The 52,723-nt window shown below is 36.4% G+C and overlaps 1 protein-coding gene, 1 long non-coding RNA gene and 1 other non-coding gene across 7 annotated transcripts; 2 read left to right on the top strand and 1 right to left on the bottom strand.

The window, feature by feature from the left end:
• Positions 1-520: 520 nt before the first annotated feature.
• On the top strand, positions 521-5,447 carry LOC138696722 (uncharacterized). Its single transcript, XR_011331446.1, has 3 exons — positions 521-591; positions 1,387-1,476; positions 4,090-5,447. It is a non-coding gene; the product is annotated as an uncharacterized lncRNA (long non-coding RNA).
• Positions 5,448-6,829: 1,382 nt separating this feature from the next.
• LOC138696721 (immunoglobulin superfamily containing leucine-rich repeat protein 2-like) lies at positions 6,830-46,603 on the bottom strand. 5 transcript variants are annotated; one of them, XM_069822053.1, is made up of 5 exons: positions 39,737-39,761; positions 35,091-35,237; positions 16,918-17,143; positions 15,048-15,603; positions 6,830-13,293 (listed from the first exon to the last, which is right to left on the bottom strand). In XM_069822053.1, the coding sequence occupies exons 3-5, from the start codon at positions 17,077-17,079 to the stop codon at positions 13,061-13,063; spliced, it is 951 nt and encodes a 316-aa protein (XP_069678154.1). In that variant the 5' UTR covers positions 17,080-17,143; positions 35,091-35,237; positions 39,737-39,761; the 3' UTR covers positions 6,830-13,060. The 5 variants fall into 5 exon arrangements, with proteins under 5 accessions (XP_069678154.1, XP_069678152.1, XP_069678151.1 ...); XM_069822051.1 differs by lacking the exons at positions 35,091-35,237; positions 39,737-39,761 and adding an exon at positions 46,309-46,603; XM_069822050.1 differs by lacking the exon at positions 35,091-35,237 and having other exon boundaries at positions 39,737-39,804.
• On the top strand, positions 20,669-20,742 carry TRNAS-GCU (transfer RNA serine (anticodon GCU)). Its single transcript has one exon. It is a non-coding gene; the product is annotated as a tRNA-Ser (tRNA).
• Positions 46,604-52,723: the final 6,120 nt, after the last annotated feature.

Consider the following 52,723-nt stretch of genomic DNA (forward strand, 5'->3'; position numbering starts at 1 on the left):
AATTAGACCATACAATTTCTTAAGAACCTCTTGCGATTTGCCCAAATTTCAATACAACGCACGGTTACACAAACGCAACTCATGTACAAAGAGATAGGCAACACTGTGATTGTGGGCGTATTGTACCGGGAGGGGTCCATGGTAAATCTGCTAATAGAGAATGTAAGGGATTGGCTACAAGCTTGCAGTCAATGCACAAATCAAGAACTCTTACTTTTTATAATGATTGTGGTAGTATCGTAAAATATTTCTATTGGCTGTGCCTTCTACACATACCCGCTCAGAAACTTAATGGCATTGGTGTCTCAAGGACGTGGGGAGCGGAGAAGAGAGGAGAAACCAGAAATGCTACATTTTAGGGGGTTGTATTTCAAGTTGTCAGGCTAGTGATGTCGCGAGATTATTGGTTGACACGGGGTAGCCACGGCAACTGCTTATACACACGTCTTGAGTGACAGCTGTCAGAAGTGACTCATTCTTAGAATAATATAGCCGGCATTGCCGAATTTCTTTTCTTGACAGGCGGGTCGCACCTCCATAATGGTACACAATCTGCTGAATCGAACGAAGGAGCCAATACTAAGGAATGAGGTGAGATTTAAATTTTAATCAGTAATCAATGACTTGATCTCTGGATTTGTGATCCTTAGGCCTAAATTAGAATGTTCTGAACTTTAAGGGTACCCTACTGAACGTACTTGTGTATATGTGAACAAAATCGGGTGCCTTCGTGGTCTGGTGCTCAGCATGCTGAATTCCACATCTGGACGTCCCGAGTTCAATTCCTGGGTTTGTGATGACGAATATGCAAAGTTAATCGTGCATATTTCACGAATTCCAGCATAGCTATAATAGACTATACTATATGCATATATTGTAACGGTAGTATTTTTCTCTGGATTTTCTTGCATAATCTCTCAAATCTGTATATTTTGTAAAGAAAACAAAATTCTGAATTGCATGATTGTCAGCACATAATATTTTTTGGTTACTGTACTCTATGTCTGGAAATTGCTTGCATGTTTTCTCCTGAGTCCTGAGACATTTTTTGTTTTATTTTTCAAGTTCAATATAATTCTACACTTCAAAAAAGTTACTGACATGAGGAAAAATGCTACAAAATTTCTGTAGGTTACAGTTAGGGCACAAATGCAGGTATAGTTAATTGCTGTACTGCAAAATGCTTCTTGTCATTGTTTCTTGACATATTTTCTTTCCGTATAAAGTATCTGATAGCCAGGACTGATCATATTTTCACCTTCACCAGCGATTCAGTTTTCCTACAGCATACTAGGCATCAAAATTATATTTCTCAATGAGCTGTATGTCTTCAAAATAAAGTGACTATCAATAATTACTGATTTTCACTTATCCTTTTTTTTTCAGTTGGAGATATTCTCTCTACAATTGTTACATAGTAAAATTCGGTTCACAGCATGTGGTCTCTTTCCTCTAGACTTCAGCCTAATATATTCGGTGAGTATTTTGCACAGACACTTAATTCGACACACAACACAACTCTAACTTATGGAAAGGGATGTCTTAATAACTAAAAATTTACAAGGTATTTACAATAGACGTTTCGCTAATTCATCCGCAATTGAGGACCGTTTTTGCAAAACTTGCTAACTGCAAAATTTTCAAAATTGAAATGTTGGTGGATTAGTTAACATAAGACAGACCTCTACATGATGCTAAAGGCTTCTTAGGAAAATCTTATTATTTCCTTCACACTAGTGTGTCAAAGTGTGATCGTTTTTTCAAAATTTGCTTTCTGCTATGTGAGAGCTATAGCAAAACTTGCAGTTATTTCAGTTTTTTGTGTTTCCTATAAGTTTTGTAAAAACGGTCCTCAATTATAATGACAGCTCGATGTAATTTAATTTGTTATTTCTCGATCGTAAGCATGCCGTCTAGTAACTGACAGCCCTACACATTTTATTCATCATCGATCTTCACGGATCTTGGCTTTGATCAGCAGTTTCTTCATTCCTGTTAGGGTAATGAACCACGGGCTACTACACAGTCTAAATAACCAAACTGTTTGGTCCCTGTCAGCATAGCACATAGAGAGCTGCAGAATAGCGCTTACAACCGGTTTAGATTCGACCGGTCAGAGAACATCTGTCATGGTTTAGCATCCGACCGAATGTTCGAATTTTAACCAGTTACCCATAATGTTATGCAAGCTAGACAGAACACCGGGCGCACTTCATCATACATGAAACTGACTTTTTCTGAGTACACAAATGGAGTTAGAATTGAAGAAAATTCATTTTGTCTTATTAAAAAATGTATTTACTTGATTAGGCCTACAATTGATTGGTCACTTCAATACACTGATCTTCATAACTAACACATAAATGAACAAATGGACACCAATGACAACAAAGGAAAAAATTGGACAGCATTAATTGCTATTCTATTATTCCCTCTTCAGGGGAGGGCACGGACTGGAAATGTCTACGCACGTAGGCCGCTAGAAACCGGATGGAATGGTATGCATGCTTCAAGACCTCCCACGCTACAGATCCTTCTGCCTCTGAACACCTCTATAGTATTAATAGCTATAAATTCAGTTTCTGGTATCTGTAGAGTACAGGAGACGAAACAAATCCTTTGCGCAAGTGGTGAGTGGAGGGGGTCTGTCCAATGACCGCTCTGGGGGGAAAGCATTGCTGGAAGACGAGCGTCTAAAATGCCACCCCTACCTATCACTTTTTGTCACGCGGCTGCGACCCGATGCAGTCCGCAACACACTCCCGCACTGATAGGCTCCTCCCATTCGCTTCTCATCCACTCAAATGCGTCGACTTACACTATAGATTTCAGAAACGGAGTTCAGATGTCCTGTCAGCCGTTCTCAGGAGGCCTTCCGGTCAAGGAATGATGTGTTGGACTGCAAGAAAATAATCTCATTATAATAATGAGATCATTTTAGCTACAGCATAGGACTCAAAATATTATTAAATTGTATCTTGTAAAATGACATAGGCCTACTGCAAAATTTATCGAGCACTAAGTGTATCGAAAATCATGAACCCAAATAAAAGCGCTGGCAAAGAACAAACGAAACCACGAATGAATGAATGAAATAACGAATGAATAGATTTTATTGTTGCTAATGTGTTGGTTGTCATAGAGAGAGTGATTTAAAAAAATTAATTCACAGCTGTGAGTTAATAGTAATATGCGTTACAAGAGCGGTATGTTGAAGTTTTCATGTTCGAGGAAAAGTTTGAAAAAGCGAAACGTAGTTGAGTTTTTTTAATTTCCGAGAATTGAAAGAAAACATACCGCTCGTGTATCGTACATTATTTTGTGCGAAGATCGTTTATTACATACCTGAAAGAGAAATTTCTAATTAGTTGCAATGAAATCTCCATCTTGGTTTCTGTTCAATGACGGGAAATTTGCAAAACAAAAATATCTATCTTCAACATTGTTGCTTTAAAATGTTTTCTGTGTTTACTATCCAGCAGGCCATGATATACGTCTGTCTTTTTTTTCCCCCAGTCTATGATGAATCTGGAATCTTGTTGATTTTTTCACGGCTTCCTTAATGTTACTTGCATCACGAATGCAGTAACTTTAATGGAGTTGTGGAGTTTACTTAATTTTTGCAAATATTTAAAAACAATAATTAAGAGTGCAATTTAGGTGAAATTGCAGTGGTAAGTTTCCAGTTTATAATTATTACTATATTGAACGTCTCTAAAAATAATATGTTAAAAGCCTAAAGCAGTAAAATCAATATGTCATTTAAGCGGTAAGAAGAGGGAAATTGTTATGTGTGTTAGGTTGGGAATACTGAATGTGGAATTTTAGACTTTCCGCGGATTGGTTTTGTGCGGAAACCAAGCAAATACGCACGATCTCGCACAAAAATTTTTAATTCACTGCTGTGAGTACAACCATTTTTATGTTGCTAAGGACGGTGAAATAAAGACTACTTTATATAACAGTCATGGATAGATAATATATAAATATTATACTCATTTTGTAAGCCTAATTGGAAGCATACGTCAGACCAATTTCAGTGCATATGTTGTCACACAAGCAACATGTGATACAATATTGCTGTTTCAGATGACTGGAGCAGTAACTACATATCTAGTAATACTGGTTCAGTTTCAACTGTCATTCAACGAGGATCTTACGACTGACACAACTACAAATTTGAACAAAACTTTATAAGAAAAATACAGAGTAAATACGAGATAATTCTACACATCTGTAGTCTTAAATCATGCCAACATTATGAAGGCATTTTCAAGCTTTGTGAACACTAGTGAACCAAATCAGAAATCACAATGGATGAAATCGACGATAGTGAATATATCTGAAAGACATAATTATAGGACGATTTACATAAGATGAGTATAACTTATAAAATTAATCAATAGTGAAAGTGAAAAAGATACATCTGTGGAAACAGTTATTTCTCATAACTAGACCTCGAGATTTTAGGCACCTAAAATAGCCCTGAATTTGTCAAAATAGGCGCTAAACATAGTTTTAGGGATCTAGAAATACTCTTTTATGCAATTAAAATGTCATTTCTTTCCACACTACAGTAAATTAATGCATATTTAAATCCAGCAATATTTGCCATGCTGATTTCTTTTTAGGGAGAACTATAGACTATCCTCTCGATTCCTACTGTCTGCTCAGGTGCTCAACAAAACCATATACCTTCCAGAAATTTATTTATTCCTACAATCAAAATATTACAGGATATTTGAACCAAACTTATCCTCTGACATTCAATACTTTCTCTTTCACTTCTACACGAAAATTTAAAAATATATACGTAACAAATAGAAATAGGCAATTTTAGCTCTAAAACCTTAAAAATAGGTCTCAATGGGCAAAATAGGCATTTTAGGCACCATAAAACCGCTTTCAAAACGCTCATATTTTATATAATATGGAAAGGTATTTAACTACTTTTAGTTTATCCTTGCAGAAAAAAATTGGCATTTAACCTAAAATCCGAGGTCTACTTATCAGTATGCCAATAGGCCTACTTCTAATATAGTCAATAGGCCTAGGGGTGTAACAGCCATCGCCTCTGGGGTACGGTGATTTAATAAAATTCTGGCGTGACGATCGCTGGAAGTCATAAATCAAGAACTGTTACTATTGACACAAAGCATAAGAGGTGCAGGGAGGCACATTGTTCTTATTAATAGTTACTGAAATAATTTTTTGTACAGCTTCATATATAATTACTTGTGTTAAAAACTTAAAACATCATATTAATCGATATAGTTGATAAATTATAAATTAACTTAATTTTCTAACACGACTGTATTCCTTGGTACTCATATTAGTTCAGATATGATTTTTTTCTACGATAGTATGTGAAGTTGTACTTTACCCACTGTTATCAGTGCGTAAAATGAGCCTTTAAAACACTAGTGCGTAAAAGAGGAAGTTGCCTACGCACTGCTAAAAAAATGCAGTATTCAATGTAAAAACTTCATTCAATAAGAAATTAATGCATTACCTCGATTATGCAAACAGGTGTGTAATACATTGATTTTTTTCCATGATTATATTCTTCGTTAAATGTTGACGTCTTGTGCTGCTATGCATTCGGTTACGTTACAGTCCAAGTTCAACATCGGAATTACGATACGGACTTCCTAGCTGCCATTACAATTGAAATTAAACATTTTCTTGAAAACAATTATTGTTTAATATTATGTACCACATACAAGATACACTATTAGATTCACAAAGTAGTTGTTCACCTGATGATAGTAAGATATACTGTAGCCTATAATATTTCAGATTTGCTCCAGTAACGTCTTGTGACATACAACAAATATTTTCAGAGTACAAATATTGTTTTTTTTTTTTCTGAACATAAAAGGAGTATTTCTTTTGCTGAAATGAAAATATGCATTATACAGTGGACTCTCCTAAGTTCGACTGAACAGAATTGAAAGTTCAGTTCAATAAGGGTAGTGGGTGTGGCAGGTGAAATGAATACAAATTCTTATTGGTTATCCAACAACGAATACAGTACTGTACTTGCATTTCCTGCCCGCCCCGAGACTTGTGTATGCGCTCCTAGTACTACAGGGTTTCGACAATTCTGTCTTACAAACGGCACAATTCTCAAATAGAAAAAGAAGAGTTCATTAATTTAAAATCAGTGATTAAATATGGATGTCCTAATCAATAAAATATCCTGTTTTGCTTTAACAAAGGTATCACTACAAGACACAGAACCAATTCCCATTCAAATGGCAAACCCATTTCTTAGTATCTGTATATAGGCGAGTCTAATTCTCCTACGTAAGCAGTCGAACTATAAGATGTCGAACTTGTTTTCTGTCGAACTTAAGAGCTTCCACTGTATTTGTTATAATCAGGCTAGAATCTAATTGTATACTTCGTATGTTATTTTTATATGTATGGGTAAATTCTTTTAGTTTGGGAGTTACAAAGTTTACAATACAATTTTTTTTTTTTCGTTTATTATTTTCTTGTTCTTAGGCTGTGGACGATTGGAGCACATGTTTGGTTATCACCGGCTGTACATGTTTGTCGTTGTAGTTCACTGACATTGAGAGATACACTATTACTTTTCATTCAGTAGATATACAGTCCAAGCTAACACAACTTAACAGTTTTAGTATCAATTTTATAGCTCTACTTATAAATAAATCTCTGTAGGTTTAAAAAAATGTTGATGACAATGGAAATAACGAAAACAAAGTCGGAAAGGAAGAACAAGAGGGGAAGGAGAAGGATAAAATAAGAACGACGAAAAAGGAGGGGAGGAGGGGAAGGCTATGACAATAAGAAAGCAGAATTTATAATATATCATTCTTTTATAAAGATAAAAATGTATGACTAAATCAAGCGAATCAATTCGCTCTACATGTACCACAAGCGTTTTAATACACCAGTGACATGGCGTGCCATTCATGGAACTGCAGCAATCGTATACAAAACCCAAAACCCCAACAATTTCATCCTCTACGAAGTAAAATAATCAGCCTGTAACTACAAACACTGCTGGCAATGAAATAATAAACTGTTATATGTATTGCAATGAAATACTGGCATGCACAAGTTAATTTGTGTATTTACTTGCAATCAAACCACACCTGACGTATGGCGTAGTATAAGCAGTGATCTTACAGGGTTTAATGGCTGTGAAGTAGTTGTCATTATTTTGAGCTTCTTGCTGTACTCTCTATCACTAAAAGGCTTTACCAGTAATAAATCTTCAACTAAGCACTTGCACGTACGAATATTTCTATCATTACACGAAACCACTCCACTATCACAAGATTACGCAAAATCACGGTTTAAATTGCCCGAAGCATTCTCGCTAAATGCTCACATGGACAGCGATGAGCAGTCTGTTCCGTTCAGGTTTCACTTTCCCTAACTAGCCAATCACCGACTCGGAAACGCGCAGAGAGAGAGAGAGAGAGAGAGAGAGAGAGAGAGAGAGAGAGAGAGAGAGAGAGAGAGAGAGAGAGAGGGAAAGAGTATTGCCACAGTCTAGTATATACAGTCACGAAGCTTGAGTTTATGAGGGTACCAGAAACAACAGACTGTGCAGGTACTATTTCGCATTGTCTGTAATGAGGCGATAGTAGCGATCCTAGTGGTTAGCAACTATCTATGGATGCATATTTACTACGTATTGAGCTTCGTGACTGTATATACTAAACTGTGGTATTGCCTCGTAAACACACTTCAAGCCTGCTTACAACTCTAATTCGATAACTTCAAAATCCGCAACATTCAAGCTATTTTAAGACAAAATACTCAACATAGGTGGAATTGCTGCACTATACTTCACAATTATAAGAAGCTATTCATTTTAGTAGTTTTGATATACAGAGTGAATCACGAGGATTTACCGCCACTTATGGAGCTTAGTTCCGAAGACATTCTAAACAAAAAATGTCATATAAACATTTGTCCTAATCTCAATATTTTCAGAGATACACTAATTTGAAATTGTTAGTAAAATAGGCCTACCATTTTTTCTTTAGTATTAACTTAATACTATTAAGGCTAAAAGAATATTACAAATACAGAATTAACTACTCAGAAGTATCATTTCTTTAATTGGCTAATGTTCTGAAGCTAAAATATGTGTTGTTAATTGCTTTGTACAGATTTTGTTTTTCAATTTTTTAACTAAGAATTACATTATTCTTACACACTTCACCATAAAAATTGTTACAAATCATATGACTTTAGGAACTTGATTTTTTACAGTTTAATTATGCATCCTAATGTAAAGTCTTGAAGAATTTCAAGAATGGCGTAATTTCTAACAATTGTTGTGATAAATGCATAAGAAAAATGTAATTTTGAAGTTAAAATCGAAAAAAAAAATCTGTACAAAGCAACTATGGAATTCAGAACACATTTTTAGCTTTAGAATACTAGCTAATTAAAGAAATGATAGTTCATTCTCTATTTATAATATTCTTTTACCCTTAAAATTAAGAATAATGGTCTTTTACAAACAACTTCAAATATGTGTAACTCTGAAAATATTGAGATTAGGACACATGTTTATATGACTTTTTCGCTCAGAATGTCTTCGGAAATACGCTCGGTAAGTGGCGGTAAATCCTCGTGCATCACCCTGTATATAAGCTTGCGCCTAAATAGTGCTTACAGTATTGTATGGGCTATTCCATATGAAATCGATCAGTAAAAAACCTCTAATTTTGTCCGTATTTATACAAGGTGCTGAGGAGAGTGCATTTGCAGTAATATATTATCGAAAGTCAAACGGTTTTCGTATTGTTGAGCGACAAATTTAGCGTATTTTAGAAAAACAAGCCTCTTTCAGCGGTCAGAACTCTGGAACTATTTACTGCAGAAAATTGAACGGGAGCTCATTTTGAAGCTGACATTTAGTAGGTTCTGTTAAGATGTAATCCTTGTTTTTATTATATACAGAGAGCCAGATAATCTGATTTTACTTACTTTTAGGCTTCTTGCCAATTTGTAAAAATGTAAAAAAATATTGAGAAAAACCTTGCATTATTAAGAGGGATTCGGCATTGTTTGCTTAGTGGCACGGCAGTAAGTTTCGAGGATATAAAATAAATTATTTTCACACGCCTAGACTTAAACGGTGCAGTACCGCACGCACTGGCCGAGAGATGAAGATAAGCGAGCGTTGGGAGGAGGAGTCATGCTACCCTCTGAGACAACGCTGTAACATGTTTAGTCTCCAGTATGCGAGCAAAAGTAGCCAAGTTGCGTGTGTATTTTATAAGTGTAAGTGTTGTAACGCAATATTTTTCAAGTTTATATTTATTATAAGTTATTCGTTAAGGCATATTTGTGAAACCATTCCCTATGGTAAGATAAAGTATTTCAAAACAATATCGATCAAATTATTGACTTAAATGCGTGTCTTTCATGAGCGCTTCCGTAATATAAACATTTTTTACATTGCAACAAAATTTATTTCACAGGCTGCTTAAAATGGAGGACAAATCTTACTCATGTAACGGCTGCTTCAATCCCCTTCAACTTACGCGTCACAAACTTAACCCCTTGAATATCAGACAAAATTGGCGTACCTGAAAAGTACCAAAACATAATTCGATTATGTACATATTACAGATTGAAAGTAAATAAATCACATTCTTTAGATAACGCAGTTCGATCAAGAGAAGTCATTAGCCACATAGACGCCATGCCACTGTAATAAACGTTACAAAAACCACCAAAACATTTCACAGAGCTATAATATCATTTTAATCTACGAACACTGTAATAGTTTCTTTACGAGTAGGCCTATTTTCACTTATCGAGTTCCCTCAACTTACAAGCTACAACCATCTTGACCTACTTTATTCGTTTATGTTATCCAAGTTCCCATTTCAGTCTATAAAATTACTTAAATATTAATATCTAAATATATTTACAAAATGAAGATGAAATCTCACCTTATTAAGCTATGAAGTTATTCAATGAAAACATGAATATTATTTGATATGCTGCCGTGCTATTTTATGATTTCAAGCGTTAATGCTTGCCGTTCTACTCGTCTAATTTTTTGGCTCAAGTTAATCTCGATGTGATTACGATACCGGTACTTGTTTGCGTAATTTAAATGCCTGAAATACGAGGTGTGATCAATAAATATCTGAATTTGTCCACCCCTGAGAAAAACATTTCACCCCTGAGGTTGGGTCTGCTAGGGTACTGAAATTGCCTACCATAACACAAGCACGCGCATCTTTAGCAGTAGATCGCATGTGAATTCGCGATCGCTGTCAAAATGATCTCAGCGCAAGAAGAAAAATATCCAAAATATTGCGTTAAGGGAATTATTGCTGTGTTCGCCACGGTCTGCAATTTAGGTTAAGTTTGGATTTAAGACCTTTCCTGGTGTCACAATCATTATCATTCATTGGGGTAATGGAAATTCGTCTTTCAGGCGTCCCAACCTTAGAAGTGGACTACACCTAAGCCACTGCCAGGCCAGGAGAGAAGAAAATAAATGTCGAAAGACAACCTCGTGGCAATAGAATATATATATATATATATATATATATATATACACACACACACACACACACACACACACACACACACACACACACACACACACACACACAGGATGAACCTTAAGTAATGTCATTAATTTCAAGGGATTATTCTTTGAAATATTTCAAACAAAGATTTAGTACAATTTAGCTCGTTTTTTGCTTCCTTTTCCAGAAAAAAACAAATTAAGATATGAAATATTTCACAGCGTATTTTTGGAAAGCTACTGAACTAATTCCTAATATGCCAAGTCAATTTAAGTGAGCAGTGTATTATGATAAGTGATTGAAAGAATTTTAGTTTTGTCTCTTAAATGTGCAGAAATTTGATCTGAACAAATGTAACTTTTCGTTCTGAAAAGGAATTTTAAAATGTTACATTTGTTCGGATCAAATTTCTGCACATTTAAAGGACAAAACTAAAATTCTTCCAATCACTTATTATCATAATACACTGCTCTCTTAAATTCGCTGAACATATATGACTTTCCCAAAACACGCTGTGAAATTTTTCCTATAAACAAAATTTTTATCTCGAAAAGGAAGCAAAAACCGGAAAAATTGTATAAAACCCTTTTTGTTTGAAATATCTTAAAGAATATAATACCTTGAAATTAATGACATAACTTACGGTTCACTCTGTAGACCTATTTCGTTACAATAGCAAATTGAAGTTGACCTTAGACGAGGGCAGCCTTCATCATTACACACGGACTAAACAATTGAAAGAGTGGGTGATAAAATTTAATCTGATCGGCGGTTAACAATTCGAGAGATTGCTGAGGAGTTAAATATGTCATATGGTACCCACATGTTAAACAATTCTGGTACAAGACTTGCATTAAACACGAGGCTAATTGCCGCAAAAATAGCCTAACGAACGATCAAAAGATCCGTCGTAATCAAGTGTGTCAGAAACTCAAACATCTTGAGGAAATTGACCCAGACTTCGTGAATAGGATTATAGCTAACAGGGGACGAAACATTGGGTGTGACCCAGAAACCAAGTCCAATCTTCACAATGGCTGTCACTCGCCCTAAGAAAGCGCAACAAGTGCGATGGTATGTTGTGACGTCCGAGATGTGGTGCATTTTGAATATATGTTGCTTGTTAATTAACATTTCTACAAAGTAGTTTTGATCAGATTGCACGAGAAAGTCAGCAGAAACGACCTGAACTCTTCAGAAATAACAACTGGATTCGTCGCACATGGCCTTCACTGTTTAATCATTCCTGGCCGAGAAAAAAGTCCTGCACTATCCCACTCAACCTACTCACCAGATCTTGATCCTTCAATTTTCCTATCTCCTCAACTGAAAATAAAATTAAAGGGAAAACGTACTGACGAAGTTCCAACTATAAAAGAGAGTGCGACGAGGTAGCTGAACCGATAGAGAGGTAATTAGTCCTACTTCCAGAGATGCTATGAAATGTGGCAGGGATATTGTCAGAGTTGCATTGCATTGCGAGGGGACTAATTCGAAAGGGACGATCAATAGTTTCCTTGCAAGTAGAAAACATCGTTTCTAATTTTTAAAAATCCTGATATTTATTGATCTGACCTCATACTACTTACAAAGAAATTTTCGAAAATAAAATATACACACATGTACGCATGTATGTAGGGTCTAGACACATGAATAATTCACGTATATGATATTCCACACAGGTAGCTTTCGGATGAGTCTGTACATAAGCCATTCGACGACCACATGAAGCTGTACGAACAGTGGATGACTGAGGAGGAACAGAATTTGATACTCAGTTCAAAGACGACAGTCCATTAAAGTGATGTGTTTTTGTATATACATAGTATCGGTGGAAATATCTATTAGACAATTCTAAAAACTAAAATTTAGAGATGGTAATCAGGACGATTACAGAAGACAAAGTGCATGAATACAAAATACATCGTGCATGAAAGAGAAAGGGAATCTGAATTTTCTGAGTAATGATACGAATGGTACATGATGTCTGTAAGGTAGTATTTATACCTGGATAAAATATCAATATAACATATGGAAGAAAGTATTCTTTAACACGATAAGAATTTTTTTAATACAGTAAATACGTACCGTAACTCTCTCCTTGTTTAAATGACGTATTCTTCGTATAAGGAAAAAATTTGGAAAATCGCGGCGTGAATTACACAAGTAAATCGAAATTTAAACGTTTTGTTAATAAACTTAGTAATAATTTTTAAAATGCCCTCAAATTAACAATTTTAGACTGCAGTATCTCTTATTCAAGTAATACATTTAAAAATAATTTAATAAGTATTGTATTTCAATGTACCTAGTCTACGCGTTATCTATTTACACAATCAAAACATATTTAAACATTAAACCAGTCGTTTGACGAAACCGTTCAATTTTGTAAATGCTGTACCAATGTCTTCGGCTTATCCTGAAGAGAATGTTGCAGATTCCTACGAATTACAACAGTCGAATTCATAGCATGTGACTAGCAGCCGTAACGACGGAAGTAGTACAGTTTCTTCCTATATTATTCTGGCCCTATTTCGCACCTCCATCTTTAACATCCTTGACCTCCGACTTTGAACCAGTGTGACGGCCACCATTACGATTATGAATATGATGGCCACAACAATGAGTGTGGGCAGCAACCAATGCACCCACATGTTCTTCTTCTCCAGCGCAACGAATACCCTCTTGCAATTAGTAGTGTTAAATTCAGCAGGTTTTAGGACGCAAGGAGACGTCGTGACGGTCTCTGTAAAAGTAACAAGGTAAGAAATTAATATCACGAATTTTTTACAACACCTTCTCATACATTTGACGCTTTTCGCAACAGTTCAGTTATTTTTTAGCATTGCATGTTTTTATTCTTCACAGTTTATTTTCTACAATTATCATTCAAAAGATACACATACAAGAAACCAATTAATATGAACCCTCATGAAATGGTGATATTTTCTTCTTTAGTGCTACCTTATTGGTTCTCAACCGGGGAACTCGCTTGAAGCTTCATATAGCACTTGCTTTCATTGTATAGCAGTTCCGTTTCGAACGTTCTTCTAAGACCATGGTTATAGAAAGAAAAATAAAGAAGATAAACGTGCGAATTGGAAATGAGGTAGTAGAGAAAGTGGACAGCTTCAGATACTTGGAGTGTACTGTAAGCAGTAGCATGAACTGCTGCTAGGAAGTCAAAAGGAGAATATCAACGGCAAAGGAAGATTCCAATAGGAAAAGGAGCATCTTCTGCGGACTTCTGGACTAGTAAAGTGCTTTGTGTGGAGTGTGGTACTATATGGGGGAGAAACATGGACATTACGAAGAAGTGAAGAAAAACGACTAGAAGCATTTGAAATGTGGATATGGAGAAGAATGGGGCGTGTGAAATGGACAGACACTAGAAAGAGTTGGTGAAGAAAGAATGATGCTGTAACTGATCAGGGAGAGAAAAAGACATTGGCTGTGCTACTGGCTAAGAAGAAAGGATGGACTGGAAAGAACGGTGAACTGGAGAAAAGTTCAGGGCAGAAGAAGATACCAGATGATAGACAACTTTAAGATACTAAAAGGAAGGCGAAAAAGAGGGAAGATTGGAGAATGCTGAGTTTGCAGTGAACCTGGACAAAAACTATGAATGAATGAATCATCATCGCCTTCATAATCACATGTCGGAGTCATCTTTATCGTCATAATAATCAACAACCTGTGCAAGTGAAAATGTAAGTTATGACTAGATTTGAAATACGATCGAGGAAGCAAGACTAACACCGCCCGCAAAGCCGAAAACCCGCATGACAATATTGCCTACGTCGTTGACTGCTTGTGAATGTTCAAGACATCGGGAGTGATCAACTCTCGAACATCAAGCAGCCTATAATCGTCACAGTTGTTTATATCAGACTGAACATTGATCTATTTTTGCAACTGTTGCATAAACAATCAAGTAGCCTCGATTATAAACATCATCTCTACCTCTCAGTGTATAATAATCCGTTCCCCAATCTTTATTTTATTACTAGGCCATTATTAAAAGGCTAGGAATTTCTTTTTCGTATGTTTGAGATCAAGTATACAATCTCAAGTAAAAAAAAATAAAGCTTTATTTAACGTTACGTTTTATGTTTTTTAGAAATACAAATTAATTTGAGAATTTTTTTTTCTATTTATATAACCATAGGTAATATCTGACAATAGAAGCGGAGCATTTTGATAACTATGACAGTGTCTTGTTTTGTCTTTTTGTATAAATTAAATATATCTAATGCTATTTATTTCAATGGTGTATGTTCAAAGTTACGAGATGTTTCCACGCCGACCAAATGCTACTTCGAGAATGATGAGCAGACTCTAAGCGCACGAGAGCGACGAGACGAGTGCAACGAACACAGCGAGCGAGTGTGGCAGTTTTGTTCATCTCTAGTAAATACAGAGTGTATATTCCACAAATATCCAAGTGTTGACATCAAAGTAAACAACGCCAGAGGCTGAAGTCTTTTCCCAAGTGCTCACCTTCCCCGAGGGAGCAGTTGAGTGGCTCCTCTGCGTAGAAGATCTTCCTGTGCTTGACCCACTCTGTCAGCTCGTAGCAGTCGCAGGGGTGGGAGTGCTGGAAGAGGTCGGGGTTCTGCCTGATGTCCAGCAGGTAGAGGCCGCACAGCGGGGCCAGCTGGCGGGGAGAGATCCTGGTCAGCTCGTTGTCCGACACATTCAGCTCCAGCAGGTTTGGGAACGCTTGCAGGGCCGGCAGCTCCGTTAGGTGGCAACTGGCCAGGGACAGGAACGACAGGGAGTCGCTGACGGGGGCGTCCTTGAGGTCCAGGGCTGACAGTCGGTTATGGCTCAGGGCCAGCCTGGACAGAGCGGGCAGGTGCAGCAGCCCCACGGGCAGCGTGTTCAGCGCGTTGTGGGAGAGGTCCAGCGTCCTCAACTGGTTCAGGCCAGCGAACGTGTCTTCCTCGACGAAGGAAATGAGGTTGTGGCCCAGGTACAGATTCTTGAGCGCCGTATAGGGCGCGAAGGCGTGCGCATGAAGTTCCCGTATCCTGTTGTACGACAAATCTAGCACCTGTGAACAAGCAGTTCGCCCCTCTAAATATAAAACGCGTCTTACTTCCTACCCATTTTACCTTTCATTCTTCTCTGTTCCCACTTTCTCCTCCTATCAAATTCCTTCATTTTTTTTTCCTTTCATATGATATTCCTCCCTTTCCTCCGACATTCGTTTCCTTCTTCTGATCAACTTTTCCTGTTCTCTCGTCTATAATTTTAAACGTAAAATATGTCCTTCCCCACGCCGAGTATGGGCATCCGTTCGGGATTCGTGGTGAAGCAAAAATTACATAAATTCAAATTCTTACTGTAACAACACTGTGGGCCATTAGTATAGTGAGGATCAGGTAAGAACAGTTCCTAAACAGCAAATATTGCCGTCTTGTAAGTGTTGTCAACTGTTACCAGACATCACACGATCCCACGTACTGAATGACTTATTTATTTACCGTACTTTAGCTTTATGTTGGAAGGTTATTCTAAATAATTCAATAATTAGTAACATATTTTCGTAGGCAAATTATACGAGACAGAAATCAACATGGTTTGACTAAACAATTGATTTACGAGACCTAATCTAAAAATGTATTTTGTTTGACCACATAAAATGATTAGTACTAACTCCGAAAACGTACCAGACTATAGTCTTGAATTATAACCACAACGCAACACATAAAATAACTATTATTAATTAATTATTATTATTAGTATGATCAAATTTCACTAACTTCCAGTAACCAGCTCAGAAATCTGGTACAATTCTAATTTCATGGAACTCCAGTACCGACAACATTAAATTTTGTCTCAGCTACCAACATACCGATTACAAAATCACTACCATTTGTAGTATTTATCAGTATCGAAATTCGAAACGGAGTTGGCAAAAGAAAATTCAACCTGCAAACTAGAAAATCACCACAAGCCACTAGCATATGTAGTAATGGGGGAAAAATGGTTAGGTTTCACCCTTAGGGTATGAAGTAAGCTGACCCAGACTATAGTTAGTTTATTAATATTTTGTGTAATAGCCGTCTACATGTTCATCAAGTACAATAGAAGGCTACTACACAAAATATTAATAAACTATTACCTGCTTATCGTATAATTTTACCAACATTATCATAAAAAATTAATAGTTAGGCCAATGTAACTTTTGTGACCACACCTAATAACGCCACATCCCTTCATGGTAAGGTAAGGTACGGTACGTGATGTGAACCTTTCATGTCAAAACATTACAATTCTTCTCCCTTGTTCCTCAAACACGCCAAAAAAGTTAAAACTGAAAAAACATAGCATTTATCGATACGCATAGTAGTTATACTCGTACCTGAATTTCTGAGCTGAGGTTGCTGGGTACTGTGACCAGGTTGATTTGTGAACAATCTGCAGTCTTGTAGTTGGTCAAGTAATTGCAAACCGTTCTATCCGTATCTGACAGCGCCATGTGCAGGGAGAGTAACAGCCATGTCAATAAATACCATGCGTCCATTTTGGCACGTGGAAATACTGATGTTATTCCAAACAGCAGCAGCAGCCTCAGGACACCCAACGGTCTGCGAACGGAAACAAACACTGTATTATTTGTGACATTTCACACATTCCTTCTGGTCTTGAAACTGAAATGCAGAGTGTTAGGGCTTTGAATGCACAAATTTTAACAGGAGGTTCTTTACATGAAATAAAACCAATACTTCTAATGAAATATTTTTGACTCCAAAAATTACGATGGCTCTTCAATAGCACAATTTAATGAATTTATTTTTCCGCGTTATGTGCATCCCACAAATCACTCTAAGAAAACTCATCATGTAATCATGACTGAAGACTATGGACTACATTTTCACAACCACACAATCAATATATACGCTGTGAGCATAAATGACTTCCCTGATTACGAAAATTATTTGTGGACAAACGACTGAACGTAAAAAGTTGTTAAATATACGAGTATATGAAGAAACTCTCCAAGTTTTTAAACATACCTTATAGGTGCTCGATATGGCCTTCCCTTGTGACCCTGCAGACATCAAGCTGATAGTTCAGTTTGTCCCACACGCGGCTAAGTGTATCCATATCGATTGCAACGATGGTGTTGATGATCCGGGCGTGTAGCTCTGGCAGATTTTCCGGTAATGGAGGTACAAAAATAGAGTCTTTAACATACCCCCACAGGTAGAAGTCACACGGTGTTAAGTCAGGGGAACGTGGAGGCCAAGACAAGAGATTCATGTCGTCTTTGTCGTTGCACTTTCCAAGACCAAGGTGTGCGGCCCTTTCTTTTCTCTCGAATCCACCGTGTCAGGACATGTTAGAAGAGTGGCTGATGCCACAGCTGGAGAGTGATAGTGCTGATTCATATATCAACAAAATGGCGCTCCACCTCACTTCCACAACGAAGTCCGGACATTTCTGAACGACCGATTGCCAAACAGATGGATTGGTCGCGCGAGGAGAGACGACATGCAGCTCTTATCCTGGCCTCCACGTTCCCCTGACTTCACACCTTGTGACTTCTGTGTTAAAGACTCTGTTTTTGTACCTCCATTACCGGAAATCTGCCAGAGCTACGCGCCAGCATCATCAACGCCATCGCTGCAATCGACATGGATACACTTTATCGTGTATGGGACGAATTATACTACCGGCTTGATGTCTGCAGGGTCACAAGGGGAGCACACATCGAGCACCTATAAAGTATGTTAAAAAAACTTGGAGAGTTTCTGTATCTACTTGTATATCTAAATATTTTCTATGTTAAATCGTTAGTCCACAAATAACTAGGGCAATCATTTATGCTCACCGTGTACTTTATTTGAATCATTATTCTCATTATTTTTTAAACAAATGCTCAAAAGTACTTACAGATCACACACGTGAAGCAGGTAGACCCTATTAATCCCTCCTAAACAATGAAGTGAAGTATTTACAAATAAATAGCTGCTTTTCACATGAAAATGGTTTACAAACAATTAACTTCTTCTCTTTCTCTTTTTGTTCTCTCATCTCCTTTGCGATTTGTTTACATATGTACATATATATTAAGTAATTATTACATAGTCAGAAATTTAGTAGGCAAGTTATTGTAATAATTAGACTACTGCCTTTATTCGCTGAATGTGCATGTACATCCCTGTGTCTACTTTAGGACGCTATGTAGTGAATACGCTATGCGCTCGTGATCAAGGTCGAGCTCTTCTACCGTGATTGAGATCTAATATCGTCTCATCCCTGGTCTACAGGATCAAAAAATGTCCATACAACATAGGGTCAAAACTTGATAATTTTCTCAGAAAAACGTATTTCTTCTCTTATTTTATTCGCATTATACTGCTTATATGTTAGTAAAATTACGAAAACAATTACATCAGTAGGTATATCTACAAAGAGTTTATATTAGTTTAAATACATATTTGTGTGTTCTATTACGTTTTCGTGAAATTAAATAAAATTGCATGCTTAAATTTGTTAATATTCTGGCGTGAGAGACTTGGCAACGTGTACAGCAGCCAGTAGTACTCTGCATAGACGTACGTACATGTTAGCTGAGTTCAAGCTCTCTGTCCATAGGTCTACTACCAAGCGAATGACAGTTCGGTACCGGGTATTCGATAAACAACTTACAATGTCATTCACAGTTTAGAAATATCATATAGAAAAAGAAAAAGTCGTCGTAATTCAAGTGAGGCAAAATGTACCGTCAATGTTTTCCTTAATGAAGGTTACCCCTAATCGGCGAAATTTTGTAGCGGTTTCTCAACGATTATTAGAAACTAGGAGTCTCTTACATCGTTTCGAAAATCACACAAAAAGAAATTTCTTTAAAAATGGTACTGATTTATGGAAGCGGGAGAGATTAAAATGTTGCATTTAAAAAAAAAGTTCGTGTAATTTTGTGTAGTAAATCATTATTATTTATTTTTTAGATGTACAATATAAAAATGGACCAATATTCCCAATATAGTTAAATAAAATGAAAATTTACCATAAAGTTCTATTAATGAGATTGAAAGTTTGTATTTGCTGCTCGCTTTATGTAAACAACGGTCCGCCCCTGCATTAGAACAGAGCATCTGTTTTGTACCGGTATGTCTGTTGGGCTGTACTGTGTACTTGTAAACTCCCTCCTCCCCAACCAGCAACGTTGCCAAACGCCTAATACTGTAAACTTTAATAATTAGTTAAATATTGGAAGTAGAAAAAAATTGTGAGGACATTTTTTCTTCCTTATGACATGAACGATCATCAGTTAAAATAATGGCACTTATACCTCTTACACCCTGTATATTCTGCTTCACAAAATGATCTAATCTATTAGTTAACTTTCCAAGTTTGTGAACATAATAATGTAGTTAATCCAAGCAAAAATGTAATTAAACTAAATGAGCATTTTAGTTGATACTAGATATCACTTCTTAGCCATCGATATCGATTGTGAGCATCTAAATCACAGATCACGTCTTTAGTTCTTCCCTACAGACGGTCGTGATTAGACATAATGATCGTAATCACTGTACTTTATAAGTCGATCATTTTCAAGATATGGAATTTTATTTACTTTACTATATTATTATTATTATTATTATTATTATTATTATTATTATTACATTATCCAATATGTCGCAATGACCAAGGAAGAGAGTTTAACTAAGGATTCACTCGTCCCAGAAATACCAAAGAAACATCGAACAAGAAACTACAACGCGAATCTAGTCGCGTGAATTAGTGTTACCAGATTTTTTGTCAAAGGGACAAACAAACTATAGATCATACAAATCTGGCTTTCAGGTAGTAGCTCCCTGTAAAGCAGGTTTGAATAATTTCAAGGAAAAATTGTTCCGGAGCCGGGTATCGATCCCGGGACCCTTCGCTTAGCGCTCGAACGCTCTACCGACTGAGCTACCTCAGGAACTATACACGACAGATTTGTATAATACATTCGTTACTGAGATACGTTAATAGAAAGCCACAAATTAAATCACACAGCATTGTGTGCACTCATAGTTGAGTTCTGGCGTCTTGTCAGCTTAGTTGAATTGTGTGGATATAAAAGGAAAAATTGTGACGGTGTCGTATATAGTTCCTGGGGTAGCTCAGTCGGTAGAGCGTTCGCGCGCTAAGCGAAGGGTCCCGGGATCGATACCCGGCTCCGGAACAATTTTTCCTTGAAATTATTCAAACTATAGATCGTTTACTTCAGTGATATTGCTTCACCTTAAATTGTTTGTTTCTTTATTTCTAGATGCTACAGTTTTAATTTCCACTGCTGCACGCGATCCGGAATGTTTTCGTAACAGTAGCTGAGTGACTCACGCGAACCACATTCTGTAGGCTCGGCGTCTTCCTTACTACAAGCGATCCTAAATTTCCAAAGTAGTCTATTAAGTTTTTATACTTTTTATTTATTTTAATACTTCAGTCTACATAATATAAAAAAAGAGATCACTTCGATGTGTGGGCTTATCAGTGAGTAGAGGACATCAACTATAGGTTTTTTCAACTTTGCTATTTAACGACGGTGTATCAATTACTAGGTCATTTCTGTAGTGCTCGGGAAAAGTGACACAAGTTAGATTCCACAAACCTTTTTTGATAATTTATTGACAACTTACGGAACATCTGTTCGCTTGGAAAAAAATACATAGGTATTACTCCCATTACAATAATTCATACAGAAAAAATCAAATCGACATAAACCAGTGTAAGTTGTCAATAAATGATCAAAAAAGGTTTGTGGAAACTGACTTATGTCACTTTTCCCAAGCACTGCAGATTTAGCGTCGATGGAATTGATGATAGTGAAATGGTATTTGGCGAGATAAGGCCGAAGATTCACCATAGATTACCTGACATTCGCCTTACGGTTGGGAAAACCTCGGGAAAAAATCAACCAGGTAATCAACCCAAGCGGAAATCGAACCCGCGCCCGAGGGCAACTCTCGATCGGCAGGAAAATATTGTTTTTTTTTTAAGTAAGGAGAAATTTCAATCGCTCGTATTTTCTTAATTTTCTACACAATCTTAAAAATTCCGGAACTAACTTGTTTCACAAGAAATGGGTTTTTTTTGCATCGGCATGGCAACAAATTCACTTGTTTCTGAGTTGTTCTGTTTCAATTACATATTTTTAATGAATTAATTTAAGTAAAAGTGTGTTTTATTAATTTCTATTTCTGGAAAGAAATAGTATTATCTCTGAAAACACGTAACGGCTTATTAAATGTTATTATAAATATGGACACAATTTTTTCAGCAGCTTGAAAGCGGAGTGGCAAAAATCTTTAGCTACAGTAAATAGTGAAAGTTATTTGAATATGCTTCAAAATTATGCTATACCGGTTTTAAGAAATAGAAACATTAAAAATATATTCATGCAGGATGATGCATTTCTTCATAACTTTAACCCTGGAAAAAGAATTTTAGATAGCATTTTTGGCAGTCGTGTTATCAGTAGGCACTTTCTTGGGTCAATATATAGTATCCACCAGACACTGAACGAATATTGCACACTTTCATCACTCCCAATGTGGCACTATAAACCAATTTTCAATACTTTTATCATAACCACAACACATTTCAATTCTTATTGTACTATATATATATATATATATATATATATATATATATATATATATATATATATATAATTATTACTACATTAATACATTTAATATATCACAAAATATACACTGGGCGAACTAAATGTAATTATAATGAAAGTCGCCATGTCTTCTTTCTCGAATTATGAATCCACTTCCACTAGATGGCTACCGACACAAGAAGCAGGGTCGGCAATACATGCAAACGAAATTATACTAAATGTGAGGAATGTTACTACAGGTGTGTAGTATTATGTGACAGGGTAAGTTAGGTTAGGTTATATTAGGTGTGTATTGTGTGACAGTTAAGGTTAGGTTTGATTAGGTATATAGTATTATGAGAAAGGTTAGGTTATGATTTATTAAGTGTGTAGTATTATTACTATGTTGGCGACACTGAAACCCACTGTTACATTAAAGAAAAATGGCCGTATTCTTCATTCACTCATGACGATTTTCGTATATAAGTAAGGTACGTATTTAGGGCCGGTTGGATGGGCTTACAGCTCTCCCAGTGATCACATCAATTTCTATTAATCAGTACTATAAATCCAAGGTATTTTATCAAGTTCCTTTAGTGGCTGGGACATAAGTAATATTCACCCTTTCTTGTAGCGTGGCCTGCAAGATCGCCAGATATCAATCTAGCAGATTATTGGTTGTGGGTGTTGTTATTGAGCAAATCTACGACAATTGAGTTGATATACTCCATCTCACACACTGTGGCAGATATTCTACAACACGAATTCAGAGCTGCTGTAGGCTACACAGCATTGAAGAGAGGCTGTTGCTTATACAAGAACATCATGGTGGACACATACGATGAAGTTATGACGAGTGGTGGTGAAAAAAAGTTCCATTTATTGTGTAATAAGCCAGTGCCTGAATTTCTAAGACTGTACAGAAAATGAAGAAAATGTGTGTACTTAAATTTAGGCTTACTCTCACTTTTGAAAATGCCTATACGTATGACTGTAGAGAAACTCTTCTCCCCACCCTCCCCAAGTTTTCCGATGTCCATTGTGAGCCTGGACAGCGTCGAAAAAGCATAAACTTGAACAGAATCTTTCAATCCTCTTCGAATTATTAGCATCCAACAAGCGATTACAACTGGTTCCATCCAGTTCTGAACAACGGAGGAAAGAGAGTATGTATAATGATGTTTGTGTACATTAATGTCTATACATCTAACATTTCTAGAATATAATTTCATGCAAATTAAATGCTTGCGATGTATGGACCTATACAGAAATCAAGAGTGAACGCCATTACATTTACCACGTACACTAAAAGTTCCACGACTAAAGAAATTGGATAAATTATTTTATATTTCTATTAACTGATATCACAATTAGCAACTTACATTTATGAAACTGTTGAGCTGAAACTGAAACTTAAAACACGGTCGTAAGTAGCGTCACTTCACATGTTTTAAACACACAACGAGAATTTGTTTTTCTATCGCACACAATACGAGCACACCTTCCCTGTGGAAACGAGGCCGGCTCGTTGTTATCTGTGGTTTGCATAAGACTTGGCGTTAATCATATTGGATAGCATGAGCTATAGCTAAATGACTGCGCCAGTCTACTGTTTCCACAAAATAAACAAAATACAAGTACTAGGTCAAACCGATTCACTGCACATTCTTGTCTGTCCCTGCACGGAATGCGTCATCAAAAAAACACAGCGTAATAGGCTGCATCACTAACAAAACTGATCGGTTAGATTGGAGACCAAGTGTAACAACTTAACACGAAAACACGTCCAGAACAGAGACATCTACGTTGGAGAAAGTTATTTCCTCGTTCTTGTTACCTAGAGCAGTTTCCAACCATTTTCGACTAATGACTATTAGTTTTATTAGGCCTATATGAAGTAAGTTATTTAAAATGTGTCTCACTGTCAGTGAAATGTAAAGCAGAGTCCGTACAGGCGCTTTTCCCATTCACTGGGGGCTAAAGAAAGGAGATGCACTATCACCTTTACTTTTTAACTTTGCTATAGACTATGTCATTAGGAAAGTTCAGGATAACAGAGAGTATTTGGAATTGAACGGGTTAACATCAGTTGCTTATCTATGCGGATGACGTGAATATGTTAGGAGGAAATCCACAAACGATTAAGGAAAACACGAGAATTTTACTTGAAGCAAGTAAGAAGTTATGTTTGGAAGTAAACCCCGAAAAAACAAAGTATATGATTATGTCTCGTGACCAGAACATTGTAGAAAATGGAAATATGAAAATTGGAAATTCATTCTTTCAAAAGGTGGAAAAATTGAAGTACCTTGGAGCAACAGTAACAAATATAAATGACACTCGAGAGGAAATTAAACGCAGAATAAACATGGGAAATGCATGTTATTGGGTAGAGAAGCTTTTGTCATCTAGTCTGCTCTAAAAAAAGCTAAAAATTAGAATTTATAAAACAGTTATATTGCCGGTTGTTCTGTATGGTTGTGAAACTTGGACTCTCACTTTGAAAGAGTAACAGAGGTTAAGGGTGTTTGAGAATTAGGTGCTTAGGAAAATATTTGGTGCTAAAAGGGATGAAGTTACAGGAGAATGGAGAAAGTTACGCAACGCAGAACTGCAAGTATTATATTCTTCACCTAACAAAATTAGGAACATTAAATCCAGACGTTTGAGATGGGCAGGGCATGTAGCACGTATGGGCGAATCGAGAATTGCATATAGAGTGTTAGTTGGGTGAGGGAAAATGACCTTTGGGGAGGCCAAGAGGTAGATGGGAGGATAATATTAAAATGGATTTGAATGAGGTGGAATATGATAGTAGGGACTGGATTAATCTTGTTCAGGATAGGGATCGATGGCGGGTTTATGTGATAGCGGCAATGAACCTCCGGGTTTCTTAAAATCCATTTATAAGTAAGTAATGAAGTAAGTTTATCCTTGTCTAAATAGACGCATACATACTGAATACGGACAAAATCCGCTGCCCATTGTCTCAGGAGGAAATTCTGCATAGGCAGGCATAGGCCTATTGAAAACTACTTTTTCGATATCAGGGATGGTGAAGACTTAAGTACGTTTATTTTCGTGAAAATCTCGACATTTCGGATTTCTCTAGCTTCACTGTTTTCTATAAAATTACTTCATTACTTTCTTACAGAAATAGAGCAAAAAGAGGCTTCATTTTTCTGCAAAACAGTAACTTATATCTAATGTTTTAATAAAATTTTCATTGCAATCTTACACTTGTACGACTTCTCAAAGAGGAAATCACTTGATAACTTCAAAAGATGCCCTTGTTAAGCTACCCACTATGGCGCCTCAATGACTGTAGCAACAAGAGAGAAGAAGAATTTACGCTTTTTACTCATTTCATTTTGTATAGCTTTTCTTTCTCCTTGAAGAATATATTCTTATATAAACTTAAAAAAAAACTGTTGAAATCAAACTGAGTCCGTAATATGTATCGCGTGAATTACAAAGATACAAACTAGCAAAATTCTGACACAGAGCTAGAAACATTTCAAGGCAGTATTTTAAATTCACTACACATCTTTCGTGACTCATTTGATTCTCGTCGAAATAAGCGATTGTTCCCAACGAAGCAAACGTCCCACACGTCCTTTAACTGGTGCAAGAAGTGGTGTTTTTTTATCTGCCATAGATTACGTTAAAAGAATTGTTTAACTCTTTCTTCGACTAAGACGAAGCCTAACCTAGCTTCAGCACATGACTTCAATTGCTTTCATTATTACTCCGTCTTCTTCACACAATGCGTTGTCGTATCCATATGGAAGATGTTAGCTGCAATTCAATTGTAATTTATTGCGTTTTCTTGCCTCATCAAGCAACATAGAATTCAAAAGGATTTAATGTGTCCTTATAAATACGTAAAATAATAATAATTTTTAACACTTTACAAAATGCTACAATTTTCAATGCATAACATCAGCTTTTAATTGGACATTTAAGAAGGCTGTATCAACTACAAAGTTATTTAGCATTGATGGAATCGCTGATAGCAAAACGGTACACTGACGTATTGATGTTTGATTTACAATTGGGATAATAGTTAGCTCAAACGGTATTCGAACCCACGTCCGAGTAAAGAATTGGACCGACCAGGAGTGTTGCTCGTTACCCCTGCATTACCCCAGTAACCACAAGTTTTTTAAGGACAAACATATCAAATGTCAAATTAGATATAGGGAGCGAGTGTTGGACATAGCCTATCAACTATAGGTACCCTACAAACAAAACTCAGCTCGAACTCCTCGCGCCGCGCATTCTATACCCACAGTCTACTATATACAGTCGCGAAGCTCAATATGTAGTAAAAATGCAAACATGGGTAGTTACCCACCACTAGGATCGCTACTATCGCCTCATCACAGATCTCTCCTAGCAGATGACAAAATATGTTACACTTTCGTTGTCGTGTTCTTTTAGAAAAAATAACACCTTCCATTATTGAAATATTAAATGGATAAAGTTCATTTATTATTTGAATGAAGTATATTAAATTCCACCATAAACTCGAAGATACCTGCAAGAAATAGGTTAATATTATTTTTATTTGTGCAAAACGAACTGAAATTTACTATAATCGCTTCACTCATTCAAGATTATAGCGATAATTAACTATGAAACCAATAAATATTAATTTGCATTTCCCTTTACAACAATAATATAATAACAATAAGAATGGAAATATGAATTAATGGGAGTAACTTACGTGTACCGGTACTTGCAGTGTAGGCTTACGTAGTTAACAAAGTGGGATGAGGTTAAGCAATAACAGTCACACCAGAATTGGAAATAAAACGCGATCAATAAATTTTATTCTAACAGACTTACTTTTTCTACGTCTCTAGTAAAGTAACAAATAAAAATAACAACAAAATTAACAGCTATAATTAAAAACATATTCTTTGAAAAAAACCGTAGGCCTAAGTTGTCTGAAAATGTACAATATTATTCAAGGAATCAGCTGATACAGACGCAGAATTAGTGCAAAGCTTTTGTTTCTCAGCTGCAGGTAATAACAGAACAGGTTTATTTGAAACATCAAATAAAGTTGGAACTGCATTCCAGATTAATTTATTTTTGTTTTCATTCATAAATTGTGTGTTTTCGAAATGAAGAGAGCAAAACTTTATATTATTATAAAGATATGCTTAATTCTTTGTGATTAGATCTTCCCTCCTGCTGTTTATTTATTAACCACTTTTTGCATTTAGAAGTAAAATAAGAAATAGATGTTAGGATTTTTCTTCACAAGCATCAATGCGAAATAGGCAACAACCTAGCACTCGATGAAAATACGACTCAGTCCACTCTAAATCCAAAGTCGACCGTGGACAGTCTATTGTTTCCTAGTTGCTAACCGCTTGGAGCGCTTTATCGCGAGATTTGCAAAAAATCACCTCAAGCTTCGCGACTGTATATAGTAGACTGTGCTATACCCCTCTTACCCCTCTGCAGTAGGCTTGAGAGCATGCTGGGAACGGGAACATACGTCATCTGCGCGAGACAGTCACGCCCGCTGGTTTCTGCGCACTGATTTTTGTTTGTTGGATGCCTATACCAACTGGTTCCCTCCAAAGTATTGCATTGTTAGGACCATTCCTTCCTCGTTCCTTCAAGGATTGTGAATCGACACTTGATATTAGCCAACATCCGAACTGACTGGCCATGCGATCAGAATATTGCAAGTCCGTTATATAAGACAAAAGAATAACAAAACATTACCTATGACCTAAGGGCAGGAGGTATATGTCCAATTTTACGTCTAGTATCAAACCCAGAACCTCTGGATATTTAGTTTCAAACACCACTGTTTGAGTAAAACTTTATAGCATCTCAGGACATAATTGTCACAAATCTGCTAACAGATTGCACCATAAAGTGTCATGCATTGTTGCTTAAGCTAGTACAGTACTTCTAAATGCTGCATTAGCACTATAAAAGGTTTTTTTCACACGTTAGGTGCGTTCTGCAAGTACAGCTTGAAATGAAAAACATTATAACATTGTCTTGTTTCTTATTCAAGACAGATTGGTAATAAATTGTTTTAACGCATTCGTACTAGGGTGGTTGGGACATGTAAACAGAAACATGTGAGACTAGAATAGTGAAACAAATTTTTTCTACACATCCAGAAGAATCCAGATCAAGAGTTAGTCATTAGAATAGATGGTGGAATTGTGTTCAACGGGATTCGGGAAGATTTGAATTATGGAGCTGGAAGGAGCTGTCGGCGGATAAATATGAAGGAGAGCCATAGAGGGGGCGAAGGCCCACCGTGGGCTGTAGTGCCATGCAAGAAGAATAATTAGAACACATGAGTCTGTTCACATGATATTACTCAATTCCACATTGGAGGTTTTTTTTTTTTTTATTTTAATTTTGGAAGTTTCATTAACGTAATATCCAAGCTTTGCCAAAATGGATCATTTATTTCATGTGTTTGTGATAAAAAATTTTCAGTTATGATTCAAACAATATTGTCTCTAACTGCATGCAAAACTAGTGAAGTTCTATTCAATTCTAGACAGGGAAAGCTTTGTTCAATTCTAGGCAGGAAAATGAAAACTTTGTTCAATTCTAGGCAGAGAAATGAAAACTTTGTTCAATTCTAGGCAGGGAAATGAAAACTTTGTTCAATTCTAGGCAGGGAAATGAAAACTTTGTTCAATTCTAGGCAGGGAAATGAAAACTTTGTTCAATTCTAGGCAGGGAAATGAAAACTTTGTTCAATTCTAGGCAGAGAAATGAAAACTTTGTTCAATTCTAGAAGGGAAATGAAAACTTTGTTCAATTCTAAGAAGGAAAATGAAAACTTTGTTCAATTCTAGGCAGAGAAATGATAACTTTGTTCAATTCTAAGTAGCGAAAAGAAAACTTATCTCTCATCGGGACTGAAAGTGTGTCCCTCATCTTGTATTTATCCTATCTTACCTCAAGCGGCGGTCTTCCACTGTGCTGATCTCACAAACAGGGAGATTCCCAACAGGAAAATGAAAATTTTCTGTATTTTCCCTCTCATCAGGGGCTGATAATGTCCCTCCTTTTATCGTTTCAGGCAGTTTCTCGCGTCATGTTGACCACGCCGGCCAGGGAGTGCCTTTTTCCAGGTTCGATTCTCGACAAGCAATGAAGTGAAAATTGATATTCCTTTTATCGCAATATATACCCCTTGCTTTAGTTTATGCTATATTGTCTCAAATGCTTTCATTGCATAATGCTCATCACACGACCAGGAAGCTCTGATATTTGGGTTCGATTCTCGGGAGGAAAATTAACAATTATTTCCGTCTAATAGCAAATGAATTTGTACTCCTGTACCTTGCTGAAGACGACTACAGAAGTTCCAGTATCTCTGAACGACACATTGATTCAGTATTCTCACAGTAATCAGGACAGGTTGGACTAAATAATTCAGTTATTTTGATCGGTTATTTAACGATACTGTATTATCTAACAGCTTATTTAGTGTCCATGGAATCGGTGACATCGAGACAGTATTTAGCGATTTGCCATGGGATTATCTGCAATTCGTCTTACAGTTGAGGAAAACCTCGGAAGAAACCCAATCATGTAATCAGGTCAAGCAGTAGTCAAAGCCACCCCCGAACGCAGCGACCGAAGGTTTTCCCTTTAAACTCCATGAAGGCGCATGGGAGCATGGAGGTGGAGTATCATATTTTCATAACCTTGGCACTAGAATGAAGATATTGCGGTCAGCATGACAATACAACCGCCCCTTCTTACCCCCTGGAAAGACTTGACAGGTCACTGAGAAGACCTCAAGGATATTCTGGAAGTTTGGCAACGAGAAAATCCCGCCAACTTCGGATTTTTCTAGTTAGTTATTTAACGACGCTGTATCAACTACTTGGTTATTTAGCGAGGTAGTATCTGGCGACATGAGACCGAGGATTCGCCAAAGATTACCTGACATTCGCCTTACGGTTAGGGAAAACTTTGGAAAAACACAACCAGATAATCAGTCCAAGCGGGAATCGAAAGTGTGCTTAAATGCGACAGGCTTATGTCAGTAGATTTACTGGGACAGAATTCCGGCACACCGACGACGCTGATATAACCTCGGCAGTTGCGAGTGTCGTTAAATAAAACATAATTTAATTTAATTCATCTATCTATTCATCTGTTATTCAGTCAGTCAGTCTCTCCGTTTCTACTTCGCTCACTCTTTCACTCTCTTAGCCTACTAATACTCAATTTAGCTCTGACGACATTGATTATAAAAAGTTGTTAATGCTTACTTTCTTTAAAACTCTAGTATAATTATATTTTCTTCCAATACAATGTTATTGGCAGGTTACGTATCTGAAATAAAGATAAATATTCTTAAAGTAGAAAATTATTTTCTAACATGAAACACACTGAAAGTTATTCACCCTGCACGATTTCTGCGCCTGTAGAAATGAATAACATTCATTTTTATACTCAATGAAGACAACTTACATGATCGGACTTCGGCCCAGTCGGAAGACCCCAATCACTGACCCGATGTATTTTCCTTATCTGTCGCAGTAAACATGCTCGTTTCCGAGAACATTAGCCAGATCTGTTGCATATGCTTATTAATGCAAGTAGTGAGATTTCCGAGAACAGACTGCTAAAGCCATCGATGATGTTACTGCACTGAGACACAAATTCTTTGTCTGGCCAGCATGGGAACACTGACTCATGCCACCAAGTACTTCTTTGTTAGAACCATTGTGGGCCTCTTACATTGAGTATGGGTCCCTCTTTGTATAGACAGAGTGTCTATTAAATGGATTACCGTAATTATGTTATTAAACTTCACCTCAGATAAAGTTTATTTTCCTTTTGTCCATACAGCATTATTTCAGCACACTTCTTCATCAGATATTTCGCTTCCTTGTTTCGTAATGGCCGCAAAATGTTACTTTCTATCAGCATGCAATTTATAGGGGCAGGTGAGGAGATTTTTCCGCTGTTACCCAATTGGCTCCCGCTCATTAATTTTTCAACCCAAATGGCTCCCAGAATTTTCGTACCGTTGCATCCAGACGGGTCCCGCGTAGTCGATGAGTTATGGCCAGCTGCTCAAAGAAAGGGATGTATGTTCTATTTGAGCCAGTGTTCGTGAAGAAGTGTTCGGTTAGTGGGTTTAGTTGAAGGCTTCATAAACAAAGATTCAGAAATTGATAGAGCATTCAAACATTATTATTCGGACTGTCATATTTATAGCTGAAAAACGTCATGACCTGTTTCAAGTAAGATTTAATGGCTATAAAATCTATTAGTGCTACCGCTCACAAAGTTTCTGAATGTGTTTTTGAAAATTATATAGAACCGGGATGTCATAGCTCTCCTCAAATGTGGGTTGAATATTCGTCTTCTCCTATTATTACCTCGAACAACTGTGAAGCGTTACATACTGCGAGGTGGATTGATTTAAATCAAAGTGTTTTTAATCAACTCATTTTTTCAATCTTTGATTTAAATCACTTTTTAGTTTTCACATTTGTATTTTAAACATATAAAAATGTATTCTGTGAGGTCAATGTTATGCCATTGGAACTTTTAAATATTTAAATATATTATTTGAGACCATTGTTGGGACATTGTCAGTTACAGGTAATCTGATGACTGTTGGCAGTTTGAGCAAAGTTATCTCATGTTTTCTGTGCTTAAATCTGTACAGTTTTAATAATTTTGTTTTGCTACAATGTCTATTGTAGGGAGGAAAAAGATCCTATATGGGAAGATTTTATAAAACTTTCAACAAACAGTAGCATAGGTTCCAAAGCAAAATGTAAAGTATGTGGTTTATAAATGCAAGGTTTAGTAGCAAGAATGAAATCTCATCTTCTGAAATGCAGTAATTTTCTAAATTTTCATATATTTGTGGTTGTGATGTGTTGTTGTCTTTTAACATATGTCTTAGTACGTTTATTGTTTCACGCATGGATATGTCAGCGTTTAGATTGGTGATATCAAACGATGCTAATGTGAAGTAGGATGTGTTTGTCCTTGATGTGGTTGACTAGGTCTGTGTTGTTCTTGACTGCAGTGTGATTGGTGAATTATAAGTTGTTTCTGATGATGTTTTTAATGTATTTAGCTAGTTTGTATGCTGGTGCAAACATGTAATTAACTAGGGGTCTGATTGGTATCTGAATTTTAGGTTGAGCATTCAGTTGCGGAGATTCTGGTTTCATATGTTTCAAGTATGATTTTTTTTTTAATTTAAAACTGGAAAAAGTCTAACTCCTGTTTGGTCATTGGTTTGATTTGTTATTAACAGTAGCTTGTTTACTTCAATAAATCCAATTAAAAATAAATTAAAAAGTATTTAAGTAAAGAAAATATTGAAATAAAAAAAATTAATTTGATTACAAGTAAAAAAATCACTCATTCTGATTTTTAATAAAATCATTACTTTTTCACCCTGTTACATGGCAAGTTCAATAGAGAATTCAATTCTGCCAATCTCAATATTTTGCAAATATTGTGAATGTATTGGAAACACAAACAAAAGCTTGCAGCCACAGAAAGACCGATCACGTTCAAACTAGGAAAAAATTAAATTAGTTGAGGATCTTATTGGCCAGTTGAGTACTGGTGCCATTATGGAATGCGACTTCGCAAAATAGATTTGCCTTAAAAACCTACCTGTTTAGGCCAGTTGGAACTTCATAATGAACGGTCTTCAAGGGAACCCTGATTTATGTTAAATTATGACGGACAGTTCATATAAGTTATGAATCATAACACCGATACATTTTTAACCATACCTACCGACTTTCGATAAGCAGTCCTAATATAAATGATACTCGGGAGGAAATTAAATACGGAATAAATATGGGAAATGCCTGTTATTATTCGGTTGAGAAGCTTTTATCATCTAGTCTGCTGTCAAAAAATCTGAAAGTTAGAATTTATAAAACAGTTATATTACCGATTGTTCTTTATGGTTGTGAAACGTGGTCTCTCACTTTGAGAGAGGAACATAGGTTAAGGGTGTTTGAGAATTAGGTGCTTAGGAAAATATTTGGGGCTAAGAGGGATGAAGTTACAGGAGAATGGAGAAAGTTACACAACACAGAACTGCACGCATTGTATTCTTCATCTGACATAATTAGGAACATTAAATCCAGACGTTTGAGATGTGCATGGCATGTAGCACGTATGGGCGAATCCAGAAATGCATATAGAGTGTTAGTTGGGAGGCCGGAGGGAAAAAGACCTTTAGGGAGGCCGAGACGTAGATGGTAGAGTTGGATCGATTCGTGAACGAATCGTTCATTCGAACGACTAATAATAAAGAATCGTAAGAATCGATTCGTGGTATCAACGAATCGTCGTTCAAAAGAATCGTAACGAATCGTCGTTCAAAAGAATAGTAAGGAATCGGCATGGTATCGTAACCCACGATTCTATTAGTTGTTTGATGTAACCTGTCAACGGACATTTCCGAACCGTGTCGAATGCTCCCGAGCGAGAGTGAAATCAAAATATGTACTGCATTTGTTAAGTATTGAAAATAATGAACACAAACCTGAAATGTGCATAGTTAAATAGAGATGTAATGCAAAAAAATGTACTTCGTAATAAGGTTTTCATAAATTATAATTTAGAAACATTATCTTGGGTAATTTTGTAGATTAATAGAGGTCATGCTGAATGGTTCCAGCCAATGAGAAAGAGGCAATCCAATGTCTCGCCTCTTATGCCATCTATGCGAGAGATGTAGAACGTTTTTGTTCTACGCGTGGTTTGCAATGGAAAGTGTCCTGTAAGTCGTTCGTTGACGAATCGTTGGAATAGCAGAGTAGGAAGAATCGTGAACTCGTTGACGATTCAAAAGAATAGTTGGAATCGCAGACTGAGAAGAATCGTGAACGAATCGTTAGAATCGATTCGTAATGTATGATTGAATCGTTGGAATCGACTTCTGAAAAAGAATCGTGTTGCCCAACTCTAGTAGATGGGAAGATAATATTAAAATGGATTTGATGGAGGTGGGATATGATGATAGAGAATGGATTAATCTTGCTCAGGATAGGGACCAATGGCGGGTCTTATGTGAGGGCGGCAATGAACCTCCGGGTTCCTTAAAAGCCAGTAAGTAAGTCCTGAGACTACGAGAAATGGGAAGGAATTTGTGTTGGCAATGGGCGGGAGCCGTCTGAGATGTTACAGAACCTTAACGTCAGCCGAGTGGCGAAAATGGGAGCCGTTTGGGATGCAGCCAAATTTTCCAGTAGTGTTAAAAAAACATCAAAATCTCTACTATCCACCGGGGATGATCACTTCTCCATTAGCCACGTGTGTTTCCTTAGAAATTAATTTTGTGGATGCGTATATTGATCAGGACTGTGGAATAGTTCTTCTTAATACTAACGATCTCAGAAAGGACTGGAAGCAACTACCGCATGGCAGCGAACATCACAATCATTCCTAACTACGTAAAATGGAGTGTCGGACCGCTGGTTGAAAACCCGTATCTTACATTTACGTGTCTAGTTCCGTAGCAGAAAACGACAACATTCATATTAAGTAAAAATTAACATAAGTCCATCGCTAAAAATGTCTAACATAATGAGTACAACGAGGTCAAATCAGTCCCGTCTCGAATGCCATGGTCCTCAGTGTACAAAACGTAGCATTGGTTTCACCTGCTCAGATATGCTAACGACGTGCTAACGAAACTTAATCATCCCACATTATGTAATCCACAGTGTACCAACCTAATCCTAAACTATCTCGAAGTAGAGCTAACCATGCAAATTCTTCTGTACCGTTTTATACTGCCACGCCCGTGGAATCGGCGACTCGTTGCAGGAACAAACAAACAACAGTTTCCTTCTTCAAACCTGGAACATGTCTCTCAACCCCTGTCACACAGCAATGTTTGCTGCTTTTCTTACCTAAGAGTATTTCGCAGTTACTATGCCAGTCACGAGGTTCGAGACTCGCAAATTCAAACCAGGGCGTTGGAGTTAAGTAGTCTTTAGCAAGCTTCCTTCACTTCGTCAAAGTTCCCGTGTCGTAGATTTGTGGCACGTAAATTAATCCTGTCATTGAATGAGAATATTTCAGGTTGTTTTCTTTTGTTTTGTTGCTCACACACATTTAGGTATATATATATATATATATATATATATATATATATATATATATATATATATATACATATATTGAACCGTAAGAAATGTCATTAATTTCAGAAGTTTATTCTTTGAGATATTTCGAACAAAAAAGTTTAATACAATTTTGTTCGTTTTTCCTTACTTGTGGCCACCTGCATTTGTTCTTTTCGATGAATGAAGTAGTAGTAGGGTTTAAGAAGGGCGCGTCAGCTACTATGGCTATTTGCGCCCTCATCTAAAATTCTTAATATAACAATCATAAAAGTGAGCAATTCTACGACCCTAGGTGGTTTTCAAGACGAACAAATAAAACAATAAAACTCGATGAATGAATGAATGAATGAATGAATGAATGAATGAATGAATGAATGAATGAATGAATGAATGAATGAATGAATGAATGAATGAATGAATGAGTAATTAAATATTTTAGAAAGTAAAGAAGAAGTGTATGTATGTCATTAATTTCAGAGGGCTATTTTTTTTAGATATTTAAACAAAAACGTTTAATACAATTTTGCTACTTTTTTCTTCTTTTCCGAGATAAAAATTGATTCATATGAAATATTTCATAGCTTGTTTTGGCAAAAGTATTGATTTCATTCACAATATTTGCAGTTAGTTTAAGAAAGCAGGGTATTATGATAATAATTGATTGAAAGAATTTTAGTTTTGTCCTATAAATACCGGTACGCAGAAATTTGATCTGAACAAATGTAACATTGTAAATAAAATAACAGACTAATAACATGTCTTTCTTTATTTTCAGTATTGATTCGACTTTTGAAAATACTACCACAGTCTAGTATATACTTTCTGTAAATAGATTTACAAAACCTCTAATGGCAATTACATTAATATTCTCATTATAAAAATATATTTTAGATTTATATATATATTTTTTTCTCCCTGTAACATACTTCTAGTAAGCTTATATTAAATTACTTTTCATCATTTTACTAGCTATCCCAAATATTAAATTAATTATAATTGATTGAATTAAATTAGCTCATAAATTAAGTTACTACTTTACCTTATAGGTTTATCTAAATTTAAATAAATATGTAGTCTACTAGTCTTTAAATTGAAGAATATTGCTGGAGAACCTTTTAAGTGTAGTTTGTAATTTAAATATGTATTGTATTGATTAAGACTGGTTGAGTGGAAGAGAAGGCCTTATGGCCTTAACTCTGCCAGCGAAAATAAAACATTATTATTATTATTATTATTATTATTATTATTATTATTATTATTATTATTAGTAGTAGTAGTAGTAGTATTATTATTATTAGTCACGAAGCTCAATACGTAGTAAATATGCATCCATAGATAGTTGCTGATCACTAGAATCGCTACAATCGCCTCATTACAGAGAATGCGAAATAGTACCGGCACAGTCTATTGTTCCTAGTACTCTCAAAACTCAAGCTTCGTGACTGTGGGCCGTATTCATAGACATTTTTAGCGCGGGCTTTCGGTGGATTATCAGCGTTTTTCGTATTCATAAACCAGTGTTAGCGATAGGATATGATTTGAATTCTGTACTAGTAACCAGTGGATAGCCGGGGCTAGCTTAGTACGCTCGTAGCGTGTGGTGCGAAATGTCTATGAATAGCACTCTGTATATACTAGACTGTGATACTACCCAGCATTCCTTTGTCGTACCGCGCCAACCAGCATGTCGTTGTCGTCAATCAGATTCTGTTATTCTTTAGTGGCAGCTGTTCCATCCACGTCAAATAATTTCTATGTTGACATATTATGTCTTAACTATTATGGTGCTCTGTTTGTATAATATATTAGGCACATGCAATTCTATTGTTTAACAATGAAGGAGAGGGACGTCACAACAGCGCATAACTAGAAACTCCCATCACCGCGGCAAGTATTAATAGATTATTAAAAGAAAACTCGATTCCCTTTTATCGCCGGCGTTAACCTTTTGAAAACTTAAATAACAATGCAAAGGAAGCCGCCTGGGTATCAAATAAGCGAAAGACTTTAGCATGAGCAACTCCCATCCCCAGATTTCTTTGAATCATCGTGTGTGTGCGTGAGTGTGTTTGTGAATGTATGTGAAATTATTAGATTCTCTTAGGAAGTATAATAATACAATAGTATGCCGGCGGACGTTGGAAGTAGCAAATCATCCTCAATATCTTCCCCTTTCTTAATTAGCCATAAATAGCGTTTTTTTTTTCTTTTTCACTTCCCTTAATTCCGTATTTTAGGTACAGGCTATACAGGCCTCTCAGAAAGTATTAAACATAGACCTACAGTATTTTCTTTATAATCTAATCCTGTAAAACACTTAGGGCCATATTCATAGACATTCTTAGCGCGGGCTTCCGGTGGATGATCAGCGAACTAACGTTTTTCGTATTCATAAACCAGTGTTATCGATATGCTATGATATGAATTTTGTACAAGTAATCACTCAATAGCCGGGGCTAGTTTAGCACGCTCGTAGCGCGGGCTAGCGAAATGTCTATGCATAGCACCCTTAGAATTTAGTAGTCGTGTGATTAAAATTGGCAATAGCACATAAATATTATAATACATTATAATATTAAAATAGACTTGAGGGAGGTGGGATATGATTATAGAGACTGGATTAATCTTGCACAGGATAGGGACCGATGGCGGGCTTATGTGAGGGCAGCAATGAACCTCCGGATTTCTTAAAAGCCATTTATAAGTAATTAGCACATAATACAGAAACTAGACAATTAATGGGGGCACAGATAAGAGCTTTAAAAATCCCATGGTGGCTCACCAGTCAGGCGCAAATTTCATTAGTCAGCATGATCGAAATGCAGAAACGCAATTTAAATTTAAAAAGTCATACTTTTTTTTCACTCAAGTAAACTTTTTCGCTCGTCACAAGCGAGCAAACGAATGCTTTTTTCAAGCTCTAGTGATGATCGATAGTCCAAGGGCTTAAGAAAATTTATTTCAGGTTTACCAGTATTAACACACTTTTCAGCTAATGTGAAAATTCCTATTTCTATTGAAGGAATAATCTTTTAGATCATTATTAGTTTAACATAAGAATTAATGTTTTATTATATTTATTTCCATAACGGCTGGATACGTACTGGTCCCATGCACTCGTTGAAATTTCATTAGAAAATGTTTTCACCATGAGGACTCAGAATCAGCGTTCACGATCCGAGATAATTTGAAAAAGATGAGTATATTAACACTAATGGCGACACATCGCAACTGTCAATAATCTGGCAACATCTGAGCGTTATATAACTTGGTTATGATTTTAGCTATAGCTTACTTTGTTTCATAAAATAGAAAGAAAAAAGAAACAGAATCAGACTGTGACACCAAAAATGTGCCCTTACCATGTTAACCACTCATATTGTCTCTAATTAATAACATCTATATTATATAATCTTATTATTATTGTTATTATTATTATTACTATTCTTATTTATTATTATTATTATTATTATTATTATTATTATTATTATTATTATTATTATCAATAATTGTCTTATTTTTTATACTTTGTATGTCTCATTTATTTTGACCGCTGTTCACATTTCATTATGCCTTTTCCTTTCTTTCTGTATGTTATATATTATGTCTGATTTCTACTTACTTGTTATTTACATTTTATTATTATTATTATTATTATTATTATTATTATTATTATTATTATTATTATTATGTTATTCAGTTCTATATGTAAAATTGTAGTGTACTTTGTAAATTTGTAGTGTTTTCTGTAACGCAGTTTTACTCCTGGTTGAGTGTTTAGAGAAGGCCGTATGGCCAGCTTAAATAATAATCATTATTATTATTATTATTATTATTATTATTATTATTATTATTATTATTATTATTATCGTTGTAGAAATACTCAACTTGTTTTGACGAATAGGTGTAGTTGTTCAAAACGTGAAAGTTAAACTCTAATTCAACAAAATGAAGATAAATATCATAGGTCCTTCAATAACTGTCTATTTTTAACCTAATGCGTAGTACAAAAAAATTACATTAGGTTATACACATAAAAACATATATACGACTAGCGCTTTCGCTATTAAGATAGCATCTTCAGGTCTGGTTAGCATATTATGAAGCTTTTGACATAAAGACATAGATTATAACCTAGTGTAATTTTTTGTACTACGCATTAGGTTAAAAATAGACAGTTATTGAAGGACCTATGATATTTATTTTCATTTACTTGTTAACTTGTCGGACTAACATGCCTTTCTAATTCAAGAATGAAATTTCCCTCTGGGAGAGATACTCATTCCTGAACAGTAGGCCAACAGTTATTTGTTTACAGCTACACGAAACGAAACACTTCACAAACATCGCCGGAACAATGACCGCCACAACACACCCCTGTCGTTGTGAAAGGTGGAGCACAGTGTAAGCACATGGAAATAGCTACTCACGTCTGTCCCGCAGCAACGCGTGGCCACTACTAGCGAGTGACTCGGTGGACGCGACGTTTAGAAGGCGCTGGGGAATTCCTGCCTCATTAAAAGAAAAGGATCACATCACGTCATTTCGTTATGATTTTCGTCGTCTGCCTGACAGATTGGTTTTTACATTAATAACTTCTATTGCAAAATTATAGCAACTGTTCTCAGAATGTGAGGAGAAGCCAATAGGCCTACTTATGCCTGAAAAAAAATACGTCGCGGGTACTGTGATAGCGATGTAGACATTGTAGAGCAGCGGTTCTCAACCTATGGTACGCGTACCACCGGTGCTACGTGAACCACTGCTGGGTGGTACCCTAGATCCAGATAGGTCGGCCTTATAGGGTTTAAGGTTAACAACTTTTTTCAGGTTTACTACGCTGCCATCTAGTTGTTACATAAGGAGTCACGTCATAATTCCCATTTGAATCGCATTAGCGACTGTACTGCCATCTCGTGTTCGTTTACGGCGGACGGGTGGTGATCCTGGCGGTTGTTCTCTTCAAAGTGCTACCGATTTTAACATAGCGATGAGTTATCCGTTATATAGAGGGGTACTTAAAATGTGAAATAAGAACATAATAGTACATTATGCAACGAGCCTATAATGAAGGTAATTAAGAAGTGAGTATGGATATTTATGAAACGAGCGCAAGCGAGTTTCATAATTTTCATACGAGCTTCTTAATTACCATTATAGGCGAGTTTCATACGACTTTTTATGCTCGACCATATTTCTAACTTGATATTATTAATTTTAATTGTATCTGACCTTCAGCAATGTTCCGTATGTTGTGAGATGTGCGCAGACGCGAAAGTATTGATTTTTTCCGAGGAACAGATATCCACATTGACCGTGCTAGGCCATAAGAACCTACAGAGATAACATTGAAATTAAATTAGACATTGAAAAACTAAATGACAAATTGAATTTATTTGAATATTATTTACAATTAACGCTAATTATTATAGTAACAGAACATAAACTTCTGCGACAGTATTGGATTTCCAGCCTCCGTGACTTTTCGCTAATTCTCTTTCGATTACATATCCGAGAATAATCGATACTTGCGGTTTTATAACGGTAGAAAGCTGACCTGTCATTGGCTGAACAGTTGTAACCTGAGTCGTCATTGGCTGAAAGACCTGACCTTTAATGAGTAGGTGTACTTTAATGACATGCATTAAAGGTCTGCTACCAGGTGTATAATTACTACGTTTCGGCATGGTCGAGCATAAATTATCATAAAATATAGACTAGGCGGCCTGGGTTCAATCCACAGCGGGGTCAGAGATTTTCATGTAAACTTTCTACCTCGGAACCAGGAGAGATGGCGGTGCACAACTTCTAATCACTAGATTGTGCACCAATATGCCTGGGTTAAATCTCAAATCTCTTCGCAGTGCATTTGAAGAGAAAATATATGTCGCTGTTGATAGTGATTCGTCTGTCAGATGGGGATTTTAAGCCTAGCGGCACCCTTGATGCTATTCGGCAGGAATAGGCTACATGCTGGAACCAGGTTTCCCCGCCTCCCTTCCTCATGTTCATCATCATTCTCACCCATTTTCTACACTACACTTACATGAACACTTACACATACACTCACTCCAGTACATGGCATAACTCTCAACAGATACACATGTATAGCGAGGCCCGCTGAAGTGGTGTGCAACTAGAAAAATGGGTCACAGTCCTGCCATCTATCCGCTGTATATGGGACTAGAAACACGCGGATACATAAATAATATATTGTTGTTTCTGTATATTTTATGGAACACGCCATTAAGTAAATTAAAATAGTAACTGTTATTTCTCCAGTGTTCTGTATACATAATCACTGATTAAGTTTACAACTTCTTTACTGTGTTAACTTTTCAGAAAATTACCTGGCTGACTAGTTTCGAAGTGTTATTCTCCATTGTCCGAAGCCTAGTCTGTTTTTATTTATTTAAACAAGCCTAAATAAAGTAATCACTAATTGGTAATGGAGCATAGGAACGTTCATTATGATCCTGGGAGGACACTTGACGATTTGCCATTATAAATTTGGTTAGTGGTAAAGCGAATGTACTGAATTAAAAATAGTGATAAGTCATTGAAAAACGTTATTTAACAGTCTCGCGTTGAGCGTTTGGTAGGAAAGTGGAGTTTATCTCCCTTATCTGGGTACGAAATCCTTGTCTGACTTGTCCTGTGTCATCCCAAGAGGAGTCCTTCCTTCATTATGTTCTACAGTTGCGGCCTTGTACAATACTGGTCCGCTAGCTTTGGTAGAATACGAAAATCGGATATTCTGCGGTAGAAATGGCAGTAGATTTGGTATTATTCGTCAGAAAGAAACTTACATGCCGTATTTTATAGAATCTGCTCATTATATCATCATTTTTAATAGCACTGATAGATAACATCGCCTGTTGTTTATACAACTAGCAGAATCTTAGTGTATCTAAGGTTGCATTGTATTCTACGAATGCTACTAGGAAAACTACCATATTCTACACTGCCATTTGAAGGGGTCAGAGCCATAGTGGGCCAAGCGCCATACATTAAAAACGGAAAAAACAAGGGTTAAAATTAAGTGCTTACTATAATTCAATTAAACATATAGCAAATAATATAAAGTGTGCACATTAAAACTAAATCATATGCCAATCTTCATTAAACTATGGTATTCACTTAACTTTAACCCTTGCTTTCTCCGTTTTTAATAAATGGCACTTGGCCCACTATGGCTCTGAACCCTTCATTTCTTATTCTATGGTAGTCTACCGCAGCTTTAAAACTTTATTCTGATCACATGAACAGAACTGGTATTTCCGTTTCTCTCTATAATTTCACACACTTCCCTTCCTCATCACTCCCTCATTTCACTCATCATCTGCAATAATTAAAAACAGATTGAAATGAAGTCTTGGAGAAAATAAAGGGTTTCCTAAGCTGATATAGGAAGGACTTGAAGCTCCGGGCCCTAGAGCTTATCAAGTACTGGTCCAAGCTTGCGACCTGGCTGACAGGGCTGAGACAGGACGGTCCAGCCGTCAGCATCGGGTTCAAGAACGCCACCCAGGCCACCTGTCCGACTTGGACAATAATCGTATATACGCCTATTTGACGCTCCGAATCTGCAGGCTACGCCGGTGGCTATTATTATTATTATTATTATTATTATTATTATTATTATTATTATTATTCTATTCCTCTACAAACTATCAGACATTCTTTTACAGCTGAACAATCTATATTTACAAGCTTAATTAACTCTAGATATTTTCAAGAGCCGAGACTTGCTTGTCATGTACCTACCGTGCATGATTTCGCAGCTTGAGACAATACAAGACAACAAATTTTAAGATGAGATATACACTTTCAGTCCCTACACGAAAGGAAATTCTCCACTTCCCTGCTGAGAATCGAACGCTGGAGCGCCAGTTTTGTAGCCGGAAGTATTACCACTTCAGTCATAACGCAGGACTCGTAGCTTGTAAGGGGAACACATTTTCAGACAATTTACTGGGGAGGTGGGACCTTGAAGTCAATTACACCAAACAACGAGGGCTTCAGAATAGCGTTTTTAGTTCCTGGATCTCGCGTTCCAAACATATCAACAACACAAACAATTTTAATGGAATGACCGATTGTAATTCATCCAACCAAAAGCAAAATTTGCAAATGTTCCTCAATTAGTTACTATCTACATGATTTCACATGAGATCATTTTAAGTTACGTAAAATTTATAAATAATATGAACCACGGATTATATCAATTTTCTAAAGAAATTAAAAAGTCTTTAAGTCCTAATTTAGTTTGTCTTTGAGAAGGTTTCGTTTGCACTCATAATTATGTAAGTATGAGTTATTACCTACAGAAATTGATTTTATGAGAATCATATATCTCAGAATTTCAAAGACAGACAAATCTAATGTTATTACACAAAGAATGTTTGCATCATTTTGAATTTTGTAAAATAAAATCAATTAGAATTGAAGGGTTCAGAACCATAGTGGGCCAAGCGCCATTTACTAAAACCGTAGAAAACAAGGGTTAAAATAAAGTTATTACCATAATTCAATGGAAACATATAGCAAATAATATAAAGTATACACATTAAAACTAAATGATATGTCAATCTTCATTAAACTATAGTATTCACTTAACTTTAACCCTTGCTTTCTCAGTTTTTAATAAATGGCGCTTGGCCCATTACGGCTCTGAACCCTTCAATTGTATGGTCATATGTAAAGAATGACAAAAGAAGACTCTGGAAGAGGATTGGACACCATTTAGAAGAAGAATGAGGAGGCCAACTACAACATAGGTTCAAGGAATTAGGACTGCAATGATGGAAAAAAGACAAGAATATTGAGAAGATAGAGAAAATGGAGAAGAGCAATTAGATTTAGTTAAAATTAATGTAACTCAACTTCATTTGGCTTGGCTTTTTTAGGGCCGGACCCGGGACGGTTCTATGCAATTACGCTCACATCGGCCCATTGTGCACCCTATATTCAATGATTGACAGGTGGCATAGATGGAATTCGTGAATCCGACGCTGACAGGTGCGTCACGCTGCCTCAGCTCTGATAGAGCCAAGTCCCATCTTCAGAGAAATGTCTGATAAATCTCAGGGCCAGAAGCTCCAAGCCGAAAACCCCAGCCTATTTCATTAACTGTTGCAGATGATAGACGAAATAAGTGGAAAGTGGAGAGTGGGAAATGGAAGGAAAGAGGAGAATGGGAGTGCCACGTCTCTAACGCCAAAATATTAACAAATTTAAGCATGCATTTTTATTTAATTTCACGAAAACGTAATAGAACACACAAATATTTATTTAAACTAATATTACAAGAACTCTTTGTAGATATATCTACTGATGAAATTGTTTTCGTAATTTTACTAACGATATGAGCAGTATAACGCAAATAAAATAAGAAAAGGAATATTTTTTTCTGGGAAAACTGCCAAGTTTTGACCCTATGTCGTATGAACATTTTTGATCCTGTAGACCAGTGATGTCAACTGATGCCCATAGGAGCAAGCGCGCGCTTTAGAGCCCAGGAGAGCCTGAGCGTTTTACAGCGGAAAGGAAAGAGACAGGCGAAAGAGGTAGTATATGCCGCTTGGTCGAGCTATATACAGGGATGGCCAGCACTAAGTCAATGGATAAAGGGAAGAGAACTTATTAAAATTGTATCCATGTTAATTTTTAGATTTGTCTGAGAAGTATAAGTGCATTATAAGAATGTAAGTTTTAAATTTTAATGCTCATTTTTCACAAGTTTGCTTTTTTATTCAAAAGGAATATTTTCTCAACTTTTTTACAGAAAAGAGAAATTTTCAGATATGTTTCTTTAGTAGCCTTACAGGTACTAAAACAATGTTTTCGTAAATCTAATATATCGTAAATACGTATTACTGAAGATAGTGTATTAAAATGTTTGAAAATATTCGCATGGAAAATGTTTGTAAGGAAATGAATTAACAAAGCAAATACTGTTACATCACAAACAAAAGATATGTGCCTATGTGTTGGTAAAACGTCAGCTCTATCGCTTCAGCAGATTTCGAGATAATTTAATATTCTGATAACAGAAAGTTGCGCACCAATATCACCTAAAAGCATAATGCGATAAGAGTTTTATTATGTAATATTAGTTACAGCTAAAACATATACTGTACCTAGGCAACGTTACTTTGTACTATATTATTGTTTTCATTACATTTATAAGGCTAAAGATACCATCAATATCAATTTCAACTCATCATATCATATTCAGTGTCTTTCTTTGGGATAACACTTTCTTTATGAATGATGTGTTTAATTCACTTAGTACAGTATAGTTGTAGTTATTATGGAATTTGTGTGAATATTCCTTCTTTACTCTTTATTATGTTATTAACGTTTAAAACACAACTGCAATATTAGGCTAAGAAATAGGTGTTAGTACTTTTGTTTTACAGACCATATAGAAAATAACAAACAGAAAGAAGCCATATAAAAATAACGACATTAAATTTCACGTTCCGTTTGAAGTTTGTGCACCACTGTTTTCTTAATCCAACAGACTGCTTATTCCTCCTAGCATACTTAGCGCTTAATGCCCGCGCACGAGGCCAAGGTCAGAAAAATGCGCTTGCTTTGACATCACTGCTGTAGACCGTCCCCGACGACTGTGGAAAGGACGGCACTTACACCCCTTACACTCTGTGTATAAACCCTCAGGTTATAATTTCTTCATACTTGATGCTAGAGAGAGAGAGAGAGAGAGAGACAGTAGCCCATAAACTATCACTTTAATCTGGGGAGTAGTAATGTCCCCTATGCCCCGATACCACCATGGATCAAGTTGATTTCTTCACTTGAAAAGTACTGATATCACAAATACTGAATTTTTGTTAGATTTGTAATCTGGGTATTCAGTTACAAATAGTTTTATTGCAAATACTTCTAGTATCAACTATGAGAAATAACTTTAAACGCAATTAGAAGGATGATTTAGCAAAACAGAAACAATAATTGAAGAATATTAATTACTTACATTATTTAGCAAGTATCATTACAGCAGGATCTTCTAACGCTGTTGAGAGGACGTCCTCAACTAAAACAATACAAGTAAGGAAAAACTATATTCCCTCGTTGAAAAGTCTAGCCAACACACTTGAGTCTCCTGCATTCCACTGCCGCGGTAAAGACGTTTGCGCAACAAGTTGACGTTTCCGATTGAGTGAACAGGACTCGAGGAACATCGGCGGCCAAACAACGAAACTGATACCGCGACACGCACACATTAGCGAACGATTTCCAAGCTAGGCCCCTGAAGTTCTGCACAGTTCATAGGAAACATCTGCCACAGTTAAGATAACTGCTGATGACCTCAATTGTAATTATGGTAACGAAGACTAAGTAAGAGGGCGGGTGAAATTAGACGAATCCGCAATGACGCTATTGGCATCTCCCTCGGCTCTTAATGAAAGTACGTTTATGCTGTGAAAGAGTGCAAATCCGACAGGCCTAAGTTATATTCCCTGTCAACTAAATTATATTTATCTCGTTTCTGTAAGTCGCATTTTTGGCACTTAGCTCTTGTCTTCCATCCAGGCGGCGCGGGTTCGTTCACCATCAGGTCGTCATTGAATTTGTGATAGACAAAGCAGACGTTTCAGATAGTTATTCTCGGGGTACTTCCGTTTTCCTCTACCATTTCACTAACACTCCACCTTTTCCTGATTTCATCTATAACAGCTCTGGGCATAGAGAAGTGAAAAGGAACTGTCTTAGAAATAAATGCATTGTACAGTAGTGGCAAAAAAAACCGGACCGATCCTTGTAGCGATTTCAGAGCCTTGTTCACTCCAGAGCACGATAGACAGGTAACTAAGACTTTCGTGGTTCGAATCTTGCCTGGGAAGGAAACTTTTTTTTTTGTTCCTTACTTACTTACTTACTTACTTACTTACTTACTTACTGGCTTTTAAGGAACCCGGAGATTCATTGCCGCCCTCACATAAGCCCGCCATTGGTCCCTATCCTCAGCAAGATTAATCCAGTTTCTACCACCATATCCCACCTCCCTCAAATCCATTTTAATATTATCTTCCCACCTACGTCTCGGCCTCCCCAAAGGTCTTTTTCCCTCCGGTCTCCCAATTAACACTCTATATGCATTTCTGGATTCGCCCTTACGTGCTACATGTCCTGCCCATCTCAAACGTCTCGATTTTATGTTCCTAATTATGTCAGGTGAAGAATACAATGCGTGCAGCTCTCCGTTGTGTAACTTTCTCCATTCTCCTGTAACTTCATCCCTCTTAGCACCAAATATTTTCCTAAGAACCTTATTCTCAAACATCCTTAATCTCTGTTCCTCTCTCAAAGTGAGAGTCCAAGTTTCACAACCATACAGAACAACCCGTAATATAACTCTTTTATAAATTCTAACTTTCAGATTTTTTGACAGAAGACTAGATGACAAAAGCTTCTCAACCGAATAATAACAGGCATTTTCCATATTTATTCTGTGTTTAATTTCCTCCTCAGTGTCATTTATATTTGTTACTGTTGCTCCAAGATATTTGAATTTTTCCACCTCTTCGAAAGATAAATCTCCCATTTGTATAGTTCCATTTCGTACAATATTCTGGTCACGAGACATAATCATATACTTTGTTTTTTCGGGATTGACTTCCAACCCTATCGCTTTACTTGCTTCAACTAGAATTTCCTCGTTTTCCCTAATCGTTTGTGGATTTTCTCCTAGCATATTCACGTCATCCGCATAGATAAGAAGCTGATGTAACCCATTCAACTCCAAACCCTGTCTATTATCCTGAACTTTCCTAATGGTATATTCTAGAGCGAAGTTAAAAAGTAAAGGTGATAGTGCATCTCCCTGCTTTAGCCCGCAGTGAATTGGCAAAGCATCAGATAGAAACTGGCCTATACGGACTCTGCTGTAAGTTTCACTAAGACACATTTTAATTAATCGAACTAGTTTCTTAAAAATACCAAATTCAATAAGAATATTATATAAAACTTCTCTCTTAACCGAGTCATACGCCTTTTTGAAATCTATAAATAACTGATGTTATGTTTTTTGTTCCTTATTCAAATTTACTCCCAATACTTTTCGATTGCAGCGATATTTTACTACTTAATTAACTTATTATTCACAGAACATGAATTTTACCAGCAATCGAAAAATATTGGGAATTAATTTGAACAAGAAACAAAAAAAAGTTTCCTTTCCAGGCAGGATTCGAACCACGAAAGTCTTAGTTACCAGTCTATCGTGCTCTGGAGTGAACAAGGCTCTGAAATCAGCTACAAGGGTCGGTCCGGATTTTTTGCCACTACTGTACATCAGTTGTGGATTTTAGGCGACCAGCAAGAGCCGAAAGTTCGTAAAAGCTACGATGCCTGCTTTATACAATCCGTCACTTAGCAATGCTTACCTTCCTGTCTACTCGAAACATTACTGTCTCAGCCGGGGAAGGTGGAGTGGGGAGTTAAGGGGTAATGTGCAGTGACTCGATTGAGGTATTAGCGCCCAAGTCTGATGCAACATGTAATACAGAGTGATAAGTTTGGGAAGATAAAAAATTATATCTCTATAATATGAGAACTGCTGCTATATAGAGTGGAGGTGATATAACTGTGCTGATTGAAAGGAGTAATAGAATACATTAAAATAAATTTAAAAAAACTTGTTATACGCTTTCTAATTAAGTGTATGGTTAATTAGAAAATTAGGCTGGCAGTCTGTGCAGTTTGGTCACCCCAACAAGTTTTGTTCTGCAATGCAACGGCCAATCCTACGTCGAGGGAGTGCCCGTTGGAGTCTTCACGCGCTTGATGGTAGAAATAAGGTGGTGCACCATCATCCGAAAAATTAACTCGTCTTCCTTTTCCTGCAGTTACAACAGAACGATGAGCTGCGAAATTCAGAACGTTCCAATAGCATCAAAACATTTCCAACAATAGTCAGCGCATGCGCAAATGGTAACTGTACGCTTAATAAACTAAGAGATGATATCTGTCTGTTGAGATTGAGTCCTTACAGCTTACATATTATCCGAAATAAACCATATTAAAATAGGAGCAATTATTTTGGGACACGTTCTATATTCATTTCTCGCATTCCATTAAGAATATCGTCATAAAACAGTATATATGCATTTTTCCATCCTCACTCTATAATAAAAAGAAAATGCTTGCTCAAGACCTTCGAATATTGGTCTGTAGTTACATTAAGTCTTGATTTGTGAGCAGATAAGTATGAAACATAAGTATGAAACAGCAAACAGAGTAAGTGTAAATATGAAAAGAATTGGAATAGGGTTTACACATAGTTTCCTTGTATCTAAAATTGCGTAAACAAACGCTGTCTGTAGTGACATTACGGATTACTTGAGCACACAGCGAAATTACGTTAAAATGTTGCAACTACAGGAAATCGGCGAAACATTTACAGCTGACAATATAGAAATTAAAGAAGCTAGTTCTTATATTGCACCACTGATACTTGATTATACTTCTAAGAAACAAACTGTTGGGCAAGGATTAATCTATCCTTGATTCTACTTATTTTAACTTGAAACTTATGTTAAATCCATTTTGATTTTCATTGTATCACGTATTCTTTCATTCATAGTTTTATGCCCAAGGTCAGTTCCTTCACTGGAAACCCAGCATTCTCCAATCTTCCCTCTTTTCCGCCCTTCCCTCAGTCTCCATAAAGATCCATGTATTTAAATGCTGTCCATCATCTGATGCCTCGAACTTTTCTTCCTTTCACCATTCCTTTAAGTGCATTCTTCAGTAGACAGTTTCTTCTTAGCCAATGACCTAGCTAGTTTCTTTTTCTCTCTCTGATTAGTTTGAGCATTATAACACGTATAAAAGATACTATGATATTGCTATTGCTACCATCAGAAGAAATCTGGAATCACTAGCCGATTTTCAAAACTAGCATAACACTAGCTATTACGAAAATAAACCAACAAAGAGGGGATCTAATAAATCGGAAACACACTCACAAGGTATCAAAATATGTGCTCTGAACTCGTTCCTAGAAAGAAATAGGCTAAATGAAGAGTCCACTGCAAGAATGATGGATGTCATTTGGAATAAATTTTTCAGGAGAAGCAATTGAAAGTTTGAAGTGCTTAGCGCTCAAAGCTTAACTGTGATTTTCCAATCATTACTGGACAATGACTATCAGTGTTAATGCCATGTAACTCTCTATGTACATTCCATATGTCTTAAGCTATGCATTGACAGTCTTGGTTCATTTTCGACAAGAAAGTGACATCAATCATTCTTGCAGTGGACTCTTCAAATAGTTCATCAGTAAAGAACAGTGATGTATGAACTGGTGCTGCCGTCTATTAGAAATGGATATGGATGAAAGAGGAATTAGTTCTGCACTGCTACACCTCAGGTCGTCATACACTGCCGCCATAGAAAACAACGTGTGAGCTGACTACACGTCTCTTGTATGTATGTCGAGAAAAAGAATCTGTGAAGACGAACATTCTAGCCCAGCAAAAACGATTTTAACACCAAAGTTGGCTGAGAAGGTGTCGGAAATAATCACCAACCACAGATTAAAATGTTCCAAATAATTTCGGAGTATTTTCGCGTCAATAAGGAAGACATTCTAAAAATAATAATGTAGACTTTGACGAAAACTAAGATCCGTGCGGAGCCTGACGTCAATTAACAAGAGGAATAACAATAGCTTCGAGGAGACATCAGACAACTTACTGAAGCCACTGAACAAAATACAAAGGATTGAATTTAATTAATATACGTGAGGAAATGTGATGTTTCCAGTAAGACCCCGAAACAGTGCTAAAATTTGCGGAATAGAAGTTGGTAAATTCTCTCCAAGCCAAAGAAGTTCTGTAACGAAGATATAATATAAAAACAATGCTAATTAATTTCTATGACATCGAAGGAATTATGCAGAAATAATTCATTTTCAGGAGTCTGACAATTACTGCTGCACATTCTAGGTACAGTATTATAAAACGTTTGCTTCAGGAAATCCGTCGTTTACTTCAGGGCAGTTGATTCCTAAGATTTCATGACAATGCATCAAAGCATGGGGTTCCCATTTTTACGAACTTTTTGACCAGTATGAAAGTTTAGGTGCTGTCGCATCCTCCTTGTTTACCGGGCTTAACACCGTGTGACTTTGTTTCCCAAAATTAAAGCATCACTGAACACTAATTTTGATGACCAAGACACCATTCACAGGGCTGCAAACAAAGCAGTGAACAGAATTCTATACACTACCTTTCGTCATTTCCTCCAGTTGCTTCATGTGCAGTATGATTGTGCAGGAGAAAGCTAGCTTGAATAAACAATAATCAAAGAATATTTATAACTGGATTTTTTTTTCAGCATCAATGCCGTGTTCTACTTGCCGTACAGTGTGATCCCTAGAAAAATATACAAATGGTGAACTTCCGTGCTCTAGTTTATGCCAAGGTTGCCAGACGTCCCCGTTTCCCGGGAGCAGTCGCCGAATTTTGCCTTTTGTCCCCGGATTTAATAATTTCTCCCCGAATATTTTGGTATTTTCAGTGTTGATTACTGCAATTTTATGAAAGTGGTGTTGAGTATCTCTGTGTCTGCTGATTTCATTCAGAAGATAACTATAGAATGTTTACTGTTGAGCTCTTCTCTAGAAAGAGAAAGATTTGACGAGACTATCCATTATTTTCATTCAAAAGTAGATAGACTTAACTTGATGAATATGATTTATTTAACGAAATTTTTTGCTTGAAGAAATATGTGATCTCAGACAAAATGACAAAGTGGAATGAAGAAAATGCCACAATGCTGAAAATCGAATAGAATTTTTTAATTTTTCTCTGAGAAAATGATTCCCTGTGCACAACTCCAGAATTTGATTAACTATCTGTACCTCCCTGGAAGTAATTATTCAGTGGAGAGAGTTTTTTCTTCCCTTCAGTGAACATGATGTGGATATTCCAAAAATATAGAATGAGTTTAGAAAATGTTGGAGCCATGCTTGTTATTTTAACCCTTTCCGCTAGAATGAGTCCATTTGGAATCACTAACATTTTTGTAACCTCAGAAGTAGTTTCGTTCTATACCGATAGAGTGCAGCACCCACCAATTCCTTGGCCAGCTGTTATTAGGAAGAGGATTGCTTTGTTTTTTTGTTGTTGTTTCTTAGGTCAAAATACAAGACAGATAGATGCAAAGAAAAATATTTTCACACACAAAAAATACAGGTGCGAAAGGTTTAACCAACTTCAACATGACCTGCCAGAAGCAAAATTGGGATCCAGACAAGACCTGCTTAAAAATTCACAATTATGAAAAATACCAGTAGTTTAAGTAGCAATTAAGCAGAATTAATGCAATGAATATTTTAGTGTGTAAATGGAATTAGTATTTTAATTCTTTAAAGTGTGTAA

The sequence above is a fragment of the Periplaneta americana genome, chromosome 3 (genome assembly GCF_040183065.1).
Source record: "Periplaneta americana isolate PAMFEO1 chromosome 3, P.americana_PAMFEO1_priV1, whole genome shotgun sequence".
NCBI classification, from domain to species: domain Eukaryota; kingdom Metazoa; phylum Arthropoda; class Insecta; order Blattodea; family Blattidae; genus Periplaneta; species Periplaneta americana.

Coding starts and splice junctions, on each gene's coding strand:
- LOC138696721 (XM_069822051.1), bottom strand. CDS start 17,079: ATGGACGCATGGTATTTATTGACATGGCTGTTACTCTCCCTGCACATG. Junction 15,604..16,917: donor ACCTCAGCTCAGAAATTCAG/GTACGAGTATAA, acceptor GCTTGTTCACAG/GTGCTAGATTTGTCGTACAA. Junction 13,294..15,047: donor CAACTGCTCCCTCGGGGAAG/GTGAGCACTTGG, acceptor TTACTTTTACAG/AGACCGTCACGACGTCTCCT.